The 72,089-nt window shown below is 47.9% G+C and overlaps 3 protein-coding genes, 1 long non-coding RNA gene and 1 pseudogene across 4 annotated transcripts; 3 read left to right on the top strand and 2 right to left on the bottom strand.

The window, feature by feature from the left end:
• The first annotated feature begins 12,434 nt into the window (after positions 1-12,434).
• LOC123140122 (inactive leucine-rich repeat receptor-like serine/threonine-protein kinase At1g60630) lies at positions 12,435-17,837 on the top strand. Its single transcript, XM_044559854.1, has 2 exons — positions 12,435-14,197; positions 16,946-17,837. The coding sequence occupies exons 1-2, from the start codon at positions 12,760-12,762 to the stop codon at positions 17,608-17,610; spliced, it is 2,103 nt and encodes a 700-aa protein (XP_044415789.1). The 5' UTR covers positions 12,435-12,759; the 3' UTR covers positions 17,611-17,837.
• Positions 17,838-36,673: 18,836 nt separating this feature from the next.
• LOC123135256 (putative invertase inhibitor) lies at positions 36,674-37,201 on the top strand. The gene has a single exon (XM_044554313.1). It carries the CDS (start codon positions 36,674-36,676, stop codon positions 37,166-37,168), a length of 495 nt encoding a protein of 164 aa, XP_044410248.1. The 3' UTR covers positions 37,169-37,201.
• A 1,405-nt stretch (positions 37,202-38,606) lies between these two features.
• LOC123139807 (putative invertase inhibitor) lies at positions 38,607-40,368 on the top strand (annotated as a pseudogene).
• Positions 40,369-62,218: 21,850 nt separating this feature from the next.
• On the bottom strand, positions 62,219-65,203 carry LOC123135255 (uncharacterized). The gene is made up of 2 exons (XM_044554312.1): positions 64,919-65,203; positions 62,219-63,981 (listed from the first exon to the last, which is right to left on the bottom strand). Exons 1-2 carry the CDS (start codon positions 65,164-65,166, stop codon positions 62,517-62,519), a joined length of 1,713 nt encoding a protein of 570 aa, XP_044410247.1. The 5' UTR covers positions 65,167-65,203; the 3' UTR covers positions 62,219-62,516.
• Positions 65,204-66,124: 921 nt separating this feature from the next.
• On the bottom strand, positions 66,125-66,682 carry LOC123135335 (uncharacterized). Its single transcript, XR_006465932.1, has 2 exons — positions 66,532-66,682; positions 66,125-66,416 (listed from the first exon to the last, which is right to left on the bottom strand). It is a non-coding gene; the product is annotated as an uncharacterized lncRNA (long non-coding RNA).
• Positions 66,683-72,089: the final 5,407 nt, after the last annotated feature.

Here is a 72,089-nt window from a genome sequence, read left to right as displayed (position 1 = left end):
TCCAGATCCCGCTGTTGGTTATTGACTGGAGAGCCATCTCGGTCATGTCTGCATGTCTCCCGAACCCGTAGGATCTACACACTTAAGGTTCGGTGGCGCTAGGGTTGTATGAATATGAGTATGCAGCAAACCGAATGTTGTTCGGAGCCTCGGATGAGATCCCGGACGTCACGAGGAGTTCCGGAATGGTCCGGAGGTAAAGAATTATATATTGGAAGTGCTCTTTCGTCCATCGGGAAAGTTTCGGGGTCACCCGGTATTGTACGGGGACCACCGGAAGGGTCCCGGGGGTCCACCGGGTGGGGCCACCTATCCCGGAGGGCCCCGTGGGCTAAAGTGGGAGGGGAACCAGCCCCTAGTGGGTTGGTGCACCCCCCCTGGGCCCCCTCCTGCGCCTAGGGTTGGAAACCCTAGGTGGGGGGCGCGCCCCACTTGCCTTGGGGGGCACTCCACCCCCCTGGCCGCCGCCCCCCTTGGGAGATTAGATCTCCCAGGGCCGGAGCCCCCCCTGGGGGCCTATATAAAGGAGGGCAAGGGGGAGGGCAGCCGCACCCTGTGTCTTGGCGCCTCCCTCCCCCTGCTACACCTCGTCCTCCTCCCGCAGCAGCTTGGCGAAGCCCTGCCGGAGTTCTGTTGCATCCACCACCATGCCGTTGCGCTGCTAGATCATCATCAACCTCTCCTTCCCCCTTGCTGGATCAAGAAGGAGGAGACGTCATCCGCTCTGTACGTGTGTTGAACGCGGAGGTGCTGTCCGTTCAACACTTGGTCATCGGTGATTTGGATCACGGAGAGTACGACTCCATCATCATCGTTCCCTTGAACGCTTCCGCACGCGATCTACAAGTGGTATGTAGATGCAATCTCTCTCCTATGACTCGTTGCTTAGATGAACTCATAGATGGATCTTGGTGAAACCGTAGGAAAATTTTTAATTTTCTGCAACGTTTCCCAACAACAAGTACAACGTGAGCGACATCTTCAACGTCTCCGATCTCTCCCCGTACCATGGTGATGAGGATTTCGATCCGAGGTCGGATCTTTCCCAAGGGGGGGAGATGAGGCGGAGCTTCCTTCGGTCATCCCCATGGACCTTCCATCGACTATCCAAGCTCCAAGTGGACCCATGACAAGAGCAAGGGCTCGTGCTATTCAATCTGAGGTGACATCACTCCTACTTGAGTCCCCCTTTTCTTCCAGTGAGACATGGCTACTGCCTAAGTCAGAGATGCTATGCGTGATCAGGTACAACGCTCAAACCATAGAGCCAAGAGCTGAAGAAGAAACGACAGCCGTCAACTCTGGACAGCCCGGAACTTCCGGCCGGAGCCTGGAACTTTCGGCTCCCTGAATGTCCGGCCTACCCAGAGCTTCCGGACTCCGACGATATCGACCAGCCCGAGCATGCCAACTCTCTGGCTAGCCCGGAACCCGTCCCAGACCTTCCGGCCCCCGGAACCTCCGGCCCCCGGACACCAGCCCAGCTCCACCCGCCCAACTCTCTGGCTAGGCCGGACCCTGCCCGGACCCTCCGTCGCCCGAAACTTATGGCCCTGCCTGCGCGCAGCCACTTGGGCCGAGGCACGTGTACCCTTTTGCCCCGTAAACTATATATAATCTTCTCCTACCTACGTTCTAGGGTTAGCATTGTGATAGCTCGTTTGAGATAGAGCATTGCTCATCCGTACCGGATCTACTCCATGTGAGGGACCGTGCCTCCTCGGAGAAGATCCATCCGGATTCAAGGCCTCCATCCGGAGAAGACAATCAAGACCTCCTCCCGGAGAAGAACGGTTACTCTTGTATCTTCCCTTTGTTGACTTCGGATCTTGTGTTACCTTGTGCTTTCGGTGATCTAGCCCTTGTGTGATCAATTACTTGTCGGTTGAGTGTTTCTCTCGTTTCTCCCCGTGATTTCCCTTGTGTTCTTCCGCGCGTTCTTCGTGTTCCCCCGTAGGTTCCACTCCAAACGTGAAAGATCAGCCCCATAGGGTTCCGCCCTACATCAACAAGCGTCGGCGGCTGACGCTTGAACTACAACACGAAACCAAACAGTTGGGCTCTCTTGAAGTACGGCGCGTAGCGCTCGTCGTAGTCCATATTCTCAGCAACCTCGTGACCCCTCATGCGCAGTGGCGGGAGCTGTTGGGGAACGTAGCAGAAATTCAAAATTTTCCTACGAATCACCAAGATCTATCTATGGAGAGACCAGCAACGAGTAGAAAGGAGAGTGCATCTACATACCCTTGTAGATCGCTAAGCGGAAGCGTTCAAGTGAACGGGGTTGATGGAGTCGTACTCGTCGTGATTCAGATCACCGATGACCAAGTGCCGAACGGGCGGCACCTCCGCGTTCAACACACGTACAGCCCGGTGACGTCTCCCACGCCTTGATCCAGCAAGGAGAGAGGGAGAGGTTGAGGAAGACTCCATCCAACAGCAGCACAACGGCGTGGTGGTGGTGGAGGAGCGTGGCAATCCCGCAGGGCTTTGCCAAGCACCTACGGGAGAGGAGGAGGTGTCACGGGAGGGAGGGAGGCGCCAAGGGCTCAGGTATGGATGCCCTCCCTCCCCTCCACTATATATAGGGGCAGGGGAGAGGGGGGAGGCGCAGCCTTGCCCCCTACACCAAGAAAGGGGTGCGGCCAAGAAGGGGGGAGGAGTCCATCCTCCCCAAGGCACCTCGGAGGTGCCTTCCCCCTTGAGGACTCTTCCCTCTAGGGTTCCCTAGGCGCGTGGGCCTCTTGGGGCTGGTGCCCTTGGCCCATGTAGGCCAAGACGCACCCCCTACAGCCCATGTGGCCCCCCGGGGCAGGTGGCCCCACCCGGTGGGCCCCCGGGACCCTTCCGGTGGTCCTGGTACAATACCGATGACCCCGAAACTTGTCCCGATGGCCGAAACAGGACTTCCTATATACAAATCTTTACCTCCGGACCATTCCGGAACTCCTCGTGACGTCCGGGATCTCATCCGGGACTCCGAACAACATTCGGTTACCACATACAAGCTTCCTTTATAACCCTAGCGTCATCGAACCTTAAGTGTGTAGACCCTACGGGTTCGGGAGACATGCAGACATGACCGAGACGTTCTACGGTCAATAACCAACAGCGGGATCTGGATACCCATGTTGGCTCCCACATGTTCCACGATGATCTCATCGGATGAACCACGATGTCAAGGACTCAATCGATCCCGTATACAATTCCCTTTGTCTAGCGGTATTTTACTTGCCCGAGATTCGATCGTCGGTATACCGATACCTTGTTCAATCTCGTTACCGGCAAGTCACTTTACTCGTACCGTAACACATCATCCCGTGATCAACTCCTTGGTCACATTGCGCATATGATGATGTCCTACCGAGTGGGCCCAGAGATACCTCTCCGTTTACACGGAGTGACAAATCCCAGTCTCGATCCGCATAAAACAATAGATACTTTCGGAGATACCTGTAGTGCACCTTTATAGTCACCCAGTTACGTTGTGACGTTTGATACACTCAAAGCACTCCTACGGTATCCAGGAATTACACGATCTCATGGTCAAAGGAAGAGATACTTGACATTGGCAAAGCTCTAGCAAACGAACTACACGATCTTTGTGCTATGCTTAGGATTGGGTCTTGTCCATCACATCATTCTCCTAATGATGTGATCCCGTTATCAACGACATCCAATGTCCATAGCCAGGAAACCATGACTATCTGTTGATCACAACGAGCTAGTCAACTAGAGGCTCACTAGGGACATATTGTGGTCTATGTATTCACACGTGTATTATGATCTCCGGATAATACAGTTATAGCATGAATAAAAGACTATTATCATGAACAAAGAAATATAATAATAACACTTTTATTATTGCCTATAGGGCATATTTCCAACAGTCTCCCACTTGCACTAGAGTCAATAATCCAGTTCACATTGCCATGTGATTAACACTCATAGGTCACATCGCCATGTGACTAACACCCAAGAGTTTACTAGAGTCAGTAGTCTAGTTCACATCACTATGTGATTAACACTCAATGAGTTTTATGTTTGATCATGTTGCTTGTGAGAGAGGTTTTAGTCAACGGGTCTGAACCTTTCAGATCCGTGTGTGCTTTACAAATCTCTATGTCATCTCCTAGATGCAGCTACCACGCTCTATTTGGAGCTATTCCAAATAACTGTTCTACTTGGAGCTATTCTAAATTATTGCCCCATTGTATGTATCCGGTTTCTCTACTCAGAGCTATCCGGATAGGTGTCAAGCTTGCATCGTCGTAACCTTTACGACGAACTCTTTTACCACCTCCATAATCGAGAAAATTCCTTAGTCCACTAGTTACTAAGGATAACTTTGACCGCTGTCCTATGATCCATTCATGGATCACTCTTGTACCTCTTGACTAACTCATGGCAAGTCACACTTCAGGTGCGGTACACAGCATAGCATACTGAAGAGCCTACGTCTTAAGCATAGGGGACGACCTTCGTCCTTTCTCTCTATTCTGCCGTGGTCGAGCTTTAAGTCTTAACTTCGTACCTTACAACTCAGGCAAGAACTCCTTCTTTGACTGGTCCATCTTGAACACCTTCAAGATCATGTCAAGGTATGTGCTCATTTGAAAGTATTATTAAGCATTTTGATCTATCCTTATAGATCTTGATGCTCAATGTTCAAGTAGCTTAATCCAGGCTTTCTATTGAAAAACACTTTCAAAATAACCCTATATGCTTTCCAGAAATTCTACATCATTTCTGATCAACATGTATTCATCAGAAATTCTATAGTGCTCCCACTCACTTCTTTGGAAATACAAGTTTCTCATAAACTTTGTATAGACCCAAAATCTTTGATCGTCATCAAAGCATACATTCCAACTCCGAGATGCTCACTCCAGTCCTTAGAAGGATTGCTGGAGCTTTGCATACTTATTAGCATCTTTCGGGATTGACAAAACCTTCCGGTTGTATCACGTACAGCCTTTCCTCATTAAAATTGTCGAGGAAACAATGTTTTGACATCCTATCTGCAAGATTTCATAAATAATGCAGTAATCGCTAATATAATTCCAACAGACTCTTAGCATCGCTACGAGTGAGAAAATCTCATCGTAGTCAACTCCTTGAACTTGTCAGAAAACATCTTAACGACAAGTCGAGCTTTCTTAATGGTGACATTTACCATCATTGTCCGTCTTCCTTTTGAAATCCATCTGTACTCAATGGCCTTACGACCATCAAGTATTTCTTCCAAAGTCATGGATCCGTTCTCGGATTTTATGGCCTCGAGCCATTTATCGGAATCCGGGCCCACCATTGCTTCTCCATAGCTCGTAGGTTCATTGTTGTCTAGCAACATGACTTTCAAGACAGGATTACGTACCACTCTGAAGTAGTACGCATCCTTGTCATCCCACGAGGTTTGGTAGTGACTTGATCCGAAGTTTCATGATCAATATCATAAGCTTCCACTTCAATTGGTGTAGGTGCCACAGGAACAACTTCCTGTGCCCTGTCACACACTAGTTGAAGAGACGGTTCAATAACCTCATCAAGTCTCCACCATCCTCCCACTCAATTCTTTCGAGAGAAACTTTTCCTCGAGAAAGGGCCCGATTCTAGAAACAATCCATATTGCTTTCGGATCTGAATTAGGAGGTATACCCAACTGTTTTGGGTTTCCTATGAAGATGCATTTTATCCGCTTTGGGTTCGAGCTTATCAACCTGAAACTTTTTCATATAAGCGTCGCAGCCCCAAACTTTTAAGAAACGACAACTTAGGTTTCTCTAAACCGTAATTCATACGGTGTCATCTCAACGGAATCATGTGGTGCCCTATTTAAAGTGAATGTGGTTGTCTCTAATGCCTAACCCATGAACGATAGTGGTAATTCGATAAGAGACATCATGGTACGCACCATATCCAATAGGGTGCAACTATGATGTTCGGACACACCATCACACTATGGTGTTCCAGGCGGTATTAATTGCGAAACAATTTCCACAATGTCTTAATTGTGTGCCAAAACTCGTAACTCAGATATTCATCTCTATGATCATATCATAGACATTTTATCCTCTTGTCACAATGATCTTCTACTTCACTCTGAAATTACTTGAACCATTCAATAATTCAGACTTGTGTTTCATCAAGTAAATATTCTCAACATCTACTCGAATCATCTGTGAAGTAAGAACATAACGATATTCACTGCATGCCTCAGCACTCATTGGACTGCACACATCAAAATGTGTTGCTTCCAACAAGTTGCTATCTTGTTCCATTTTACTGAAACCGAGGCTTTTCAGTCATCTTGCCTATGTGGTATGATTTGCATATCTCAAGTGATTCATAATCAAGTGAGTCCAAACGATCCATCTGCATGGAGTTTCTTCATGCGTATACACCAATAGACATGGTTCGCATGTCTCAAACTTTTCTAAAACGAGTGAGTCCAAAGATCCATCAACATGGAGCTTCTTCATGCGTTTTATACCATTATGACTTACATGGCAGTGCCACAAGTAAGTGGTACTATCATTACTATCTTATATCTTTTGGCATGAAAAATGTGTATCACTACGATCAAGATTCAATAAACCATTCCTATAGGTGCAAGAGCACTTATTCAGGTTTAATACTAATCTTGATGGTAGAGGGAGCGTGCGATGTTAGATCACATCAAACTTGGAAACACTTCCAACATATATCGTCAGCTCACCTTTAGCTAGTCTCCGTTTATTCCGTAGCTTTTATTTCGAGTTACTAACACTTAGCAACCGAACCGGTATCCAATACCCTGGTGCTACTAGGAGTACTAGTAAAGTACACATTAACATAATGTATATCCAATATACTTCTATCGACCTTGCCAGCCTTCTCATCTACCAAGTTTCTAGGGTAATGCTGCTCCAGTGGCTGTTCCCCTTATTACAGAAGCACTTAGTCTCGGGTTTGGGTTCAACCTTGGGTTTCTTCACTGGTGCAGCAGCTGATTTGCCGTTTCATGAAGTATCCCTTCTTGCCCTTGCCCTTCTTGAAACTAGTGGTCTCACTGACCATCAACGATTGATGCTCCTTCTTGATTTCTACTTTCGCGGTGTCAAACATCGCGAATATCTCAAGGATCATCATATATGTCCCTGATATATTATAGTTCATCACGAAGCTCTAGCTGCTTGGTGGCAATGACTTTGGGAAAACATCACTATCTCATCTGGAAGATCAACTCCCACTCGATTCAAGTGATTGTTGCACTCAGACAATCTGAGCACAAGCTCAACGATTGAGCTTTTCTCCCTTAGTTTGCATGCTAAGAAAATCGTCGGAGGTCTTATACCTCTTGACGTGGGCACGAGCCTGAAATCCCAATTTCAGCCCTCGAAACATCTCATATGTTCCGCGATGTTTCGAAACATCTTTGGTGCCTCAATTCTAAACCGTTTAACTGAACTATCACGTAGTTATCAAAACGTGTATGTTCGATGTTCGAAACATCCACAAACGACGTTTGGGGTTCAGCACATTGAGCAGTGCATTAAGGACATAAGCTTTCTACTGTCCGCATAATTGCTACTATCAACTTTCAACTATATTTTCTCTAGGAACATATCTAAACAGTGGAACTAAAGCGCGAGCTTACGGCATAATTTGCAAAAGGTCTTTTGACTATGTTCAGGATAATTAAGTTCATCTTATGAACTCCCACTTAGATAGACATCCCTCTGGTCATCTAAGTGATCACATGATCCGAGTCAACTAGGCCGTGTCCGATCATCACGTGAGACGGACTAGTCATCATCGGTGAACATCTTTATGTTGATCGTATCTACCATACGACTCATGCTCGATCTTTCGGTCTCCGTGTTCCGAGGCCATGTCTGTACATGCTAGGCTCGTCAAGTTAACCCTAAGTGTTTTCGCTGTGTAAAACTGTCTTACACCCGTTGTATGTGAACGTAAGAATCCATCACACCCGATCATCACGTGGTGCTTAGAAGCGACGAACTGTAGCAACGGTGCACAGTTAGGGGAGAACACTTCTTGAAATTTTGTAAGGGATCATCTTATTTACTACCATAGTTCTAAGCAAACAAGATGCATAAACATGATAAACATCACATGCAATCAAATAGAGTAGTGACATGATATGGCCAATATCATATAGCTCCTTTGATCTTCATCTTCGGGGCTCCATGATCATCTTGTCACCGGCATGACACCATGATCTCCATCATCATGATCTCCATCATCGTGTCTTCATGAAGTTGTCACGCCAACGACTACTTCTACTTCTATGGCTAACGCGTTTAGCAATAAAGTAAAGTAAGTTACATGGCGTTCTTCAATGACACACAGGTCATACAATAAATTAAGACAACTCCTATGGCTCCTGCCGGTTGTCATACTCATCGACATGCAAGTCGTGAATCCTATTACAAGAACATGATCAATCTCATACATCACATATCATTCATCACATTCTTCTTGGCCATATCACATCACATAGCATACCCTGCAAAAACAAGTTAGACGTCCTCTAATTGTTGTTTGCATGTTTTACGTGGCTGTTATGGGTTTTTAGCAAGAACGTTTCTTACCTACGCAAAACCACAACGTGATATGCCAATTGCTATTTACCCTTCATAAGGACCCTTTTCATCGAATACGTTCCGACTAAAGTGGGAGAGACTGGCACCCGCTAGCCACCTTATGCACCAAGTGCATGTCAATCGGTGGAACCTGTCTCACGTAAGAGTACGTGTAAGGTCGGTCCGGGCCGCTTCATCCCACAATACCGTCGAAACAAGATTGGACTAGTAACGGTAAGCATATTGAACAACATCAACGCCCACAACTACTTTGTGTTCTACTCGTGCAAAGAATCTACGCAATAGACCTAGCTCATGATGCCACTGTTGGGGAACGTAGCAGAAATTCAAAATTTTCCTACGAATCACCAAGATCTATCTATGGAGAGACCAGCAACGAGTAGAAAGGAGAGTGCATCTACATACCCTTGTAGATCGCTAAGCGGAAGCGTTCAAGTGAACGGGGTTGATGGAGTCGTACTCGTCGTGATTCAGATCACCGATGACCAAGTGCCGAACGGACGGCACCTCCGCGTTCAACACACGTACAGCCGGTGACGTCTCCCACGCCTTGATCCAGCAAGGAGAGAGGGAGAGTTTGAGGAAGACTCCATCCAACAGCAGCACAACGGCGTGGTGGTGGTGGAGGAGCGTGGCAATCCCGCAGGGCTTCGCCAAGCACCTACGGGAGAGGAAGAGGTGTCACGGGAGGGAGGGAGGCGCCAAGGGCTCAGGTATGGATGCCCTCCCTCCCCTCCACTATATATAGGGGCAGGGGAGAGGGGGGAGGCGCAGCCTTGCCCCCTACACCAAGAAAGGGGTGCGGCCAAGAAGGGGGGAGGAGTCCATCCTCCCCAAGGCACCTCGGAGGTGCCTTCCCCCTTGAGGACTCTTCCCTCTAGGGTTCCCTAGGCGCATGGGCCTCTTGGGGCTGGTGCCCTTGGCCCATGTAGGCCAAGACGCACCCCCTACAGCCCATGTGGCCCCCCGGGGCAGGTGGCCCCACCCGGTGGGCCCCCGGGACCCTTCCGGTGGTCCCGGTACAATACCGATGACCCCGAAACTTGTCCCGATGGCCGAAACAGGACTTCCTATATACAAATCTTTACCTCCGGACCATTCCGGAACTCCTCGTGACGTCCGGGATCTCATCCGGGACTCCGAACAACATTCGGTTACCACATACAAGCTTCCTTTATAACCCTAGCGTCATCGAACCTTAAGCGTGTAGACCCTACGGGTTCGGGAGACATGCAGACATGACCGAGACGTTCTCCGGTCAATAACCAACAGCGGGATCTGGACACCCATGTTGGCTCCCACATGTTCCACGATGATCTCATCGGATGAACCACGATGTCAAGGACTCAATCGATCCCGTATACAATTCCCTTTGTCTAGCGGTATTTTACTTGCCCGAGATTCGATCGTCGGTATACCGATACCTTGTTCAATCTCGTTACCGGCAAGTCACTTTACTCGTTCCGTAACACATCATCCCGTGATCAACTCCTTGGTCACATTGCGCATATGATGATGTCCTACCGAGTGGGCCCAGAGATACCTCTCCGTTTACACGGAGTGACAAATCCCAGTCTCGATCCGCATAAAACAATAGATACTTTCGGAGATACCTGTAGTGCACCTTTATAGTCACCCAGTTACGTTGTGACGTTTGATACACTCAAAGCACTCCTACGGTATCCAGGAATTACACGATCTCATGGTCAAAGGAAGAGATACTTGACATTGGCAAAGCTCTAGCAAACGAACTACACGATCTTTGTGCTATGCTTAGGATTGGGTCTTGTCCATCACATCATTCTCCTAATGATGTGATCCCGTTATCAACGACATCCAATGTCCATAGCCAGGAAACCATGACTATCTGTTGATCACAACGAGCTAGTCAACTAGAGGCTCACTAGGGACATATTGTGGTCTATGTATTCACACGTGTATTACGATCTCCGGATAATACAGTTATAGCATGAATAAAAGACTATTATCATGAACAAAGAAATATAATAATAACACTTTTATTATTGCCTCTAGGGCATATTTCCAACAGGAGCATCTGTCAAAAAGTGGACGGCAAGTGTTACAAACTTGTTTTCATCAATCCGAAAACTTTGATCAATATTTCCTCCATATTGCTTACTACTCCGTTCTCTATGAAACAGGCACGATGACCCTTGTCAAATGCGTAGTCAAGCATGGAGTACCGTGGGCCGACGTTGTCCGCAAGAGGTGCCCGCCTTAATAAAATTTCATAAACAAAAGCATCATAAGCATACATAAATAAAAAATAAAATTTCTTGATTAAATGAACTAGGGTTCATCTTAAGCATATTCATCCAACAACTTCTACTACACATGAAGGATCACATCATATCAACATGCATCATATCAAAATAAAATCCTCCAACATGCATCATATCATCAAAAAATTTAACATTTTTTTTAAATAGAGTTCATCTTGAATGTATTTTCCTTAAACAACATCTTCATATCAACATGCATCCACTACACTAACATATCCCACGTCCACTACACTACACATACATCTCCCATATCCACTACAACATACTTTAAAAATATATATTATGAACTAGGGTTCATCTTCACACTAACATATGAACTATTGATTAGAGTTCATATTCAATACCACTAGTTACTAAAGAACTAAGAACTAGAACTACAATGAAGCTAAAACAATCCTAAGTGAAAAAAATTACAATCAAAGTTGAAAAAGATGAGGGATTTCAAGCAAATAATGGGTAGAACCGAAAGCAAGTTTGCAAAAACTACTTGGAGGGATTGGAGGAGCTTACGTTTCTCTCTTTGGGGCCATCTCGATCCGCAAAAACGATGAAGAAACAGCGAAGTTCCGAGGAGGAGAGTGGAGGAGATGAGAGAGGGAGAGAGGGGCGAGGAGCAAGGGGGAGGGGTGGGAAGAAAAGGCAGGGGCGGAGGGTCGGGCAAAATAACTGCTCGCACCCTACCGTATCCGACCGCCAGCACCCCTGGCGGTAGGGTGCGACGGAGGGGGACGGCGACCGTCTCCACGTGCTGATGTGGATTAGTACCCTACCGCCATGGGCCCTGGCGGTAAGAAAAAAGGTTAAATGCCGGAATTTTTCGAAACCGGGGTTAGATCCTGAAATGTTATGCGAAAAGGGTCGAAACACGAAATTTTGGCCGGAGGGAGGAGCAGAGGCCGGGCAGGAGAGGATTGCACGCGCCAGCATTCAATGGACCCTCTTACTTACACCCAGGCAGTCACGAGCGCACGCGCGCACACACGCAAATGACGGAAGAAACAGCGGTAGGTAGATTTGGATTTGGATTTAGGGCGCGCATGCATCTCGTCAATACTACTACTATAATGTTTGTAATCGGGGTGATCTCCGACGAGATTGTGCGTGGAAGGAATGGATGAAGAGTTTGCGGCTGCAGGAAAGAGGATCTTGGTCAACTGCCACTGCCATTGCTTGGCACGCGAGCACGAGGCATCCTCCCTCCGTAGAGATTCCTGCCTGCAGCTCTGCAAGGAAAGAAGAAAGGAAGAAAGGGGATCATTACAGTCAGTAATTATACTGTTAGTAGTAAAATGGGCGTCCGTCAGGCTTTCTACAGCCCCGAGGAGAGGAGCTCGGCCACTCCATTGACCCACTTATTACTGACCCACAAGTGATAGCGGTGGGTGGGTGGGTGGGGATAATCACTGTGCTGTGCTGCCTCTGTTTACCACCACCATGCTCCACTCCAGCAGGTCGCAAAGTTAATCATCCACCTCCGTCAGTTCAGAGTCAGAGAGCATGTGGTGCACTCCACTAGTACCCAGCCTCAGAGTATGGAGTCCAGTGTTAATTGGCGAGCAGAGCTGCCTTTCTTCCTCCTCTCGCTCTCCGGCAAGCCGGCCGCCGGCCCACACTCACTCACGCACGCACGCTGCCGCATTTAGTTAAGCAGCAGCTCATGCCCCGTCACTCTCCCCTTTTCCTTTCCTTTCCGGAGAAGAGATCCAAGGCAGCCTTGTCCGTTTCTACTCTTTTACACCCAGCTCGCTCACTGCTCCCCCGCCCATCATCAATGCCGCCCACCCGCCATTGCTGACCTCCCCTTCCTGCCACTGCCTTCCTTCCTTCACTCCACACTCCACCACACCATGAAGCCCCCCGGAGCCGGAGCCCTCTCGCCTCGCCACCTCCTGCCCCTCCTCCTCCTCCTGCTCTACCACCTCGCCGCCGCCGGCACCGCAGCAACCGACGCCGACGCGCTGCTGGCACTAAAATCCTCCCTCGACGCATCCAACCGCCTCCCGTGGCACCCCTCCACGGCCCGCACCCTCTGCACCGCCTGGCCGGGCGTGCGCCAGTGCGACCCCGCCGGCCGCGTCACCAAGCTGGTCCTCGAGAACCTCAACCTCACGGGCCCGCTCACCGCCGCCCTCCTCGCGCCGCTCGGCGAACTCCGCGTCCTCAGCCTCAAGGCCAACGCGCTCTCCGGCCCCGTCCCCGACGGGCTCGCCGCCGCGCTCCCCAACCTCAAGCTGCTCTACCTCGCCGGCAACCGCCTCTCCGGCCCGCTCCCCGCCAGCCTCGCGCTGCTCCACCGCGCCACCGTGCTCGTGCTCTCCGGCAACCGCCTCTCCGGCCGGATCCCGCGCGAGCTCGCCCGGGTGCCGAGGCTCACCTCGCTGCTGCTCGACGGGAACCTGCTGACGGGGCCGGTGCCCGCGCTGCCGCAGAGCACGCTCCGGGCGCTCGACGTCTCCGGCAACCGGCTGTCGGGCCAGATCCCCGGCGTCCTCGCGAGGCGGTTCAACGCGTCGGCGTTCGCGGGCAATGCCGGGCTCTGCGGGGCGCCGCTCGCCGTGCCCTGCGTCGCGGCGGCGGCCGCTCCCGGGCCGATGTCGCTCTCCCCCGCCACCGCCGCGTTCGCGCCGCTCCCTCCCCCCGGCGGGTCCGGTGGCAGCAGCGGCCGCCGCAGGAAGACCGCGATAATCGCCGGCTCGACGGTGGCGGGCGCGGTGGTGCTGGCCCTGCTGGTCGCGGCGGCGGTGACCGCGTCTCGGCGCGGGCGCGGGCGCAACAAGCGCGTGGCCGGCGACGTGGACAAGGGCGGGCTTGGCACGCCAGAGGAGCAGGCGGAGGAGGACCACCAGCAGCAGCACCGGTCGGCCAACGCAGCACTGCCGCCAGCGACGAACTCAGCGGCGGCGGCGGTGGGCGGTCGGGAGTTCTCGTGGGAGCGGGAGGGGATTGGGAGGCTGGTGTTCTGCAGGGGCGCGGCGGAGGCGTACAGCCTGGAGGAGCTGCTGCGGGCGTCGGCGGAGACGCTGGGGCGCGGGGAGGCCGGGAGCACGTACAAGGCGGTGATGGAGACGGGGTTCATCGTGACGGTGAAGCGGATGCGGTGCGGCGACGCGGGGGGCGCCGGCGGGGTGGGCGGCGGGGCTCTGGAGTTCGGGCGGCGGGCGGAGGAGCTGGGCAGCGTGCGGCACCCGAACGTGGTGGCGCTGCGGGCATACTTCCAGGCCAAGGAGGAGCGGCTGCTGGTGTACGACTACTACCCCAACGGCAGCCTCTTCTCCCTCGTCCACGGTGAGTTCAGTCACTACCCCATTGCCATTGCCATTGCCATTGCCGTCTTGTTCCGCGTCCTCCATTTTCGCCATTGCCATGCTGTGTTTTCTCTGAAAGAATATGTTTTACAGCTCAATTTCTTCCTCGTTGCCATGCGTTCATGTTTAGTAGGATAAACAAATTATGAACCGCATAAGTAAGTCATTATGAGGGCTAAACAATGTGTACTACTAGTAGCTACTAGCATTGATTCATGTGAAATTATGGAGGATGAACCGCACACACACACATCCTGCCCGTGCCCATGAGCCGACCAAACCAAACGGGAAGGGAGAAAAAAAAGGACAAATTTTCTTGGTGTCGCATGGGCAGTTGCACATCCAACCATCTCTCTCTGTTTTTCTTTTCTTGTTGGGTAGCTGAAGCATGCAGCATGGATGTGGCGTGCACTAGGGTTTCATTTCCATGGCCGGCTTTGTTTGTTGGTGCTGCTTCCTAGAGTAGTCCTAGATGACAAGAGTGGCATGCGCAAGCCTCATGCTTGTGCTTCACCACAAGTGTACATAAAAAAAAAGGCAGCTCTTATATACTTGTAAAAAAGAGTATATAAGAATTGCTTCACCATGAAATGTGACATGGATTCATTTTTCATGCTGTGGTAGCCAGGCAGCTGCTTTACTATTAACTCACTCGTGCTGCAAATTAAGTCCCACCTGACATGAAGTCAAGGAGGAGGAGTACCACCACCACCACTATAGGAGGAGCAACAGTGATGAATGCTTGGTAGATTCCACATCACACAAGTCTCATGTTGACGCCAGATCTGTGAAGCCACTCACTAGATTACCACCACAGATTAGAAGAAGCCCTATCAGAAGGAAAGGCTTTGGTTAATCTCATTGCATTGCGCCCTAGTAGTGCATTTTGCAGTGAAACTTGATACCACCTGGCTAAGACGGCAGAAGAAGAAGAAGAAGAATAAGAAGAAGAAGAAGAGGATGAGGTGCCCCTGCTAGCTTACTTATTCAGGCAAACCGTAGTACAACACCTCTGTTTCCAAATAGGAACAATGATGGTGTGCTACTATTCCTTTTTTTCATTCATTCACAAGCTGCTCTGCTGATTTGGAGCAAGACCCCTATGCTAGGCCAGTGTGTCCTTTTTTTCATTGATCCATGCATGCGAATAAGTCCCATATGACATGAACACGCCCCCACGAAGGAAGACACGCCGTAAATCTAGCCACCCAGCCAGCCACAAGATCACTGGACCTGGAGAAGATCAGTACATAGATATAGATGAACAAAAAACAAGTACTCCGTACCATGGAGTAGATCTCACTGAACAAACAAAGAAACTTCTTTTATTCACAAATACGTACTACTCCCTCCGTTCCAAAATAGATGAACCAACTTTATACTAAAGTTAGTACAAAGTTGAGTCATCTATTTTGGAACGGAGGAAGTACTAGATAAAATACTAAGAAGCAGCTTCAGTGCACGAGCATGCCGGGAGTATGAGTTACCAAAGCAGCGCTAGTTTCTTGCAAGAAACAAAAAAAAAGTGATGTTTATCTATGCAATAGAGACTCAACACATTCCCATCCTGGTGCTCCGCTCACATGTATGATCGGCAGCCAAGCACACCTGCCTCCTGTTGAAGAAACAAATTCTTCAGGCATGGTGATTTTTGTTTTAAATAAGTTTCGTTCACATGCCAGCAGTACTGATTTGGCAATGGCCAGACTGGAATAATGCACCATACATTGTCCTTCTTCCCCGCCGTGCCACCGTCCAAATATTTTTTTTCTCCAGAATTGGCTAAAGCCAGGCAGTCAATCTGCATGATTTAAGACAGTAGATAAGATAGGCCCTCCCTGCCTGCCTGCCTGCACAATTTGTGTCTTCACCACGTACGCCTTGTTTCACAAGTAAGCAGGGACAAGCGCATGGATACACAGCTAGATTTATCGACGCGGTGACAGTGGTCCTTGTTAATCGCCATAGCAAGTGTTGTTACTACCTCCTGCTGCCGCTGCTGGGTAAATTCTTTCAGGCATACTGTAGTAGGGTCATTGTTTTTGTTCATGCAAGCTGCTGGATTGGTAACACTGGGAGCAATGATAAGATTCAGACAATGCACGTATGATCCATATCCATAATGCATTGTCCTTTTCTCTGCACTAATAATGCACTAGTATGAGACCTGTCACCGTCCAAATCTTCTTTCCAAAATCAGAATTGGGCAAGGCAGGCAGGCAGGCAGTCAAATGCCAACATGTCCTGAACCCCAGACAGTAGAGAATTCATTTCATTTCTTCAGGAGAGAGCGCATCCATGTCTGTCTTCACAAGCAAGCTAGGGACAAGCGCAAAGATACAATGGCACATGTACCTACTCTCCACGGATTTATCCATGACTTACACACTGACAGTGGTCCTTGGTTGATTAATCACCACTATACTAGTAATTGTTGCACACAGAGTGGTCATTTTGATCTGCAAAAAATAGTAACTGTTGCCACCACAACGTGTAATGAGCAACAGTCGGACACAAATTCAGACAAATGCATGGCTGGCCTCACACTACACAGTACACACACAGCTACCTCAGCTCAGTAAATGTTCATAGCATGAAACTTCACTAGTAGTTACATGAAGTTGAAAATATTCTAGCAGTACTGAACTGAAACAAAAAATGTGATCATGCATGTTTTGCGATTTAAATGTGGTAGTATAATGGTTGGAAATTCATGGGTGCAATGCAGGGTCTCGGCCGTCGAGCAAGGGCAAGCCGCTGCACTGGACCTCCTGCATGAAGATCGCTGAAGACATCGCCGCCGGCCTGCTCCACCTGCACCAACAATCACTTGTGCACGGCAACCTCAAGCCTTCCAACGTCCTCCTCGGCCCCGACTTCGAGTCCTGCCTCACCGACTACGGCCTCGTCCCCGCCCTCCACGCCGCCGGCGGCGACGCATCCTCCGCCTCCCTCCTCTACCGCGCCCCGGAGACCCGCTCCTCCTCGTCCTTCACGGCGGCGTCCGATGTGTACAGCTTCGGCGTGCTCCTGCTGGAGCTGCTTACGGGCCGGGCGCCGTTCCCGGACCTCCTGGACCAGCGCGGTGGTGCCGACGAGGTGACCGCCTGGGTGCGCGCCGCGCGCGAGGAGGAGATGTCCACGGAGTCGGGCGGCGAGTCGGCCGCGTCCGGCGCCGCCGGCCCTGCCGAAGAGAAGCTGGGCGCGTTGGTTGGCGTGGCGGCTTCGTGCGTGGCCGCGGACCCCGGCGCGCGGCCGGCCACGGCCGAGGCGCTGCGGATGGTGCGGGAGGCGCGCGCAGAGGCCATGTCATCGTCCAACAGCAGCGACCGCTCGCCCGCGCGCTGGTCCGACGCCGTCATCGTCGGCGCGCCGGGGCCGCCGACGGACTGATCAGTCCGGTCCGGTTAGCATCTTCAGTTTCGTCGATCGGAGGGATCGATCGATGGAGCTGGATATATACATTTGATTGATTTGGATGAGATCGTCTCGATCTCCAGTTAAGCTAGCTAGATAGGATTTTATTTGGTTGGTTTGATCAGTTGTTGGATTTGTAGATCGCGAGCTTTGAATTGCGCCATCGATCGTCATGTAGTTAATTACTACAGTAGTTTGTGTCATCGGATTGAGCCATGGAAGTAGTTACAAAGATGCAAAATCCTCCTCCTCTACCAACACGTCTAGGAGTACATGCCAACGCCGTTGACAAAACACTTGTTTTTCTTTTCTAAAACACGAGACAGTTGAGACGCTCATATACGTACGTACACTCATCTCTATGAGCGAACACATGCGCACTCTACTCGTATATATGAGCATCTTTGAGAGACTAGAAAAAAAGCAACATGGTTTGTTACATCGGATATGCATGGAAAGATCTAGTCTCGCGAACGAGAACGGGGATGGCATGTGAGACGGACACGTTGCTCGGTGATGCTCGTTTCCGATGTCACGGCGGCGGCCCTGCTCGTCTACCGCCACGATACTCTCACATGATGGCTGGCACCCTATGAAAGGGCACTGGAGGAGCGGCGGCGGTGCGAGGCATGAGGTGCATCTCACGTGGCTTTCTCTGATGCACATTAAGTATTTGAATGTGTCGGTGGTTGCTTTGTAATACAAAGCGAGGGAAACCCTTTTTCGTAAATTTGCACTGAAACTTGATACCGGCTAATTAAGATGGGGGAAGAAGAAGAAGTTGAGGTGCTCCTCCTCCTAGCTAAACTATTCAGGCATACTATGGCGATAGTAGGAATGAATGATCAAGTTGAGACAATAACGTGTATGTTGTCCTCTCCCACGATGCACTGAGATGAGGTGAGGTGAGGGTCCATGATCGACATTCACGCGGCCTGTGTAGTACAAATTAGGCACCCACATTGATTAAGATTAGTTAGGGCAGGCAGTCAAGCGACAGCAGGCCAGGCGATTGAGTAGCGCCGTGTCCACCTGAATTGAATCCAATGCAACAGTACTGTACTAGTGTACGTTTGCAGCTATCTATCGTTGCACACAGTAACTTCGTCTCCTCTCTCCCAAGAAGTGCTCAAACAATGCGTGTGTACCAGGCCAGCCGTGGATCCACATCTTGGCAAGCAAGCAGGGACAAGAGCATAGTATGTATATATACGTAGATGTAGACAGGTTTATATATATACTAGCCTGATTTTTTCTTGGGTGCTCTGCTCTCCCTGGAACTGCTCACACATGTGTGTACCAGTCCAGCCATGTGGCATGGAGCAAGACCCTAGGCTGGCCAGCGTGTCCTTATTTTTTTTCCATTGATCCATGCGAATAAGTCCCACATCAACACGGCCCAGAAGACGCGCCGTAAAGCCAGCCACAAGATCACTGGACCTGGACCTGGACGAGATCACTATATATATAGATGAACAAAAAACAAGTAGTAGCTCCGTACTGGACTAGATCTCACTGAACAAACAAAGAAACTTCTTTTATTCAGAAATAGTACAAGATAAAATACTACTCCAAGAAGAAGCTTCAGTACACGAGCATGCCGGGAGGTTGCATCATATGATATGGGTCACCAAGATAGATACCGCTAGTAGTTTCTTGCAAGAAAAAAGTGAGCCTTTTTCCTTCTTGTCCTCGCTACCTAGCTAGTGCTATACCTTCTATATCTATACAACAGAGCCCATGTATACCCATCCTGGCGCTCACATGTATGATCGGCAGCCAAGCGCACCTGCCTCCTGTGGAAGAACCAATTTCTTGAGGCATACTTGGGTGATTTATTTCCTTCCTTGTTTCTTTGACATGCCAGCAGTAGCACTCCTATGATTTGGTAATGCCAGCTATCAATGACCAAATCTAAAATCATAATGCATTGTCCTTGTCCACGCGCTCACGCGTGCCTGCCACCTACATGCCACCGAGAGTCCAAATCTTCTGAATGATTCAAGGCAGTAGATAAGATAGGCCATCCCTGCCTGCCTGCACAATTTGTGTCTTCACCACGTACGCCTTAGTAAGGGACAAGCGCATAGATAGATACACAGATAGATTTATCGATGCGGTGACAGCAGCTCCTTGTTAATCACTATAGTAAATTCTTTCGGGCATACTGTGGTAGTATTGTTTTTGTCCACGCAAGCTCTTGTATTGGTAGTAGTACCTAGTACGTAGTAGTAGTGTTGATTCAGAGTTTCAGACAATGCCTCCACACACTAGGCTGAGGTGAGGGGAGGGTCCATGCATGCATGCATGAGTGACGATGATTAAGCACCCGGATTGATTATTACTACTCCCTCCGTTTTGATTTACTCGTCGTGGTTTTAGTTCAAATTTAAACTAAAATCACGACGAGTAAATCGATCGGAACAGAGGGAGTACTAGTTAAGGCAGCCAGTGGAGCCGAGCGACAGGGGCCAGGCGATGAGCGCCATCCCTCCTGCTTTAGCTTTAGCAGCAGCGTGTCCTGAACGTTAGATAGTTCTGCAAGTATTACTGGCACACACCCGCATCTACATCTACCCAAGATTCAGACAATTTTCTTGAGTGCGTGCTCTACGTACGTGTTGTGCTGCCTGAATTCGTTTCCGTTCCATTGCATTTCACCACTTGAGAATAAAAGATTTATATTCATGATCCTGCTCCACCACTTGAGAATAAAAGATTTATATTCATGATCCTGCTCCACCACTTGAAATAAAAGCCATCTATGTATCCACTCAATTCTTTCATTCGCCCACGCAAGCAAGTCCCCGGCAGTGGTACAACTACCTACTATGGCCATCGTGCTAACTTGCCGGTAGATTCCACGTCCGAGATGATGCAAGATCGGTTGGCATAATGAAACCTTGCGCCGTACTAGTAAACAAGAATGGCCGAGAGAGAGAGAGTGAGTGAGAGAGAGAGAGAGAGAGAGAGAGAGAGTGAGTGAGAGAGAGAGAGAGAGAGAGAGAGAGAGTGAGAGAGAGAGAGAGAGAGTGAGAGAGAGAGAGAGAGAGAGAGAGAGAGAGAGAGAGAGAGAGAGAATCCCGGCTGCCAGGGAACACGTCCCAGCGAGACACACGGACAGTAAACAAGAATGGCAGACACAAGATCACCGGACGAGATGAGCAAAAAGAAATAGTCAATGTATATTTTTATCCTTTATTACATTGAAAAAAGCAAGCTTCACTGCACGAACATGCGAGGAGGTGGTTCCATCATGCATGTGTCACCGAGATAGACTACGGACTTCTTGCAAGAAAGAAGTGAGACGTTTTGTTCTTGTCTTTAAGAGTGCTATCTTTCTACTCCCTTCGTTTTTAAATGTAAGGTGTTTCTTTAGAGATTTTAATTCGGATCACATACAGACAGTGGCGGAGCCACCTCCCGGCAACCCTGGGCAGCTGCACGGGCTCTGCCCAAATACTTCCAATAAATTACACTAAGAGACTGATAATTAATCACCAGTCTTTGTGGGCAAATGCCCATGGAGCACATCCCTTTGTATTTTGCCCCGGCTCCATGGACGGGCTAGCTCCGCCACTGCATACAGATGTATGTATATGTATTTTAAAGTGTACATTAGAATATCTAAAAAGGCTTATATTTGAAAACGTAGGAAGTAGTACAGTAGAAGAATGAACTCAACTCTACGAATGCCCGTCCTGGCTGATAATGATCGGCAAGCACGGCTGCCTGTTGAAGAAACAAATTCTTCAAACGTACTCCTAGTACTACTGATTTTTCTTTCTTCTTTCTTTCTTTCTTTCTTTCTTTCTTTCACATGTTTTTTAGAATGAAGGCTCAGGACGAGCCCGGTTTTGAATTAACAAAGCCATCAACCGGCCAGGATTACAGCAAGCGCCAATAACAGAAACGGAACAAAGAAAACAGCTAAAAGGGTACAAGAGTGCTGTGCAAACAGCTAATAGGCTTCTATCCATCTACAAGCAAAGATGCAGAATCTAAAGAACAAGACCAGCTTGAAGACGATGAAGCCCTCCACCGAGTGCGATCCACCCTACCGAGACACCAGCAGGCCTTGAGAAGACCCAACTAGCAGGCGGGAGTAATGATGGCATCTCCATGGGCTCCGGCCGAATCAGCGACAACCTCCTACATCTCCGAAAGGGGCTCCCTAGCCCCTCGCCTGGCATGAGGCGTCGATCCGTCGGACGATAAGAATGCTCTCCCAAGAGCAAAGGTGCACACCCGACGCCATAGCCACACGAAAAGACATACCAGAGCACCACCAACACGCGTCGCCGAGCTCAACAAAGGGCAACATGGCACTGGGAGGGAACCAACACGCAAGGAGAAGCAAATGCACGGTGGGGCTGCCGATGACAAAGCAGCAATGGAGGGAAGCCATTGGACTGAACTTGGAGACGATGCTGACCGCAGATGGCGAGCGGGGAACCTCCAAGACGCCACCAGCTCCAACCATGTCGCTGCCAAACGCCCACCAACCAGATCGGACTCACCACCGCCCCAAACTCACCGAAGGCGGCATCTCCATGGGGGTGACGGCGCCGCGAGCGTCGCTGCCGCCCAATCCAAAGGGATTTGGGTTTTCACCCCGGTATACGAGCAGGGGAACGAGGCAAAGGGGGAAAGGGATAACCTTGACGGCGCCTACAAGTAGGAGACGGCGCCCTCAGGCGTCGCTGTCGTCGTGGCCGGCAGAGCCAGCCTTGGATTTCTCCGGGGTCCATGTCTTCCCCACCCCTAGCACAGACGCGGCGCCGGCAGCCTGGGGCAGCCGGAGACCAGATCTGACAGGGGCCGAAAGGGTTGGAGGCGGAGGCGTCAGATCCGGGACCGACGCCCCCGCGGCCACCACCCGCCGCCGCCTTGCCACCCGCGCGGCCAAGGAGGACGGCCAGCACTAGCGACGGCCGCTTGCTGAGGTCGCCGTCACTCCACCACCCGAGGCTGCCGCCTCGGCTCCAAAGCCCCCTGCACGAGACAGGGCGGAACAGATCCTCGCCACCACCCTCCCGGTAGGACGCGCGGCGTGCCGGCGGCCCCCTCCGGTGGTGGCGAGGGAGAGGAGGGGGGGGGGGGGTGGCTGGCTGGCGGCGGGCTAGGTTATCGCCGCCCGAGTCGCCCCTGCAGGAGCGACGCGGGGGCCGGGAAGGGGCCGTGACTTGTGGTTTCAAAAAGATGTATTTTCTTTCACATGCTAGCTAGCAATGGCCATAAATAAGACTGTTTTCAGTTGACAGACTCAAATAATGCAGCATGCATGCATTGTCCTTTTCCCTGCACTAATAATGCAGTATATATGAGACGTGTCACCGTCCAAATCTTCTTCCCAGAATCAGAATTGGGTAAGGCAGGCACGCAGACAGTCAAATGCCAACATGTCCTGAACCCGAGACAGTGGAGAATTCATTTCTTCAGTGCGCATCCATATCCATGTCTGCCTTCACAAGCTAGGGACAAGCGCAAAGATACAATGCCACATGTACCTACTCTCCACAGATTTACAGATGACTTATTACTGACAGTGGTCCTTGTTAATCACCAGTATAGTAGTAATCGTTGCGTACGGAGTGGTCCTTTTTCATCTGCAAAAAATAGTAATCGTTGCCACCATAGCATGTACTTCATCCGTCCCATAACTATTGTGTCAAAAACTTCTTACTCCTGCTCGGCTGGCTGGCTGGCCTCACACTACACACAGCTAGTACTACTAGTAAATTTTCATGTATGCATAGTACTCACTTGGTAAACCAATATAAAGAGCGCTTAGATCACTAAAATAGTGATCTAAACACATTTATATTTCTTTACGAAGGGAGTAGATTGTAATTTTACTACTGATGTGTTTGGATAGTACTTTCGCTGAATTAAAATTAAAAAATATGGACATGTTTTGCAATTAAAATTGAATGTAGATCCCTAGCTTTGAATTCGAAGACACCTACATATGTCATACACTCGTCTCTATGAACAAGGACATGCACATCCTACTCGCATGAGCATCTTCGAGGGACCGGGGAAAAAGCAACATGGTTTGTTACAATGGATATGCATGGAAACATCTAGTCTCGCGCACGAGAACGAGGATGGCGTGTGAGACACGTTGCTCGGCGATGTTCGTTTATGATCTCAAGGCGGCGAGCGTGCTCGTCTACCACCACAGTACTCTCCTCCGGTGAGCAGATACACGACCTCGGCTAGCCGAGCATGGCCATGTCGTCGATGCTCGGGCGTGTCACGATGGGGAGCGGATCATGGAGGAAGACTACGTTCAGAATGCCTTTCTTCATGGTGTGTTAAATGAGGAAGTATACATGAGGCAGCCACCAGGGTTCATTGATCTTGGTCGTCCTCATCACTTGTATCGTTTGGACAAAGCATTATATATATGGCTTGAAGCAGGGGTGCCTGTCGTACTCATCTTGCCTAAGGTTTTCATGCTTATGGCTTTGTTCCATGTACAGCTGATACATTACTCCTTATACAACGCCCGAGGTTACTATGTAACTTCTGGTTTACGTTGATGATATCATTTTGTCAGTTCTTCAGACGTTTATGCCAATGGACTTCTCTCAACTCTTAGTTCTGATTTTGCTGTCAAGGACCTCATCAAGCTTCATTTTTTTCTGGGTTAGGAGATCATTCATACCACTACTTTCCCAACGACAGCCTCTTCTTCCTCATCCACGGTCAGTCCAGACGCTATTTCACAGCCGGTCCATTACCCAATTGCCACCCTCTTCCTCGTGGATATGTGCCATCGCCATGCTTTGCTCTTTTCGCTCAAACATATAGTCTGTCCCTACATATCATCCTCTTTTTAGCTCAGTTTCTCATGGCCGTGCACCAATCCATCCATGTTTATAGGAGAAAAATAATAATAATTTGCACCCCCTAATTTGTCATGAAAACACGTAACAGTTTATTACTAGCTAGGAGCGTTCATTCATATGGACACTGAAGTGCACACACATCCTGCCCGTGCCCATGGGCCAACCAACCAAATGGGAAAGGAAAAAGAAGTTTTTGTCTCTCCTCTTGGCAAGCACGGGGGAAGCATGCAGCAGTTTCACATCCGCCCATCTCTTCTTTCTTGTTGGGTAGCCATTCATTCCATAGTTGGCTTGTTGGTATGCGCAAGCCTCACCTGTACCTACAAGTGTAAATAAAAAGCACCCTTGTGTACGTGGTGCCTGCCCTAGGCTAGGGTGCTTGTTCCAGCTCATACCACTAGTTTATGAATAGCACAGCAAGGACTCACTCACTCGACATGTGTACGTAGCTAGTGTACTATAGGAGGAGGAGTAGAGGTGGCAGGCAGGGCATGTGACATGGATTCATGGCGCAACAACTTTATTTATCAGTAGTAATTCATGCTGCAAGTCCCTCCCACATGAAGTGAAGTGGTAGGACAATAGTACGAAGAGCAGTAACAATTCATCATGCAATAGTGGAGGCATGGTAGATCCCACAGCTAGCACAGAAAGTTCATGCGGAAGCATGCTAGACCCGTGAATTGATACGAGAGAAAAACAAACATAAAGAAAATGAGACCAATCTGGGCTAGACTAGCCTGTTGGCATTTTTTATAGAAAAAAACTCTGTGAGCACCAAATGCTCAAGCCGAAAATTAAACCCTGATGGGCTGGCTGCAAACTCCCGCGCCTTGCCAACTAAGCTACACTCAGTTCTGGAGAAAAACAAACATGAGCAATTGATTCCGAAGGAGTGGCACAGACTACTTGAGAATGAGGAGAAAAAGATAGTAAGTTGCTCCTGCTAAATTCTTCAGACATACTCAATTTTCCATTTTCATCACAAGCTGCTGGGGCCTGGGTTGGTGACACTAACCAATGACCAGATTCAAACAATAATGTGTTATCCTTGTCCATGCACTGAGATGAGGTGAGGTGAGGTTAGGGCCCATACACGAATTAATGATGTTCACGCGGCCTGTCCAAATGAGGATCCGGCTTGCCTGCTTCCTCCCCGTGCTCCCATCCGTGCTCCCACTTCATCCTACGGCTGTCTTTTTTTCCTTTTCTTTTTCTAATCTAATCATCTCCCCCCCTGATTTTAAAGGGGTGGGGCCGGGCCTTATTTTCTTCCAATCAAATCAAGGCACGTATGCGGGAGCACAGATGGGCATACACGGGGGAGCAGGCAAGTCTCGTCCCCAAATGAGGCACCCAGATTGATTAATTAAGGCAGGCAACTTGATGAGCACCCTCATTTTTTTTGCGGGAAATGAGCACCCTCATGCTCGTGTTGACCAGGATCCTCCTGCATGAAGATTGCCGAGGACATCGCCTTTGGCATAAATATTAATCAAGCATTTGGAAAAAATGTTGACCATGGTATTAAAAAAAGAGTTAATTTGTTATTTGGAAAATGTTAATTAAGCATTTCAAAAATGTTAAATATGTTTAGACAAATTGTTGACCATAAATGTTAATCTTGTATCTGAATTTTTTTAAATGTGTATTAGAAAAATGTATTAGATATATACCAAAGGTGTGTATAGAAAAACAGTGAAAACCCGAGGAGAAACAAAAGAAAACGGAGGAAAGAAGCAAACAAAACTGAGGAAAAAATGAAGAAAAGCAAAGGAAACCGAAGAAAGCTGTAGAACAAAGAAAGAAAATAAAAAAGCAATGAAAACCGAGAAAGAAACAAAAAAAAGTAAGAAAGAATCGAAGAAGAATCTATCAAAAGAAAAGAAAAAAGAAAAACAAAATAAAACCCGGAAGACACTGTGAAAACCCACCTTTTTTTCTACTTATGTATATGCTATAACCGTAGACGCTTCATCGAAAGATCCTACAGTCTCGCGATAAATGAGATATAGTCACGGCGGCCCAACAGCCCAGGTGCTCCCGTGCTGGCCTGTTGGGGAACATAGTAATTTCAAAATTTTCCTACGCACACGCAAGATCATGTGATGATATAGCAACGAGGGGAGAGTGTTGTCTACGTACCCTCGTAGACCGAAGCGGAAGCGTTGACGCAACGTAGAGGAAGTAGTCGTACGTCCTCCGGTTCAACCGATCCAAGTACCGTTACTCCGGCACCTCCGAGTTCTTGACACGCGTACAGCTTGATGACGCACTCTCGATCTCCGATCCAGCAGAGGCGCCGAGGGGGAGTTCCGTCAGCACGACGGCGTGGTGACGATCTTGATGTTCTCCTGTTGCAGGGCTTCGCCTAAGCACCGCTACAATATGACCGAGGTGTAATATCGTGGAGGGGGGCACCGCACACGGCTAAGGAACGATCAATGATCAACTTGTGTGTTCTAGGGTGCCCCCTTACCCCCGTATATAAAGGAGGGAGGGAGGAGGTGGCCGGCCCTAGGGGGGCGCGCCATGAGGAGGGGGAAACCTACTCCAAGTAGGTTTCCCTCTCTTTTCCTTATCTTATTTGGAGGGGGAAGGAAAGAGTACTAGTATTAGGCAGTAGTACTAGTAGTAGTAATAGGAAGAGGGGGAAGGAGAAAGGAAAGGGGGGCCGGCCCCCCTCCCCAATTCGGATTGGGCTTGGGGGGGCGCGCCCCCCTCCCTTGCTCCTTCTCTCTTCCTCCTACATGGGCCCAATAAGGCCCATATACCTCCCGGGGGGTTCCGGTAACCTCCCGGGGCTCCAAACTTCTCCGGAACCTTTCCGGTGTCCAAATATATCCGTCCAATATATCAATCTTTATGTCTCGACCATTTCGAGACTCCTCGTCATGTCCGTAATCATATCCGGGACTCCGAACAACCTTCGGTACATCAAAATACATAAACTCATAATATAACTGTCATCGAAACCTTAAGCGTGCGGACCCTACGGTTCGAGAAAGATGTAGACATGACTGAGACACATCTCTGGTCAATAACCAATAGCGGGACCTGGATGCTCATATTGGTTCCTACATATTCTACGAAGATCTTTATCGGTCAAACCGCATAACAACATACGTTGTTCCCTTTGTCATCGGTATGTTACTTGTCCGAGATTCGATCGTCGGTATCCAATACCTAGTTCAATCTCGTTATCGACAAGTCTCTTTACTCCTTCTATAATACTTCATCTTATAACTAACTCATTAGTTACATGCTTGCAAGGCTTAGGTGATGAGCATTGCCGAGAGGGCCCAGAGATACCTCTCCGACAATCGGAGTGACAAAACCTAATCTCGAATTATGCTAACTCAACATGTACCTTCGGAGACACCTGTAGTACTCCTTTATAATCACCCAGTCACGTTGTGACGTTTGGTAGTACCCAAAGTGTTCCTCCGGTAAACGGGAGTTACACAATTCTCATAGTTACAGGAACATGTATAAGTCATGAAGGAAGCAATAGCAGAATACTAAACGATCAAGTGCTAAGCTAACGGGATGGGTCATGTCAATCACCTCATTCTCCTAATGATGTGATCCCATTAATCAAATGACAACACATGTCAATGGTTAGGAAACATAACCATCTTTGATTAATGAGCTAGTCAAGTAGAGGCATACTAGTGACTATATGTTTGTCTATGTATTCACACATGTATCATGTTTCCGGTTAATACAATTCTAGCATGAATAATAAACATTTATCATGATATGAGGAAATAAATAATAACTTTATTATTGCCTCTAGGGCATATTTCCTTCAGTCTCCCACTTGCACTAGAGTCAATAATCTAGATTACATAGTAATGATTCTAACACCCATGGAGTCTTGGTGCTGATCATGTTTTGCTCGTGAGAGAGGCTTAGTCAACGGGTCTGCAACATTCAGATCCGTATGTATCTTGCAAATCTCTATGTCTCCCACTTGGACTTGGTCCCGAATGGAATTGAAGCGTCTCTTGATGTGCTTGGTCCTCTTGTGAAATCTGGATTTCTTTGCCAAGGCAATTGCACCAGTATTGTCACAGAAGATCTTCATTGGTCTCGATGCACTAGGTATGACACCTAGATCGGAAATGAACTCCTTCATCCAGACTCCTTCATTTGCTGCTTCAGAAGCAGCTATGTACTCCGCTTCACATGTAGATCCTGCCACGACGCTTTGTTTAGAACTGCACCAACTTACAGCTCCACCGTTTAATAAAAACACGTATCCGGTCTGCGATTTAGAATCGTCCGGATCAGTGTCAAAGCTTGCATCGACGTAACCATTTACGACTAGCTCTTTGTCACCTCCATATATGAGAAACATATCCTTAGTCCTTTTCAGGTATTTCAGGATGTTCTTAACCGCTGTCCAGTGATCCACTCCTGGATTACTTTGGTACCTACCTGCCAAGCTTATTGCTAAGCATACGTCAGGTCTGGTACACAGCATTGCATACATGATAGAGCCTATGGCTGAAGCATAGGGAACATCTTTCATTTTCTCTCTATCTTCTGCTGTGGTCGGGCATTGAGTTTGACTCAACTTTACACCTTGTAGCACAGGCAAGAATCCTTTCTTTGCCTGATCCATTTTGAACTTTTTCAAAATTTTGTCAAGGTATGTACTTTGTGAAAGTCCTATTAAGCGTCTTGATCTATCTCTATAGATCTTGATGTCCAATATGTAAGCAGCTTCACCGAGGTCTTTCATAGAAAAACTTTTATTCAAGTATCCCTTTATGCTATCCAGAAATTCTATATCATTTCCAATTAATAATATGTCATCAACATATAAAACTAGAAATGCTACAGAGCTCCCACTCACTTTCTTGTAAATACAGGCTTCTCCAAAAGTCTGTATAAAACCATATGCTTTGATCACACTATCAAAACGTTTATTCCAACTCCGAGATGCTTGCACCAGTCCATAAATGGAACGTTGGAGCTTGCACACTTTGTCAGCACTTTTTGGATCAACAAAACCTTCAGGTTGCATCATATACAACTCTTCTTCTAGAAATCCATTCAAGAATGCGGTCTTGACATCCATTTGCCAAATTTCATAATCATGAAATGCAGCAATAGCCAACATGATTCGGACAGACTTAAGCATCGCTACGGGTGAGAAAGTCTCATCGTAGTCAACCCCTTGAACTTGTCGAAAACCTTTTGCAACAAGTCGAGCTTTGTAGACAGTAACATTACCATCAGCGTCAGTCTTCTTCTTAAAGATCCATTTATTCTCAATGGTTTGCCGATCATCGGGCAAGTCAACCAAAGTCCATACTTTGTTTTCATACATGGATCCTATCTCAGATTTCATGGCCTCTAGCCATTTTGCGGAATCTGGGCTCATCATCGCTTCCTCATAGTTCGTAGGTTCATTATGGTCTAGTAACATGACTTCCAGAATAGGATTTCCGTACCACTCTGGTGCGGATCTTACTCTGGTAGACCTACGAGGTTCAGTAGAAACTTGATCTGAAGTTTCATGATCAATATCATTAGCTTCCTCACTAATTGGTGTAGTTGTCACAGGAACCGGTTCTTGTGATGAACTACTTTCCAATAAGGGAGTAGATACAGTTATCTCATCAAGTTCTACTTTCCTCCCACTCACTTCTTTCGAGAGAAACTCCTTCTCTAGAAAGGATCCGATTTTAGCAATGAAAATCTTGCCTTCAGATCTGTGATAGAAGGTGTACCCAATTGTCTCCTTTGGGTATCCTATGAAGATACATTTCTCCGATTTGGGTTCGAGCTTATCTGGTTGAAGTTTCTTAACATAAGCATTGCAGCCCCAAACTTTGAGAAACGACAACTTTGGTTTCTTGCCAAACCACAGTTCATAAGGCGTCGTCTCAATGGATTTTGATGGTTCCCTATTTAACGTGAATGCGGCCGTCTCTAAAGCATAACCCCAAAACGATAGCGGTAAATCGGTAAGAGACATCATAGATCGCACCATATCAAGTAAAGTACGATTACGACGTTCGGACACACCATTTCGCTGTGGTGTTCCAGGTGGCGTGAGTTGCGAAACTATTCCACATTGTTTTAAATGTAAACCAAACTCGTAACTCAAATATTCTCCTCCACAATCAGATCGTAGAATCTTTATTTTCTTGTTACGATGATTTTCTACTTCACTCTGAAATTCTTTGAACTTTTCAAATGTTTCAGACTTGTGCTTCATCAAGTAGATATACCCATATCTGCTCAAATCATCTGTGAAGGTGAGGAAATAACGATATCCGCCATGAGCCTCAACATTCATCGGACCACATACATCTGTATGTATGATTTCCAACAAATCTGTTGCTCTCTCCATAGATCCGGAGAACGGTGTTTTGGTCATCTTGCCCATGAGGCACGGTTCGCAAGTACCAAGTGATTCATAATCAAGTGATTCCAGAAGTCCATCAGTATGGAGTTTCTTCATGCGTTTTACACCGATATGACCTAAACGGCAGTGCCACAAATATGTTGCACTATCATTATCAACTCTGCATCTTTTGGCTTCAACATTATGAATATGTGTATCACTACTATCGAGATTTAATAAAAATAGACCACTCTTCAAGGGTGCATGACCATAAAAGATATTACTCATATAAATAGAACAACCATTATTCTCTGATTTAAATGAATAACCGTCTCGCATCAAACAAGATCCAGATATAATGTTCATGCTCAACGCAGGCACCAAATAACAATTATTCAGGTCTAAAACTAATCCCGATGGTAGATGTAGAGGTAGCGTGCCGACCGCGATCACATCGACTTTGGAACCATTTCCCACGCGCATCGTCACCTCGTCCTTAGCTAATCTTCGCTTAATCCGTAGTCCCTGTTTCGAGTTGCAAATGTTAGCAACAGAACCAGTATCAAATACCCAGGTGCTACTGCGAGCATTAGTAAGGTACACATCAATAACATGTATATCACATATACCTTTGTTCACTTTGCCATCCTTCTTATCCGCCAAATACTTGGGGCAGTTCCGCTTCCAGTGTCCAGTCTGCTTGTAGTAGAAGCACTCAGTTTCAGGCTTAGGTCCAAACTTGGGTTTCTTCACTTGAGCAGCAACTTGTTTGCCGTTCCTTTTGAAGTTCCCCTTCTTCTTCCCTTTGCCCCTTTTCTTGAAACCAGTGGTCTTGTTGACCATCAACACTTGATGCTCCTTTTTGATTTCTACCTCCGCGGCTTTCAGCATCGCGAAGAGCTCGGGAATAGTCTTGTTCATCCCTTGCATATTATAGTTCATCACAAAGCTCTTGTAGCTTGGTGGCAGTGATTGGAGAATTCTGTCAATGACGCTATCATCCGGAAGATTAACTCCCAGTTGAATCAAGTGATTATTATACCCAGACATTTTGAGTATATGCTCACTGACAGAACTGTTCTCCTCCATCTTGCAGCTGTAGAACTTATTGGAGACTTCATATCTCTCAATCCGGGCATTTGCTTGAAATATTAACTTCAACTCCTGGAACATCTCATATGCCCCATGACGTTCAAAACGTCGTTGAAGACCCGGTTCTAAGCCGTAAAGCATGGCACACTGAACTATAGAGTAGTCATCAGCTTTGCTCTGCCAGACGTTCTTAACGTCGTCAGTTGCATCAGCAGCAGGCCTGGCACCAAGCGGTGCTTCCAGGACGTAACTCTTCTGTGCAGCAATGAGGATAATCCTCAGGTTACGGACCAGTCCGTGTAATTGCTACCATCATCTTTCAACTTTGCTTTCTCAAGGAACGCATTAAAATTTAACGGAACAATAGCACGAGCCATCTATCTACATACAAACATAGACAAGCAAAATACTATCAGGTACTAAGTTCATGATAAATTTAAGTTCAATTAATCATATTACTAAAGAACTCCCACTTAGACAGACATCTCTCTAGTCATCTAAGTGATTACGTGATCCAAATCAACTAAACCATGTCCGATCATCACGTGAGATGGAGTAGTTTCAATGGTGAACATTTCTATGTTGATCATATCTACTATATGATTCACGCTCGACCTTTCGGTCCCCGTGTTCCGAGGCCATATCTGTATATGCTAGGCTCGTCAAGTATAACCTGAGTATTCCGCGTGTGCAACTGTTTTGCACCCGTTGTATTTGAACGTAGAGCCTATCACACCCGATCATCACGTGGTGTCTCAGCACGAAGAACTTTCGCAACGGTGCATACTCAGGGAGAACACTTCTTGATAATTAGTGAGAGATCATCTTAAAATGCTACCTTCAATCAAAGCAAGATAAGATGCATAAAGGATAAACATCACATGCAATCAATATAAGTGATATGATATGGCCATCATCATCTTGTGCTTGTGATCTCCATCTTCGAAGCACCGTCGTGATCACCATCGTCACCGGCGCGACACCTTGATCTCCATCGTAGCATCGTTGTCGTTACGCCATCTATTGCTTCTACGACTATCGCTACCGCTTAGTGATAAAGTAAAGCAATTACAGGGCGTTTGCATTTCATACAATAAAGCGACAACCATATGGCTCCTGCCAGTTGCCGATAACTTCGGTTACAAAACATGATCATCTCATACAATAAAATATAGCATCATATCTTGGCCATATCACATCACAACATGCCCTGCAAAAACAAGTTAGACGTCCTCTACTTTGTTGTTGCAAATTTTACGTGGCTGCTACGGGCTTAAGCAAGAACCAGTCTCACCTACGCATCAAAAGCACAATGATAGTTTGTCAAATAGACTCCGTTTTAACCTTCACAAGGACCGGGCGTAGCCACACTCGGTTCAACTAAAGTGAGAGAGACAGACACCCGCCAGCCACCTTTAAGCACGAGTGCTCGTAACGGTGAAACCAGTCTCGCGTAAGCGTACGCATAATGTCGGTCCGGGCCGCTTCATCTCACAATACCGCTGAACCAAAGTATGACATGCTGGTAGGCAGTATGACTTATATCGTCCACAACTCACTTGTGTTCTACTCGTGCATATAACATCAACACATAAAACCTAGGCTCGGATGCCACTGTTGGGGAACGTAGTAATTTCAAAATTTTCCTACGCACACGCAAGATCATGGTGATGATATAGCAACGAGGGGAGAGTGTTGTCTGCGTACCCTCGTAGACCGAAGCGGAAGCGTTGACGCAACGTAGAGGAAGTAGTCGTACGTCCTCCGGTTCAACCGATCCAAGTACCGTTACTTCCGGCACCTCCGAGTTCTTGACACGCGTACAGCTTGATGACGCACCCTCGATCTCCGATCCAGCAGAGGCGCCGAGGGGGAGTTCCGTCAGCACGACGGCGTGGTGACGATCTTGATGTTCTCCTGTTGCAGGGCTTCGCCTAAGCACCGCTACAATATGACCGAGGTGTAATATCGTGGAGGGGGGCACCGCACACGGCTAAGGAACGATCAATGATCAACTTGTGTGTTCTAGGGTGCCCCCTTACCCCCGTATATAAAGGAGGGAGGGAGGAGGTGGCCGGCCCTAGGGGGGGCGCGCCATGAGGAGGGGGAAACCTACTCCAAGTAGGTTTCCCTCTCTTTTCCTTATCTTATTTGGAGGGGGAAGGAAAGAGTACTAGTATTAGGAAGTAGTACTAGTAGTAGTAATAGGAAGAGGGGGAAGGAGAAAGGAAAGGGGGGGCCGGCCCCCCTCCCCAATTCGGATTGGGCTTGGGGGGGCGCGCCCCCCTCCCTTGCTCCTTCTCTCTTCCTCCTACATGGGCCCAATAAGGCCCATATACCTCCCGGGGGGTTCCGGTAACCTCCCGGGGCTCCAAACTTCTCCGGAACCTTTCCGGTGTCCAAATATATCCGTCCAATATATCAATCTTTATGTCTCGACCATTTCGAGACTCCTCGTCATGTCCGTAATCATATCCGGGACTCCGAACAACCTTCGGTACATCAAAATACATAAACTCATAATATAACTGTCATCGAAACCTTAAGCGTGCGGACCCTACGGTTCGAGAACGATGTAGACATGACTGAGACACATCTCTGGTCAATAACCAATAGCGGGACCTGGATGCTCATATTGGTTCCTACATATTCTACGAAGATCTTTATCGGTCAAACCGCATAACAACATACGTTGTTCCCTTTGTCATCGGTATGTTACTTGTCCGAGATTCGATCGTCGGTATCCAATACCTAGTTCAATCTCGTTATCGACAAGTCTCTTTACTCGTTCTGTAATACTTCATCTTATAACTAACTCATTAGTTACATGCTTGCAAGGCTTAGGCGATGAGCATTGCCGAGAGGGCCCAGAGATACCTCTCCGACAATCGGAGTGACAAAACCTAATCTCGAATTATGCTAACTCAACATGTACCTTCGGAGACACCTGTAGTACTCCTTTATAATCACCCAGTTACGTTGTGACGTTTGGTAGTACCCAAAGTGTTCCTCCGGTAAACGGGAGTTACACAATTCTCATAGTTACAGGAACATGTATAAGTCATGAAGGAAGCAATAGCAGAATACTAAATGATCAAGTGCTAAGCTAACGGGATGGGTCATGTCAATCACCTCATTCTCCTAATGATGTGATCCCATTAATCAAATGACAACACATGTCAATGGTTAGGAAACATAACCATCTTTGATTAATGAGCTAGTCAAGTAGAGGCATACTAGTGACTATATGTTTGTCTATGTATTCACACATGTATCATGTTTTCAGTTAATACAATTCTAGCATGAATAATAAACATTTATCATGATATGAGGAAATAAATAATAACTTTATTATTGCCTCTAGGGCATATTTCCTTCATGGCCCATAAACCACGGCCCGTTGGCCAGGTCTGCCTGAACCCAAACCCGGGAGTGTAGTGCATTTGCCGGAAAATCCTATATTAAGCTCACTGCATTGTAATGTCGATGCTTCCCATTAAACCCGGGCATGGGCAGCCCGGCCCGAAAAACCCGGGCCGGGCTCGGGCTTTGTTTGCAGCTCGAAAGATAGTTCGGGCCGGGCTCGGGCTTCAATTTTCCGGTATTCATTTGGGCCGGGCTCGGGCTTCAATTTTCCCGTATTCATTTGGGCCGGGCTTTCGGGCTTCGGGCCGGGCTCGGGCTTCAATTTTCCCGTATTCATTCGGGCCGGGCTTTCGGGCTTCGGGCCGGGCTCGGGCTTGAAAATATGGAGTATTTCGGGCTTCGGGCCGGGCTCGGGCTTGAGAAATGAAGGTCAGGCTTTTACAAGCCCGGCCCGACGTTTGCCCAGGTTTACTTCCCATTATCTAGCGTTTGTCTTTTACTGTACTGTTTTCTTCTTCCGGTTTTGAAAACGTTCTAGAAAGTTCCCAAACTGGTTTTCTGCCCTGGTTTTATTGTTTTATCGTTTCTAACTTTTATTTCTTTGTTTTCTTCAGTTTTTTCTTTTTTCTATTTATTGCTTCCTGTTACTGTTTTTCTTCCTTTTTCTGTTCTTTCTTTTTTCCCCATAATTTCATTTTTTCTGTAAAATGTTCTGAATTTAAAATTTTGTACAAAAATTAAAAAAAATTCACTAAGGTCACTATTCACACTATATTGACCTAAAATTTGTTTTTTAATAGTAGTCAAAGGTTTTTTTGTGAGATTTTTTTCACAAGTACAATGTTGGAATGTCAAGTTTATTTTAAAAACATTTCCTGATTTTTTTGACTTCTAATTTAATTACTATATCTATTTTCAAATGGGGTGTATATACACCCATATACCAAAGTCAAGGACCACTGCATGTCATGTGCATCTCATCTAGGCGCTTGTCCTTTGCCAAGACGTGGACGCGCACTGAGGACACAAATTATGCAGGCATTGACTGCCTGCCTTGGCCAATTTGGGAAGAAGATTTGGACGGTGATTCAGTCCGCGGAAAAGGAATAAAATGATTTTGTTTATTTATAAATAGCAAAACATAACATTTATTCAATTTACTTGCCTTTTTCAATCTGTTTGCTACCAAACATTGATATACTAATCAAGCATTTCTATATTTACGATCAGGTCTATATATATATATATATATATATATATATATATATATATATATGCACCATCGAAGTTCATACGATTTGTTAGCAAACACAATACATAAACAGCACATAGGAATACTTGATCAAGGCACAAACAAACCATGAGGCGGCGTTGGCAAGCTCTCTCCCTCTGTCTTGTCATCCTGCTCTTCATCCTTGTCTCGTCCAGCGCTTCCACTCTACAAGACACGTGCAAGACCGTCGCCGTAAATAACAAGGACATCGGCTATGACTATTGCATCAAGTTTTTCCAGGCCAACAATGCCAGCGCCACCGCCGACAAGCGCGGCCTCGGCGACATCGCCACCAAGATTAGCCGCGCAGCAGCCTTGGACATCCGCAAGCGCATCGACACCCTCATGGCTTCGGAGAAGGACAAGACGGTCCATGGGCGCCTCTCCGACTGCCGCGTGCTGTACTCAGCCGCGGTCAACATGCTCGAGTCGGCGGCAAACCTCAATGCCGTGATATCGGGCACCGACACCTGTGAGCAAGGGTTCCGCGTGCTAGGCGTTACTTCACCACTAGCCGCCGATGACGCCAACTTCATTAAGGACTGCTCCATTGCTCTTATTATCACGAGCTCGTTGTTGTAACTAGCTGCCGAGGATGTGTGAATCTGGCAAACAGTTCTAGCTAGGAGTCCATGATCATTTGGATCGATCAATAAACTCTTCGAACCCACAATCTTAGATCAATGAACCTAGCATATACGTAACTTTCACGTGATTTTGAATTTCTTTCTACTGAATTTGTTTTGTGGTGAATACAAATAGCAATCGTCAAAACTATGTCATACAATTTGCGTATAATTGTGGTGATAGAATGAATGCATAATCGCAGATTAATGCTCATGATTATTTACGAGATATGATGCCATGAGATGAGATACACCCACACTAACTAATTTCAGAGAAAGAGCCGGACAGCTATGGCACCAACCGCTAACGTAGGACCGCGAACCGCTAACGCAGGACGTCCACTGCAGCGGCTTGCCCTTGCTCGACGACGACGGTGACCCTGCATGCATTTTATAACCATTAATTATACGAAAATGGTCTTTGGTGGCCGTGCAGGCCGGAATCAGTGCCGCTTGCGCTCGTTGCGATCGGTGCAAGCCATTAAGACGCGTCCGTATTTTTACCGTATTCGCGCCAGAGTCGGCTGCCGATCCTCCGTATTTGCTATTTAAATAAACTCTGTGGGCACATATACACGAGCAGTACACCAGTGCAGCACAGCATATAATCATAGACGAGCGTACACGGCACCGGAGTTGACCCGTCAAGGTGTGCGACGACATGGAGCCGTTTGAGTCGAACGTTGAGGATCCTGCCGTTGCCTTGGTCTGGCCGGCTATTTATAGGAGAGATGGCTCTCCATCGCAGCCGCAGCGTGCCCAAACAAGTTCGACATGGCTTCGTCTTCATCCTCGGTTCGTTCCAGGCAAAGGCTTCAGCACTTGCCGCTCATCATGTGCCCGGAGTTTGTCTGATTTGCTTCCTGTGACTGGATCCGTTGCTTTGCTCCCAAATTTGGATGCTGCAGTAGCAACAATTACATGCTTGCAGATTAAGAAGAAGGAGCACTGCATGTCACGTCCATCCCATGTAGACGCTTGTCGTTTGCCAGGACGTGAATGTGCACCGAAGACACAAATTGTGCAGGCATTTGTCTGCCTGCCTTGGCCAATTTGGGAACAAGATATGGACGGTTATTCCGTCCGTGGAAAAGGAATAAAATGATTTTGTTTTTGTTTATAAATAGCAAAACATAACATATATTCATTATACTTGCCCTTTTCAATCGGTTTGCTCCCAAAGATTAATATATACCAATCAAGTAATTAAAAGCGTTCCTTCTCGAAAAAAAATATACCACTCAAGTATTTCCATATTTACGTACGAGCAGGGCTATATATATTCACCATCGAAGTTCATACGATTTATTATCAAACAAACACCATACATACATAAACAGATACTCATCAATCAAGGTAAGGCAATCCGTGACCGTGGCACAAAGTAACAAACCATGAGGAAGCATTGGCAATCTCTCTCCTGTTGTATCCTCTTGATCCTCGTCTCGAGTAGCGCTTCCACTCTAGATCACATGTGCAAGTACGTCGCCACAACCCGCAAGGACATCGGCTACGATTACTGCATCAAGTTTTTCCAAGCTGACAAAGCCAGCGCCACCGCCAATAACCGCGGCCTTGGCGTCGCCACACAGATCAGCCGCGCAGCAGCCTCGGACACCCTCAAGCGAATCGACACCCTCATGGCGTCAGATAAGGACAAGAAGATCCATGCGCGCCTTCTGACAAAGCCCGACCCCCGCATCGCCAGCCTTGGGCGACACGGGGGAGATTGCGCCGCCGCACCCTACGCCTCCTTGCCCCAATCTCTCCCTTCTGCCGGCGCCCGAGTTAATGCCGACGAAGCCCTGGCTGTGGGCTGTGACGGCGGCGGCGGGGACTTCTCCCTCGCGCACGGTGGTGTCTCCATCTGGCGTCGGCGACATGGACACTCCGGTGATTCGGCGGCGTGGTGCGGCGGGATCCCGGTGGCGGATGCGGCGGCACCGACAGCGGCAGCGCGGCCTCCCCCAGCGGAGGCGCCCCTGTGGCAGTGGACTGAACCTCAGATCTCGCCGGGCCCAGATGGGCTTAGGCGGGCCGACGGATCTGGTGCGCGACGGCAGGCTAGCCTGGTGGGCTTGACGTAACCGGCTACTCTGGCACCGTGGTGGTGCCATGGCCGGTCAGGCGGTGGTGGCTGGGTCCTTTTGGTCTGTTCCCCGAAATAGAAGGTGGCGATCCGTGCACAAAAAGCTGGATGGAGTTCTTCGAACAAATCTCGGTCAAAACCTGCTCTCGGCTAGATGCCAAGACCTATGATGGCGACGTTCTTTGATGTCATTCCCTTCTTGGAGGCATCATCATGGAGAAGTTCTAGGCCAACATCTGCTACCTCCAGGGGAAACTCTAGATCAGTTGATCGGAAGACGGCGGTGCTCTTGTGTCGTTTTCACCTGGGGTCGTCGTTCTCCGAGGTGTGCACGAACTCGAGGAACCACTGGACCGCAACTTTGGTGGAGCGGTGCTTCATCCAACACATTGATGGCGACGGATCTCGGCGGCGTGGTGCAGTGCAGATTCGGCATCCGATGTGCGGGGATGGACTCGCGTAGGAGGAGGACGCTATCTGGCGTCCTGGTGGCGTCGATGACAGAGAGGCCTGACACGGTCGATGCATGTCGGGCCTGAAGATGGATCGATGGAAGAGATGGTGTCGGGCCTTGCAGGGTGCGCATGTGGTGCGCCCTATGAGTGTGCCGGACTGGTGTCTGACCCAGTCCCGGTATGTGGCTAGGCTGGGGCATCCGTCGTTAGATGTTAAGCTTTGGTGCGATGTCTGTTTGTTATTAGGCTCGGACATTCGGCACCCCTTCATCAAAGGGATAGGAGTAGCAACAACTGTTGCCTGGATGGTGGCTTCAGGCGTACAGATGTATTACTTCGTACGATCTTTGTAAATAATTAATAAAATGGCTACATGCATCATCCAAACGCAGAGGCTAGGGATACATCCTCCTTTTCAAGGTGGCGGTGAACCTCAACGCCGTGGTACTGGACACCTACACGTGTGAGAATGGCTTCCGCGTGCTAGGCGTGAATTCACCACTGGCCGCGGAGGACGCCAAGTTCCTTAAGGACTGCTCCATCGCTCTCAATATAACTGTGTTATGGGATTTGCACGATGTATTGCTTATATGCAAAGGCACGTATATATGATGTATAAAAGGTGGGCCACGACCTCAACTATAAAAGGAACTAAGACGTGGGTCCAATACACAGATATGCACAACACATATACTCAATAGCACCCCACAGTCGAGGTGGCACCGCTGATGACGCAAAGACTGGACCAGAACTCCTCAAATGGCGCCGTAGGCACGCCCTAAGTCATGATATCTGCAAATTATTGGGAAGTAGGGACGTGTAGAACACGAATATGGCCAAGGGCCACCTATTCCTGAACAAAATGAATATCAAACTAATATGCTTGGTCCATCGATGATGCACCGGATTGCGAAGAGGTAGACCGCCGAGACATTGTCGCAGTAGACCACCATGGCATGGTCGACAGGGCAGGAAAGCTCCTGAAGCAGCTGGTGAAGGCACAAACACTCGACGACGATGTTCGCCACCGCACGATACTTAGCCTCAGCACTAGAACGAGAGACCGTAGGTTGCCGCTTGGATGAACACGAGATGAGTGAGGGTTCAAGATAGACACAATAGCCCGAGGTGGAGCGACGAGTTTCAGGGCAGCCCGCCCAGTCTGCATCGGAGTAGGCGGTGAGGGCGGTGTCGGCGGAGGTGTGAAGCGTGATGCCAAGATCCATTGTTCCACAGACATAGCGGAGAATCCGCTTGACAGCGGCCCAGTGAATGTGCTGAGGAGCATGCATATGGAGACACACCTGATGCACGACATACTGGATCTCTGGCCGAGTCAGAATGAGGTACTGGAGAGCATCAACGATAGATCGGTAGAAAGCAGCATCCGAAGTAGGAGAACCATTCGTGGAAGAAAGCTTGGACTTCGTATCAACAGGCATGGCGGAGGGCTTGCAGTTAAGCATGCCAGCGCACTCCAGGAGCTCATGAGCGTACTTTCGCTGATGAAGAACGAAGCCATCCGGACGGCGAACCACCTCAACACCGAGGAAGTAGTGCAAAGGACCCAAGTCCTTGATGGCGAACTCAGTGCAAAGGCGAGCCGTGAGCTGACTAAGAAGACCAGCCGTACATGCCGTCAGGGTGATGTCATCAACATAGAGTAGCAAGTAGGCCACGTCGGAGCCCTGGTGATAGACGAAGAGCGATGCGTCCGAGCGGGTGGAGCGGAACCCAAGCTGGTGTAGAAACGCTATGATGCGCTGCTACCAAGCGCGTGGAGCCTGCTTGAGTCCGTACAAGGACCGTGAAAGCAGGCACATGTGGTCGGGAACCGCCGGATCAACAAACCCGGTGGGCTGCTGGTAGAAGACCCGCTCCTCAAGGTGACCATGGAGGAAGGCGTTGGAGACGTCCATCTAGTGCACCGGCCAAGCACGGGAGACCGCAAGGTGGAGAAACGTGCGTATCATGCCAGGCTTGACGACCGGAGCGAAGGTGTCGGTGAATTCGATGCTAGCACGCTGTCGGAAACCACGAACAACCCAGCGCGCTTTATAGCGATCAAGGGTACCATCGAGACGGAGCTTGTGTTTGAAGACCCACTTCCCGGTAATCACGTTGGTGTGCCGGGGACGGGGAACAAGATGCCACATCCAGTTGCGTAGCAGGGCGTCAAACGTCTCTTGCATCGCAGCCATCCAGAGCGGGTCACGAAGAGTGGCTCGAACGGAGGTCGGCAATGGCGATGGCGTAGAGGTGGACACCACATGGACGTATTCATCCGAGGTGTAGCGCGAGCTTGGGAGAAAAATGCTCGTACGGGTGCGGGTGACCGGATCAACCACAGACGTCGGTGATGAGGGAGCCAAGGGGGGCGCGGGCGCCGAGGGGGCGGCGGAGGCCGCGGGCGATAGGGCCGTGGAAGGAGGGGGTGCCGGGGGCACCAGTGCTGCTGCCGAAGGGGGCGCCGCTTGTGAGGGGCGCGCCTCAAAGTGAGGGGGCGGGCCAAGAGAGGAGTCGAAGAACCCGCATCATCGGTGCCGGGAGGAACAACCGGGGGTACCTGCTGAAACAGAAACACATGCTCATCAAAGTAAATGTGCCGGGAAGCGAACACACGGTGGGATACGGGATCGTAGCACCAATATCCCTTGGAGTTAGAGGGGTAGCCGATGAAGATGCAAGCAACAGAACGGGGTGCAAGTTTGTGGGGAGCTGTGTCGGCAGTGCTAGGATAGCAAAGGCACCCGAAAATACGCAAGCCATCATAGGACGGGGGTGTACCGAAGAGAAGATGGTGAGGTGCATAGTTCCACCATGGGCAGCATGGTCGAAGGTGATAATCCCCAAGTGCAGGGAATCATCGTAGCAATTCCCAAAGGTGGAACTGATAAGTATGGAGTGTCGAACCCACAAGGAGCTAAAGTTAACATCGATATTCTCTCAAGTCCTATCTGCCACTGATACGACTCTACGTACACCGAACGTTTGCTTCCAACTAGAAACGAGGAATAAAACTACATTGTGGGTATGCAGAGGATAACTTTGCATGATATCGGAGAGATAAAATATAAAAGTAGGTGTTGTTATCATAAAGTTAGAATATATTATTAAATATTCTAAATAGCGAGTGTGGAATAATGATGGGTCGGTGTGCAGAATTGTCCTAGGCAATTGTTAACAAGGCCGGTAATCACTATTGCAATTTCATATGAGGGAGAGGCATAAGCTAACATACTTTCTCTTCTTGCATCATATGCACTTATGATTGGAACTCTAGCAAGCATCCGCAACTACTAAAGATCATTAAGGTAAAACCCAACCATATATAGCATTAACATATCAAGTCCTCTTTATACCATACGCAACAACCCTCTTACTCGGGTTTATGCTTCTGTCACTCAAGCAACCCACTATAAGCGAATCATGAACGTATTGCAACACACTACAGTAGGAATCCCTCACGCTTGTGCGACACGGAGGGCACAATAGGATAGCAACAAAATAAAACATACAACTCATACCAATCTAGATCATCAATCAACCCAAAGACAAAAGATATCTACTCAAAACATCATAGGATGGCAACACATCATTGGATCATAATATGCGGGATAAAACACCATGTTCAAGTAGGGATTATAGCGGGATGCGGGAGAGTAGACCGCGTAAAACATCATAGGATGGCAACACATCATTGGATCATAGTTTTGCCTCCCAACCTTTTACCTCAAGGGTAATGTCAACAATAATACTTTATGAAAACCTACATCCAAGTGGATATATGTATATCCAGATCCCTCCAACACAAAGTGCTTGCCAAAGGAAAAAGTGTAAAAAGGAAAGGTGATGATCACCAAGACTCTCGTATAAGGGTAGAAGATAAAAGTAAAAGATAGGCTCTTCGCAGAGGGAAGCAGAGGTTGTCATGCGCTTTTATGGTTGGATGCACAAAATCTTAATGCAAAAGAACATCACTTTATATTGCTGCTTGTTATAAAGACCTTTATTATGCAGTCCGTCGCTTTTATTTCTTCCCTATCACAAGTTTGTATAAATCTTATTTTCTTTGCACTAATAGATCATACATATTTAAGGAGCAATTTTTATTGCATGCACGATGACAACTTACTTGAAGGATCTTACTCAATCCATAGGTAGGTATGGTGGACACTCATAGCAAAACTGGTTTAAGGGATGTTTGGAAGCACAAGTAGTATCTCTACTTGGTGCAAAGAATTTGGCTAGCATGAGAGGGAAAGGCAATCTCAACATGTTGGATGATCCAAGACAATATAACGTTTTGGATATATGAAAACATAACCCATTAAGTTGTCTTCCTTGTCCAACATCAACCTTTTAGCATGTCATATTTTAATGAGTTCTCACGATTACAAAAGATGTCCAAGATAGTATATTTATATGTGAAATCTCTCTTCCTTCAACATTCTTTCATGAATTGTTCAAGTGACCAATACTACGTTTGCTAACTTTCAATAAATTTACCACCTATACTTATTATGCGTGAAGTCATTACTCCCCATGGTATAAGCATATGAAACATATATAAATTCAGATTTATGATATTCAATTCATTCAACCATTCACTCATAGGATATACGTGAAGCACGTGAGTAAATGACAAACTACTCCAAAAAGATATAAGTGAAGAACACTGAGTAGTCAAATAATTAACTAGCCATGGGAAGATTCTTTTTCATTCAAGATTTCAGATCCAATGATTTTATTCAAACAGCAAGTAAAATTGAAAGTACGCTCCAAGCAAAACACATATCATGTGACGAATAAAAATATAGCTCCGAGTAAGGTGTGCCGATAGTTTTGAAGACGAAAGAGGGGATGCCTTCCGGGGCATCCCCAAGCTTAGGCGCTTGAGTATTCTTTGAATATTACCTTGGGGTGCCTTGGGAATCCCCAAGCTTAGGTTCTTTCCACTCCTTATTCTCCTCATATCGATATCTCACTCAAAACTTGAAAACTTCAATCACACAAAACTTAACGGAACTTCGTGAGATGGGTTAGTATGATAAAGAGTAAATAATTAACTTTGGTACTATCAAAGACAAGATTCATAATTGTTCAAATACAATGCCTACTGTACCATATAATTTCTACAATTTATATTGAGCAATATAAGCCATAGAAACTAGAAAACAAGCAAACTATGCATTGAAAACAGAATCTGCCAGAAACAGAACAGTCTGTAATGATCTGAACAACAACCATAATTATGCTACTCCAAAAATTCCGACATAAATTTGTGGACATGAGGAATTTGTCTATTAATCTTCTGCAAAAAGAATCAAATCAAAATCTCTCTTCTGTAAAACATTACAGCTAATCTTGTGAGCGCAAAGTTTCTGTTTTTTACAGCAAGATCACATTAACTTTCACCCAAGTCTTCCCAAAGGTCTTACTTGGCACTTTATTGAAAAAAAACTATAAAACATGATTACTACAGTAGCTTAATCATGTGAACACACAAAAAAAGTCAGGGTAAATATTGGGTTGTCTCCCAACAAGCGCTTTTCTTTAATGCCTTTTGGCTAGGCTTGATGATTTCAATGATGCTCACATAATAGATAAGAATTGAAACATAAAGAGAGCATCATGAAGAATATGACTAGCACATTTAAATCCAACCCACTTCCTATGCCTAGGTATTTTGTGAGCATACAATTTATAGGAACAATAATCAACTAGCATAGGAAGGCAAAACAAGTATAACTTCAAAACTTTAAGCACATAGAGAGGAAACTAGATATTATTGCAACTCCGACAAGCATGTATTCCTCCCTCATAATAATTTTCAGTAGCATCATGAATGAGTTCAACAATATAACCATCACATAAAGCATTCTCTTCATGATCTACAAGCATAGAAAATTTTCTACTCTCCACATAAGCAAAATTCTTCTCATTCGGAATAGTGGGAGCAAACTCAACAAAATAACTGTCATGTGAGGCATAATTCAATTGAAAATTAAAATGATGATGACAAGTTTCATGGTTAACATTATTCTTTATAGCATACATGTCATCACAATAATCATCATAGATAGAAACTTTGTTCTCATAATCAATTAGAACCTCTTCCGAAATAGTGGAATCATTACTAATCAAAGTTAACACTCTTCCAAATCCACTTTCATAAATATCACACTAAGATTCAACACCCTCCAAAATAGTGGGATCACAAATTCCTAAAGTTGACACTCTTCCCAACCCACTTTAGATGATAGTATTATTCATACTCCAAAAGATATAACTGAAGTTCATGGAGCATTCTATAAATCAATGAAGGGCTATCTCATACTAGCATGGTTCCTAAAGAAAAAGAAAAACACAAAGGACATGAATCATGTGAACAAAACAAAAATAGAGGTATACCGATAATTGTTGAGGAAGAAAGATGGGATGCCAACCGGGGCATCCCCAAGCTTAGATGCTTGAGTATCCTTGAAATATTTACTTGGGGTGCCTTGGGCATCCCCAAGCTTGAACTCTTGCCTCTCTTTATTCTTCTCACATCGGTAACTCCTCGTTCTTCAAACACTTCATCCACACAAAACTTAACAAAAACTTTGTGAGATCCGTTAGTATAATAAAGCAAATCAGTACTTCTAAGTACTGTTGTAAACTCATTCCAATTTTATATTAGCACTATATCTACTGTATTCCAACTTCACCATGGTTCATACCCCCCGATACTACCCATAGATTCATCAAAATAAGCGAACAACACATAGAAAACGTAATCTGTCAAAAACAGGACAGTCTGTAGTAATCTTCTGTAACTCCAAAAATTCTAAATAATATATGAAAATTTAAACAATTTGTACAGAAGTAATGTGCAAAAAGTTTCAGACCCATTTGACTTTCCACTCAAAAAATGTAAATTCACGCGCTACAACCAAAGTTTCTGTTTTTGTACTGCACATAGTAAACAAGCAATCAAATCATCCTAAAACCAAAGCTTGGCACATTATTTTTATAATACAATGGATATATACAAGGGGATAGTTATTTACAGAGAAACTTCCATGAAAAAATCTACATTGTTTCCATGAGCATGAACACAAGTGCTCAAGGTCGACCCTCACTTCTCCAATGCATAACTTTCCAATCACTTCTCTTTTTGAAAAACTTTTTAGGCATATGAGGCAAGTGCATCTTTTTGTATTTTCATTTTTTGATTTTTTTTGTATGTTTAACCCACAACTAAGCAAAACTAAAAGGGGAAAAAATCTACTTAGTGAAGAAAGCAAACAAGCATACACGAAAATATCAACCCCACGCTATTGCTCCCCGGCAACAGCGCCAGAAAAGAGCTTGATAATCCCCAAGTGCAGGGAATCATCGTAGCAATTCCCAAAGGTGGAAGTGATAAGTATGGAGTGTCGAACCCACAAGAAGCTAAAGGTAAGATCAATATTCTCTCAAGTCCTACCTGCCACTGATACGACTCTACGTACACCGAACGTTTGCTTCCAACTATAGAAACGAGAAATAAAACTACGTTGTGGGTATGAAGAGGATAACTTTGCATGATATCGGAGAGCTACAATATAAAAGTAGGTGTTGTTATCATAAAGTTAGAATATATTACTAAATATTATGAATAGCGAGTATGGAATAATGATGGGTTGGTGTGCGAAATTGTTCTAAGCAATTGTTAACAAGACAAGTAATCAATATTGCAATTTCATATGAGGGAGAGGCATAAGCTAACATACTTTCTCTTCTTGGATCATATGCACTTATGATTGGAACTCTAGCCAGCATCCGCAGCTACTAAAGATCATTAAGGTAAAACCCAACAATAGCATTAACATATCAAGTCCCCTTTATCCCATACGCAACAACCCCCTTACTCGGGTTTATGCTTCTATCACTCAAGCAACCCACTATAAGAGAATCATGAACGTATTGCAACACCCTACAGCGGGAATCCCTCACGCTTGCATGACATAGAGGGCACAATAGGACAGCACCAAAATAAAACATACAACTCTTACCAATCTAGATCATCAATCAACTCAAAGACAAATGATATCTACTCAAAACATCATAGGATAGCAACACATCATTGGATCATAATATGCGGCATAAAGCACCTTGTTCAAGTAGGGATTACAGCGGGGTGCGGGAGAATGGACCGTGTAAAAGAGATGAGTATGGTGATGTTGATGAAGACGATCACCGCGGCGATGATTCCCCTCCCGATGGCTCTCTGGCGCCACTGAGAGAGAGGAGGAGATGTTCTCCCCCTTGTGCTTCCTCCTCCATGGCCTCCACCCTGGATGGTAAGAGGTTCTCCCTCTGGTCCTTGACCTTCATGGCGATGATGGCCCCTCTGAGATCCTTCCCCATGGCCTCCGGTGATGATGGCCCCCTCCAGCAGGGTGACAGAGAGGGCCTAGATTGATTTCTCATGGCTACAGAGGCTTGCGGTGGCTGAACTTCCGATCTAGGTTATTTTCTAGAGGTTTGGGCATTTATAGGAGAGCTTGGCGTCGAGGACAAGTCAAGGGGCCCCACGGGAAGTCCACGAGGCACAGGGGCGTGCCCTCCACCCTCGTGGGCCCCATGGGCCTCCCCTTCGGTAACTCTTTGTTCCAGTATTTTTTATATTTTCCAGAAAAATCTCCGTTTATTTTCAGCGTATTCCAAGAACTTTTATTTCTGCACAAAAACAACACCACGGTAGTTCTGCTGAAAACAGCGTCAGTCCGGATTAGTTCTAATCAAATCATACCAAAATCATATAAAACTATTGTAAACATGACATGAATACTTCATAAATTATAGATACGTTGGAGACGTATCAGAAGGTTAAGGAGAAGTGAAGCAGAAGCAATGTCATTTTTTTATTCTCTTCAACATGGTACAATTATAATTTTTTTATGGGGCGAGGACAAATTTATTTCATGGTTATGGAATTTTTTTTAATGCATCATGGCATTTTTAGTGCATGGACCATGTCTAATTTTACTTTATAGCCATGGCAATTTTACCATTTTTGGCCTTCGCAATCTTACCTTTTCTTTTGCCATGGCAAATTGTACTTTATATCCATGGCAATTTCGGCCTTTTTTTTGCCATGGAAATATTACCATTATTTCCCATGCCTTTTTTTAACCTTTTTAAGTGCCATGCCAACTCAACCTTTTCTATTTTTCCATGGCAATTTTACCTTTATATATAGGGCATATTAATTCTTGTTCACATGGCAAATTCACTTATGGTCACATGGCAAATTCATAACATTTTTCTTTCTCTAGTCTTTTCTTTGATAGCACGGCAAATTCATTTGTGAGCACATGGCAAATTCATATATAAACTGCCATGACAGTTAGTCTTTTTTGTTGCCATGGCACATTATACCTTTTTGCTATGCTACATAGTTGATATTGTTGTCTTGATGAGAATTTTGACCCAATTTCACAGTCTGTAAAATTGCTATGGCAATTACTACACCTTTTCTTGTCGTGAGGTTTATGACACTTCTTTGTTTGTTCTTTTGTTTTGCACATGATTTTTGGTACTCCGATCTTGAAGGATTTGCCATTAAGCATGGCAACTTATGCAACTAGTTTCAATTAACATATAAACAACATCAAAAATACGTACAGGACATGCATTGTTGTAGAATCGTTGGTTTGTTGTTGTTTCATTACAAAAATGTTGGTAATTTTGCATGTCTTTTTATTCCTTTCTAAAGTCGGGGGGAGGAGGGGGAGGGGGGGTAGAATTTAAGTTTTTACAAAGGTCTTTTTTCCTCTGCAGCTAATACTGGCAGTGGCGGATCCAGAGGGTGGACAGGGTGGGCTGCGGCCCACCCTCGGATTTTGCGACGGCCTGCATACCATAGTAGAAAAGGCCCGAGGAAAAAATAAAAAAGCCCAGAAGCACTGTCCCTACCTACTGCACACAACCACACCCGTTCCCGTCTGCTCCTTCCCCTCTGGCGTGTGCGCCGTCGTCCCTACTCAGCTCCGCTGCTCGCCGTAGCGGCGGACCTCGGCGGATCCACTGCCACATCCCGTTCCCAGGAGGCCAGGACGTGAGGAGCCACTCATCACCCGCCCCGCCCGCCCGACGCTACAGCGGCAGGCTGGAACCACCCCACGCGCGTAGTCCTGCCCGGCAGCAGGCGGTATGCAGTAGCCATCAGGAAGTCATGATTTGTCATTTGCGTAGGTTTCCCTTTGTTCACACTCCCAATTTCTAAATTCTGATTGATTGCATGTCATATTTGTTGCTATTATTAAGAAGAAAAATGTGAGTAACTGCCTGGTCATCTATGATCAAGAAAATTCCACGAAGCATGAAGAACGGGAGTAACATGTGTTGACTTACGATAATTTGTGTTTTGTGAAACAGTATAGTAAATTGGAACTAGGAGTTAGAATCAAAACTGTAGTATGATGCAAAGCAACTATTTCTTGAATGGCAATTCTTCGCTGCCATTCATTCCTACACATACAACATAAGTAAAATTAATAGTGAAGGATCGTAGGCAAAAATATTCTTTTTGCAGAAGATACTCCATACAATTGATGGTAGGCATGTCATATTTGTAGTATAATTTTTTAAGATGGACCACCCTGTTTCAAAATCCTAGATCCGCCACTGAATACTGGGTGTTTTTCGGCCCATCTTTTTTCCTGGGTATATCTTTCGTTTTCTGTTAGCGGTAAGTTTGTCCACGCTGATCGATCGGTCCGTCAGCTCCGTTATCACCGACCCCTAAAAAAAAGGCCGGTACTACGCGCCGGCGGACCGGCCAGGGGTTTAGCTGGTCAAGTCCAAACCGTCAGATGCAAACGCTGCTGGCCATCAGATTAGCCTTATCCCTTCGCCAAAAGTCAACTCTCTTCTTCTTCCCCACGAGCGCACTCCTCCCCAGGAGTAAAAAGGGGAACCACCCGCAGCGACCGGCCTACACGCGCCACCAAGCGCGCATCTCCCGGCCATGGCCGCCTCACCCCTTCGCCACGCATCTCCAGGCATGGCCACGGCACCCCTTCGCCGTCGTGGCAGCTTTTGCTGCCTATGGTGGCAGCTTCTTTCACCAGGGAGTTGCAATCATGGCCTCCGCTCACCACCAGCGCACCTCCGCTCGCCGCCACACATATCCCCGGCCACTCACTCCTGTTGGTCGCAGCTCACCATCACAACATCTCGGCTCACCGGTTCCAGCAATTTCGAGTGCCGGTTCCAACAAAAAATCTCTGGCCAACGTAGCTCGCCGTGCTGATGGTTGAAACAATTCGTGACGCTGGTTGTAGCAGACTAGCAGCGCGTGCCGCCAATTGTAGCAAAAATCACGACATCAGTTTGTGCGATGTAGCAAACATGACGCCGGTTCCAGCAAATTCCATGGCGGGTTGCAGCTCTGTCACCATTGGTTCCAGCATTGCCGGCGTCATTTTCAGTACATGATGAAAAAGCGGAATGCAACATCTTCGATGGTCGGTTCCAGCAAAATGCATCCGAGGTTGTAGCGTATTCCCCAGCTGGTTCCAACATCTGGTCGTTTGCAGTCGTAGCACCCATGCCCGTCGTGTGCAATGCCGCCGAGTGCTGGTTGCAACAAAAAGTCTTGTCAGATCCAGCAAAAATATTGTGGGTTTGTAGCAAAAAACCAGTGTCTGGTGGGCTGCAATCGGTGATTTTTTCAAAAGCTGGAGCCGGTGATTTAAAACGATGCATCGAGCTAAAATAAAAGTTGCAATTGGCAATTCCGAAACGGTGATTCAAAAAGCTGAAAATCGGCCATCAGAAAGTTGCAATCGGCTGATAAAAAGCTACAACCAGTAATTTTGATATTGATACCGGCGGTCCAAGAAGTTACAACCGGCTGATCAAAAAGCTACCAATGGTGATTTTGGGAGCTGGAACCGGAGATTTCCTTCCAAAAAATATGCAAAAAACCAGCTATTTTAAACAAAAGCTGGAACAGAACAATTTACAAAGATGCAACTGCTATCCAAAGCCATCCAAAAAGCTACAATTTCATAGCCGAATCCACCCCTGGGGTAGTGGATCTAGGCACTCCCCGCCTGACCGCCAGCAAGAACCAGCAGCAGCGGCCCACAGCCAGCTTTGCCACATGTAGAAAGAAAAAAAAATGCAGCCATCTTGTTGGTCTTCGAGGAGTGGGATCGGCAGTGCCACCATAGCAGATCACCCACGGATTGACTAAGGGCATCTCCAGCCGTTGGCCTCCCAGGAGGGGCAAAAAAACGCCCGCTGGGGGCGCACCGGCGCTAAACCGCGCATTGGGGGCGTGATGCCCCCAGTCGCGGCGCCCACTGTTAGTTAAAAAAGTCAAACACGGCGCAAAAACGACTCAAATTTAACACAAACATCGGCGAGTTCATTCAAACTTAAACATATTTTATAAAAAAGAAAAAAAAACTACCGCGGGCTACCCCCGCCGTCTCCCTCGCCGCCCGCCGTCTCCCTCGCCGCCCGCCCACGCGGTTCTACATGTCGAGGAGGCGGTAGAACCGCGTGTAGTCACCGCCGTCGTCATCATCATCGTCGTCGTCGTCGTCGCCGCTCCGCCGTCCCTGCTGCATCCCTCCCCCGGTTGGCGCGGCGGGTTGGACGGTCCGGGGGCGTCGTCGTCGTCGTCGTTGTCGAGGACCACGATGACGTGCTCGTCCTCGCGCCCACGCTTGCGGGCGGCGATCTCCTCCAGGGCCCGGCGCTGCCGGACCATCTCGTCGCGGAGGTAGTCGTCCCGCGCCCACCGCATGGCGTCCTCGTCGGAGAAGCCGCGCCGGGCTATCTCCTCGTACTCCGCGGGGAGGACGGGATCCGGCTTGGGCTCGGCGAGGATGAAGCGGCCGGTTGGTGGAGAGGCGTTGGCATCGCCGGAGCTGCGGGTGCGCGCGCTGAACGGCGTGTCCTGGGGCTCCGGCTTGACAGGGCGGAGGCAGGGCGAGCCGCCGGACGAGGAGGAGGACCCCCCCGGTCTCCATGCGCCTCGGGGTCCAGGAGCTTCCCCGGCGGCGTGAGAAGGAAGGGGGAGCGGGGTACTCCAGGCGCGGCGTGTTGCCGCCCTCGATGTACTCGAGGACGGCCTCCAACGTGCGCCCGGGCACGCCCCACCACAGACGCCGGCCGGCGGCGTTGAGCCTGCCGGAGGGCACGACGCCGTTGGTGGCCTCGAGCTGCTCGGCCTGACGGCGGCGGAAGTACGGTTTCCAGAGCGGGCTGTTGGGGGCGTACCGTGGCGCCTCCCTCACCGCACGCATGTCCGGCGGGACCGGGTACTCGGCCTCGTAAAGGAGGCGAGCCTCGTCTTCGTGAAGATGGCGGCGGCCGAAGCCGTTCGCCGTCACGCCGTCGCCTGGGAAGCGCTCGGCCATGGCTGTGAACTGGGGACGACGAAAGAGAGGAGAGGAGAGGGAGGAAACGACGGAGGCGGGAGAGTGTGAGTCGCCGAGTGCGCCGAGGCGCTTCATATATAGGCCAAGGCGCGCGTGTCACCGTGTGTACGCGTGGCGGGCGAGGGAGGGCGAGGGACGCGCGTCGTCCGGTCTTCACTGCGCCGCCCGTGAGGCATCAATGGTGCAGGCTGACGGCGCGGCGGCGCGGCAGCGCGGCAGCTTTGGCATTGATTCGCCGCGGGAAACGAAGCGATGAGGACGACGAAGGGCCGAGAAGAGAGCCGTGTCGCTGTCGCGGCGGGCCCGCGGCTTTTTCGCGCCGGGTTCGGGCTGGGTCCGCCAGCGCTGTTTTCGCCCCAAGCCGGCGAAAATCGAGCTCCTGGGGACGCGACTGGACCGTTTTTTCGGCGCCGGCGCGAAAAAAACGCCTAGAAAGGACTTTTTGGGGACGCGGCTGGAGATGCCCTAAGCAGGGCAGCAGCGGGGAGCTAGGTAGAGGAGGAGGCCCGGGCGGAAGCAAGCAAGGCATGGCGCAGCCATGGCTCATGAGAGATTGAGAGTGAGTGGTTTGGAAGGAACATCGAACGAAAGGATAAGAAGAGGAGTAGCTAAATGAGATATTTCCTGGGAGAGCGGTGCGCTGTGTATCGTACAATCGCACGTCATCCTGCGGCTCGCGAACGACCGGCCGAGCGTTCAGCCGGTCTGCCGTACGGGAACGTTTTCCTAAAAAAAAGCTCCGTTATCACCGTCCAATAGAAAAGAGTTTGAGTCCATTAAATAAGGCATAAATTGGTTATTAGCGGATCTAAACGGTTTTGAGAAAGTCAATCTAATTGGCAGCGTAAATTGGTTAGGCGACGTACGCTAGGGTTACCCTAAACCCTCGTCAAGAACGGGGGCGGGCTTCCCTAGGCCACTAGCCGGCGGCGCAGCATGGCATCCGGCTACAACAACGTCGACGGCGAGAGCTCCTGCAACAAGGGAGGCGACAGAGACGGCCAGAGTTCCTGCAACAAGAGACGCGATATAGACAGCGACTCGATGGAGATGGAGGACGACACTGAGGATTGCATCTATGAATACGACGACGATGATGACAGCGGCGGCGTCTACGACGATGATGAATACATGAGCGACGCGGAGGAAACAAGGGTCCACGTCGCCCCAGTGACGTACGTCGTCCTAACCGAGGACGACGTCCTCAAACGGCAGGCGGAGGACACGGCCGGCATCGCCGAGGTCCTCTCGATCCCGCCGGCGTTCGCGGCCTTCCTCCTACGGCGATACAAGTGGATGCCCTCTAACCTCCAGGACGACTGGTTCTCGGACGACCGTCGCGTCCGTGACGCCGCTGGCCTGCCGGCGGACGGCGGCGCCCCCATCGTCGCCACGGCGCTCAGCCCTAGGCGGCTCATCTGCGCCATCTGCTTCGACCGGTGCCCTGCAGGTGCGACGAGATCGGCGTCGTGCAACTCCCACTTCTACTGCGACGGCTGCTGGCGCGGGTACATCGGCGCCGCCGTCGGCGACGGCCCGCGGTGCCTCTCGCTGCGGTGCCCGGACCCGGCCTGCTCCGCCGCCGTTGTCGGTGGCCTCGTCGACGCGGTCGCTGGGGCCACCGACAGGGAACGGTACGCGCGGTTCGCGCTCCGGTCGTACGTGGAGGAGAGCGGTGGCCGGATCAAGTGGTGCCCCGGCGCGGGATGCTCCCACGCCGTCGAGTTCGTCGGCTGTGCCGGCTTGGACGCCACGGACGTGTTTTGCAAGTGCAGGCACGGCTTCTGCTGGAGCTGCGGCGAGGAGGCCCACCGGCCGGTGTCATGCGGCACGGTGCGCGCGTGGCTGGACAAGAACAAGTCGGACTCGGAGACGGCAAACTGGATGCTGGCCAACACTAAGGTCTGCCCAAAGTGTCGGCGCGCGATCGAGAAGAACAATGGCTGCAACCACATGAGCTGCCCCTGCGGCCACCACTTCTGCTGGCTCTGCTTCAAGCCGGCGGGGACGCAGGAGCACTACGCCTGCGAGGGCGACATCTACCGGCCGCGGAGGAACGCCGCAGGCAGTAAGGCCGCCGTCGAGACCAAGGAGGAGGCGACGGCTCGGCAGGCCAGGGCGTCGCTGGACAGGTACCTGTTCCACTACGAGCGGTGGGCGGGCAACCTCAAGTCGCTGGAGAAGGCGCACCAGGACATGGACAAGCTGGAGAGGTCGGAGCTCGAGGAGATGGCCGCGGCGGCCGGCGTCAAGGCGGTGACGGAGCTCGAGTTCGTGATGGAGGCGTACAAGGAGATCGTCTATGGGCGGCGGGTGCTGCGGTGGGCGCACGCCTACGGCTACTACCTGGACCCGGAGCGCGACGGCATGAAGCGCGAGCTCTTTGACTACCTGCAGGGCGAGGCAAACTCGTCGCTGGAGGTCCTGCACAAGTCCGCCGAGGTAGACAGGAAGAAGATCTTCTGCTCCTCCCATGTCCACGGCGAGGCCTCCAAGGTGAGCAAAGCAGATTCCAAGAAGGTGTTCAAAGAGTACAGGGATAAGATGGTGAACTTGACCGTGGCGTCGCGGACCTTCATGGGGAACCTTGTCAAGGCATTCGAGAGCAATCTCTCCGAGGTCGGCAAAATGAACTGGTGATCATACATATGATGAGTGCCCCTCTTGCAGACAAGACTTGCTTCGTCAGATTGATTAATGGCCTTAAGAGAATGAAGAACCCTGGATGGATGGAATATGGTATTTCAATTCTTTTGGTTGATTTCTCTTCTTCTAATTTAGGTTCGTCATAACTGTAATATGCGAACGTTGCAATATGATCTTTTTTCTTGTTTATTAAACGATTCTTTATTTCAACTTTTGCATAAGGAATTGCACTCCATTGTTATTCACTACTCAAAATGTTTTGGTTTGGTTCTCCAATATGGAGAACCTATTTCCACATACCAGCGGCCAGATAAGAAACCTTTTTTGTTTTGGTTCCTCCTTTGAGCCAGATAAGAAATTATAAAATATTTGCAAACTCAAGTGACTTGCCAGTGAAAATCGTCCCTATAGATTATAAGTGATACATGCAGTTTTACTGCACTTTATAATCTGTAACACATTTTTATTTGGACCATTTTAAATTAGGGTTGGATACTAAGTTCATCTGTTTGAATTTAAAGTTAATTTTGAATTTAGGAGCACACATGTATGTATTATAAATAGTAAAGTTAAATGAACACAATGTTTACCTTTGCGCGGAGGATACAAAGATGAAAGCCACATGGAATATGGTTTTTCTGAACTGCACAAAACCTTGCGCAAAACCTTGCGCAATTGCCAAAAGAGAGAGGATCCCACGGAACATGTACGCTGTAAACCTAGGAACAAAGCTACTACCTCCGTTACATACAGCGTGGCGTGGTGGATCCTTCTTGATGTGCAAGCAGCAATACTATGTTGCTGCTACAGCATCCATGAACAAGCAACAGATCCGGCAAATTCAGGCAGTGCATGGCCTCACACTACACACACAATCAGTATGAGCAAATTCAGACAAATACTTTGTATTCTATCATCCGACTGATTGATGATCTCGTGCAGCAGCAGAAAAAGAAAGATATGGATATTTGTATTCGGTTCCAATCCAAGCCGAGTTTGTTATCACTGATATAGCCGGCGGCGATAACAAAGTGTAGATCCGACACACTGATCCCACGATCTGTTTTATTATATCAGCACATGAGAAAGCTGGTCTACCAAGTATTTTCTTACCAAATTTAGGGGACACACGAAGAGATTAAAAAGAGAGCAGCGCAGGTAAAAACTGACACCAATAGCATACGAGTTGGGTAATTAATTCTAGTAAGCTCACAGCACTAAAGCCCACCAACAGATTGAGACCAAATGGAAGAAGCCAGTGCCACGGCGAGCTGTGGCTGAGCCGGTGGATCACTTTTCGCCACCAGAGTAGAACATGCTTGGGTACAGCCAGACTGGCAGAGCTGGCCGCGCCGGCGTGCTTCCTTCGCCGAATAGTGTATCCTGCACGGGGTACATCTCGTTATCCCAGCGTGGAGCCCATGGATCAGAGTCAAGGGCCGGTATGCGTGTGATGCTGCTCGTCCCTTCCCATGGTTCCCGGCTCACACAAGAATCCGGTGAATTCGAAGGATCAGAGTCGAGGGCGGCTATGCGTGTGATGGTGCTCGTCCCTCCCCATGGTTCCTGGTTGACGTGAGAATCCTGCGAATGCCAAAGATCAAAGTCCAGGAAGGCAGAGTGCATCAGGTTGCTCCCCCGTCCCCATGGTTCCAGGCGGCAGCTACGCGGCAGCCAAGCCGGCCGCGTGTCCGACACGGGATCCGGCTCATCACACAAGCCGCAGAGAGTACAAGCCTCAGAGTAACCGCGGGCACGGTACAAGGTGTTGCTCCTCCATCCCCATTGTTCTGGGCTCATGCACGAAAGCGGCGTGCCCTTCTCTTCCGCACCGATAAAGAGTGCCCAGTCATCCAGCTTCTCCATGGTCATCACTGTCGCAGGCTTGGTTGACACATCAAGGCGGTAAAGCTTATAAGCAACGGGAATGAGAACGATAAGCATGTCACCACAAACCACCACGCATGTCATATCACAATCTTCTTGACTCCAGACCTTGTTGGTTGTTACCATCTGCAGACCAAGCTCAGGGGCCAGCTTCAAAGAGTGGAACCACCCATTGCCATCTGAGAGAATGAACTGACCATTGAATTCCACAATCTGGTCTGTTGAATACATATAAGGAAGCCGGACTTGAGACCAGTAGTCGCTTCCAACAGGCCAATCAAACAGGTAGGACTCCGTACTGACAAGGAGGTGTGAGTCAGGTGACGCAAGGGGGGCTGTTAGAATGCCATAAAAGTGGACTAGCGAACACTTGGCGCCGGGTGGGAGACGTGGAGCTGAAACCTCCATGCCAGAGACCACCATCAACTAGATGACTTACTACTCCATCAATTTGGCCATCAACCTTGGCACGCTCAATCATGACCCTAGCATATCCGCCACTATATTGAATAGCATGGGCGATACCGAGTCACCTTTTCACAATCCCTTCTTTGTTTGGAAATAGTGTCCAACGTCATCATTGACCTTAATGGCAACACTACCTCCAGAAACGAAGCTATGGACCATAGCGCACCACTCTGCAGAAAATCCTTCCATTCTGAGAGTCTGTTGAAGAAATGGCCATTTGACTTTGTCATACGCTTTTTCAAAGTCTATTTTGAGTACCACCCCATTCAACTTTTTCCGATGTAATTCATGGACTGTTTCATGAAGGATAACAGTCATACACATATGCAGCACTTGAAAAGTTGTTCCAAATAGCAGCAGTGGCAAGGAACTTATTGTCTCCCTTGGATGCAAAGCTATGACGCAGGGAGGCAATATGGACAAGGTGTAACTTGACGAACTTCCTTTACATCAAAATTTTAGCAAAAGAACTGCCTTTTTCATTCCAGCTTGCACTTACAGAAACTAAACAGTACTATAGCATTCGGCACCACCGCCTAGACCTAATGACCAATTTTTTTGTGCAGCAGGGTTATGGAGACCCATAAGAAGTAACTGGACGAATTGTGTGTGCCAATTGCCATTTACCTAGCAAGCTCGTCGATATTGAAGTAAGACCAACCACACACTTTCGTTGATGCGACAAATACAAACCTGTTGTCACTTAAGCATAGCCACAAAAGGAACCAGAGAAAGGCGAAGAAGGAAAGTGAGACACCAAGCAACAAAATAGTAGCTTGTTTGGCTCTAACTTGTGGCAGGTATCTGATGCAGACTCTAGTGGCATTACAACCGCACCAAAAGATGCCATTCTCCATACATCATCTGATGCAGGTTTCCATATATACATACTTCTACTTCCCCAGATGCAATGAAAATTGAGACAAGTTTTGTATAGAGGTAATATCACCGGTGGTGCTTGAACTTGTCACGAATGTTTATTTTAGTGCCTGAACTTGAAAAGTACGCCGAACTAGTTCTAAAACTTGGCACGGGCGTGTAAATATGGTACTAGTGCCGTTCGTAGACGTAAAGTGTGTAGACGTGGCATTGTATTTGGCTGACATGGCATTGGGGTCCACTTATAGCGAAGAAACATGATTTTAGTTGAATACTGTGTCTCTATGACTGGTGGGGCTCAAGGTGGACACGGTCCGGTCCGGTCCGGTCCCTGACCGAGCCTTTGTTTGGACCGGCTGCCAGCGGTCCGGACCGGACCGGACCGAGCAGGCGAGCGGTCCTGTTTTCAGGGACCGGACCGACGGTGTCAAAGCCCGGGCCAGACCGAGTGGACCGAATGGACCGGCCAGCAACCACCAGCGTCGATGTGTGCGGTTGCTGCGGCGAGGTGGCGTAAGTGCGCTACTGCTGCGATGAAGTGGACGACGTGCGCGAGCGCTGACCTGCGCGAGAATTGACTGACAACTAAAAATTTGACGGAACTGACGAAGTGGATTTTCTGAATCTGATGAAACTGAATCTGACTGTTGGAATACCCCTACAAGACCGGCTGCACCAACGTGAGATTGTCTCACGTAGCGCTCTCTCTCTCTCTCTCTGTAACAACTAGTCCTGGTCTCTAGTGCATGAACTGCATGATCTGAGCTTATCTAGATGAGTTTGTTACGGAGGTTGTGTTGGCGTAGTGGCCGCACCTGCGTGGTCCTCTTCTCTGTATATTTGTAACACTCGACAGATGAATGAACATACGAGCTGTTTATCTCCTGTTATTCCTTCTTTCACTGACGAAACTGACGAAACTAACATGCGCGAGAAATCCCGACGAGCATAGAGCAACTCCTCGAACAGCAGCGGCGGCGTCACCTTCAGAGCTTTTCGGATGGTGCTCAGTTATTCGTGGTGGTATCCGCCAGTCGTTCGCCTACCTGGGGCAGCTGGTGGCCGGTGTACGTGATGTCTCCATGGCAGGAATGGTGCCAGTTTGGGGTCGACTACTCCATGGTCGAGAACTTCAGATCGACGGCGGTGCACGCATGGCAACGACGGCGAGCGGCACCAAGAGGCTATGGCGCACTGGGAGATGAGGAAGGGATGAGATGGGAAGCGCGGGGACATGATGGTTCACACGGGGCTGCCGGTGGCCACGACGACGAGGAGCGGCGGTGGCAGTGACTAAATTTTCTCGGTCCGACCGAGCGGCTTGGTTAAAGACCAGACCGGACCGACATTTTCTCGGGCCGGAAATTGCAGCCCGGACCGAACAGTTTTCCCACCGGTCCTGGACGGTACGGTCCGGTCATGGACGGGCCACGAGCGGGCCGAAAAGCTAGCTCGTGCCGTCCAACCTGAGGTGGGGCCCCTCTGCCGGTACAGAAGAAAACTGAAACGAAAAATGCAGAAAGACAGTATTGGAAGCTAAGAGGCGATTTCCTATACATGATGGTAGCTATTTATGCATGGTGGCAGCTATACAACCTTTGGCATAAGCTCCTTTTATATGACGTATCGGGTTTCTTATGGCATTGCAACAAGTGTATTTTTGTTGTATATAAATGACTTTTTCTCACTTCTCTGTCTCCTATTACCTTTTTGACACGTGCCTTTTTGTTGTGTAGAAATGGCCTTTCTCACATCTCTCAGTTTTTTGCTTGCCTTTTTGGCACAAGTGCTTTTGCTCTTAACTGGATGGTTTAAGGTCACGATATTTTCATTAATGAGTTATTTTCATGGTTGAAAATAATTAAAGATAAAGAGTGGACCATGTGTAGCTACCACCATTGGTAGGAAATTATACCCGATTCGAAGCTGGGACCTGAAGCGTATGGGCACGCCGTGCTAGCCACTCCACATAAGGTCAGGAAAAGCGATCTAGTTTTCCGCCGCCACGGACTTGCGCTCCACCGCCGTTCTTCGGCGGCTCTCCTCTGTCGATGATCTCGGTCGTAGGTGGTGAGAGTGGTCGCCGGATCCACGCATGTGGATAGTTTTAGGCCAAAGTAGCTTAGTTTTTTAGGCCGTTCATCGTCTTGGATTCGGCGCGGCGATGGTGACGCTGAATAATTTTTTTTTCAGATCCTACTCTGATGAGACGATTGGTCCTATCATTGGGGATGGATTTGGCATCCAGTTTGTTCAAGTAAGGATGGTGTGGTGGCGGCATCCTCATGCTGGACATGTGTCCGGAGGCTCCACCGTTGCGACGGCGTCTGCTCCAGCGTCTGTGTGGAGCTTAGTCTGCGAGCGCATGCAAATTATGGTCTACATGGACGACATCTGTAAGAAGGAACGTGTGCTGGGTTCGTGTTGACGGATGGCAGGTGTGGTTTCCTCCTCCGGCGTCTTAGTCGTGGCGGAGTGTTAGGTCTGGAGTTCGATGGCATGTCCAGGGTGTTGCCCCGGTCTGATTCGTTCAATGGCAATGACTTCACTTTTGGGGAGCCATCTTGGAGGTCCCAAAGTCGCATATCATCGATGGAGCCGCGTCGAGCTCGGATGAGGTGGTGATTCGGCATTCTGTTCTTTGGTGGCTGCTGTGGTGGCGCCGAAGGCTGCTGTGATGTTCTATTATTTTTTCAGTTTTGTCAATGTCGGTCCTCACGTGACTTATATTTTGATCTTTATCATATGGATGAGACACGTATTACCATAAAAAAACCTAAGTTTTAGAATCACTTTGGCGTATTTTTCAAGTTTAGACACTAAAGTGAACATCCCGTGGCAAGTTCAAGCACCACAGGTATTATTACCTCTTATGTATACTTGCAATATTTTGACTGCATCCATTGATTCTAGCAGGTTGGACGATTCGGTTCACCAGGACGAGGAACACATCTAAACTGCAGTGGCCAGTCCTGCAGGTAACTATCAAATGGGGATTTGTATCTTCAAATTGAGGGGACACCAGCTAATTAAGCCACATCTTGTCCGATCCATCATCCGTGTGCTACAGTTTAGCACACTATGACGAGCAGCAAACGACATCATGTAAACGTGCTTAGACGCAAAGAGAAAGGTCCAGAACAATATGGCAGAAACATTTTCTCTTGCTTGTTCCCCCAAAATGAAACATGGGATGCGTTAAACGTGCCACTTCCATCACGGAAAAGATCATAATAAAAGCATAGGCGGCCATGTACAAGTAAGCCAAAGAATGATGGAACAGAGAACGGATGCAAACATCTCCTTACCAACTCCAGCAAACTAACCACATAAGCAGGAGGGAGCACACGTTGCGCACCAATAGAGTAGAACAGAGTTATTGTTTGCTCCCTGGCCCAGAGTGAAATCTAAGAAGAAGCTGGCAGTGCAGTCAGCTATGGTTGGGCAGGATCACCGTACATCATAGTAGAACATGCTTGGGTACAGCCAGATCGGCAAACCTTCCTTTTCATGGGAATGCCAATAGGCAAAGTTGTCTGCACTGCCTCCCCACCCATCCACGCCGGTTTCGTCAGATTGTGTGTCCTGCACGGGTCCTGACACATGATCCGGCTCGTGTGGATCCCAAGGCTCAAGGGCAGCAAAGCTAACTGCACTGGCTCCCCACGCGTCCGGGACGGGTTCGCCAGATGGTGTCTCCTGCACGGGTTCCGAAACATGATCCGGCTCGTGTAGATACCAAGAGTCGAGGACGGCAGAGTGCGAGGTGTTGCTCCACGCTCCCCATCCATCCTGGCTTCCCACGTCAGGATCGACGGGAGGCGCATCCTGCACAGGGTCCGGCTCATGAAACGGACCGTCTAGAGTCCAAGGCCGGGTCCAAGGCAGAGATCCATCGTCGGCGTAGTACCAGCTGTTGCTCCTTCCTCCCCATTGTTCCGGACTCATGCACGAAAGTGGTGTGCCCTTTTCTTCCGCCTGGATAAAGAGTGCCCAGTCGTCCAGCTTCTCCAAGGTCATCACTGTCGTGGGCTTGGTCGACAAGTCAAGGCGGTAGAGCTCATAAGCAAGGGGAATGAGAACGATAAGCATGTCACCACAAACCAGCACCTCTGTCATATCACGAGGTTCTTGACTCCAGCCCTGCTTGTCGGTTGTTATCTCCTGCAGGCCAAGCTGCGGGGCCAGCTGCACGGAGTAGAACCGCCCATTGCCATTCGAGAGAATGAACTGACCATTGAATTCCACAATCTGGTCCGTTTTCAACATATAAGGAAGCTGGACTTGGGACCAAGAGTTGCTTCCGATAGGCCAATCAAACAGGTAGAACTTGGTGCTGACAAGGAGATGTGATTTGTGTGATGCCAAGGGGGCTGTTAAAATGCCATACAGCCAAAATTTTGGGCCCTTGGCAATGGGTGGGAGACGTGGAGCTGAAACCTCCACACCTGTGAACACATCGACCATGCGACAATACCGATTGCGGTAGTAGATGAGATTACCATAGGAAGAGCCGATACATGTCATCTTCTCCAGGGTTTCTTGAGGAATCTGGCAATGAAGGGCGACTTTCAGGTTGGCTGGATCAATAACCTTACATGTGTACATATCACGGCAACCATTAGTAGAAGGAAGAAGAGGACCTTGTACACGAACATTGGGTTGGATGAGGAGAGGCGGACATTTTGTGCGGAACGTAGATTTGGATGGGTAGGAAAACGCAGCACGCCAAGAGGGGCATGTTGCAGCAAAGCCAAGAATGTCTCGGACAGAGGCCAACCGAGCAACGATGGAATGGAGCAAGCCATCTGGGAGGTCAGCCCAACCTTGGAGCCCGGAAAAAGCAGGGGGTCTGGCTAGAGAGACGGCGGACAGTTTGCTGGGGTTTTGCATGATGCGCTGCTGACGGCAAGCTCTGCAAGCAGTAAAAGAAACTGTGAGCCGCTTAAGGAATAGGAGACGTAAGTAGCATGTTAATTAAAACCATGGATAAGCAGGTGATGTTTTGCAGGTGAGATAGAGTTTATGCCTATCTATCTATCTACCTATCAAACAAACTTGTCATGCACCAGTAATAAGAACCCTGGACTGATAAATATATGCTTATGAATCAAGCTGTAAAAAAACTGGAAGCTGCTTAAGAAAATAATAGACATAAGTAGCATGTTAATTAGAGCCATGGATAAGCAGATGATGTCTTGCAGGTCAGATAAGAGTATATGGCTATCTATCTATCAAAAAACTTATTATGCACCAGGAATAAGCACCACGGATAGATAAATAAATTATATCCTTCAGATGAAATATATGTTTATGAAGCAAGCAGTAAAATCCTGTAAGCTGCTTAACAAAATGAGAGATGTAAGTAGCCTGTTAATAGCACCCAGGGCAAGAACATAAGAAAGATGAAAAGACGTAAGTAGCCTTTTTTTTGTGAAGCACATGTGTACATCCAGAACATAAGAAAGATGAAAAGCCGACGGATGCTAGGTCTGCTTGAAGAAAATGAAAACAACAAGTGCAACTCTGGACTCTAGTCTCTAACCAATGCGCGCCGTCGATGAACTGAAATGCTGTTCACATGTTTCAGAATGCATATTTCTATCTCCATTTGCAGATTATTTCTTTCAGGGCACTCAAACCGACCGACTAACCAAGGCCGGATCCAAGTCAATCATATATCCAGAATTGCAACGGGGCCAGAATCCACTACAAATGTGGAGACCATTTCAGTGGCCCTCAAAAAAAGAAAGAGAAGGGCCGACTAACAGGAGCAGAACTAGGGTTGATTCGGTTGAACTAGGGTTGTGCTGGCGCAGAGGCAGATGGGCGGAGGAGAGGAGAGGCCTTGCCTTGCGGATGGGGAAGGAGACGGCGATGCGCGGTGCCGGATGGGCTGCTGCGGACGTCCGTCTTCTCCGGCGGTGCCCGCCGGCGCCGGGGGAGGATCCGCTCTCTCGTGTTCCGTCCGCACTTTCCTCTGCCCCGCCTGCCTTTCCCCAGTCAACTCCACTAGTGGTAACTGAAAGCTAACCCGAGCTCCGACGGCTCGAATTCTTCGTCCGACCACACCACACACCGGTAGATCAACCAGGGACATATAAATCTATCTAGTATTTTTTTTTCCTTTTCATCGAACAGACATCTACCGTCCTAGAGCAAATTTTTTGAACACACTACGGATGCAAATCCCTCATATATATAGGTGAATACACTCATATCTATAAACGCACACACGCACACCCGACCCCTATGAGCACCTTCGAGAAACTAAGTTGACTTATCATCTTGAGATTTTACGAAGTAGCCGTAGACGCCTCGTAGTCGATGGAAATGTCTCACATTGCCGAAAAATCTAAAATAAAATCAGGATAAATGCGAGCATCAGGATTTGAACCCTGATGGCTATGGATATCACTGTCCACCTAACTATCCAACCATAGGTTGGTTCGCTTAGAGCAATTTATTTTTCAAGCGGAATTATTATAAAAATAAAGTTCACCGAAGGTACAAAGCATCTTAAATATAATAAAGCTATATCAAAATTACGGGACCAAAGAACGACCACTACTACTGCCGCCAAAACGAGCCACCGATTCGCCGCTATCGCCATTCACTTATTGGAGCCAACTTGACCTTGTCGATGACAACCAAGTCTTCGGGCATGAGCCCCTAAGGACCAGTGCCCTGGAGTTGCAGTCATAGTTGTTGAACCCTTGCATAAATCTGAAGCACCTGACACCAAATCTCGCCACATGACTAGAAATTTTAACCTCACCTTCCCTAAAAAAAAGGCAGGAATCTAACTGAAGCTCCGATTACGACCAAATGACAAATTCAAGGAAGATCGAAGCCTGCAAGACAAACTCGAAAAAAAAAAGCGCCGCAATTCGCCCAATCCTAGCAAAACGCTGCTAATTGGCTACCATAAACACGGTATAGTTGACCAGTTTGGACAAGAGCAAATGAAATCTAGCAGTAATGGTGGCTATTCGTTCATACTCTAAAAACTGTAAAGTAAAGGATAAATTAGGCATGCAAGAAAGACAACTCGCAGGTTTGCAGCTAATCACATCCTGAAGGTTTATTCCATTTTGATGAAACACATCGATACATCACATGCGATGATCTTATTCGCGGGGATTACAACTCGCACAAGCACGACTGGGATTCATCTTACATCATGGAGCCACGAACAAAATGGCGCTTTCCCGTATTTTGTGCAGCAACACGTATTAACCTCTCTGCAAGTCCAGTCCCAGCGACGTTGGTGCCCGATTAGTCGCATGCATTCATCTTTGCAATGAGTTGTGGTGCATCCTTGCAAAGACACACATTTCTCGTCCACAACTGCAGGCGATATACCATCATAGCGTTAGCTACTCAATAAGACAAGTTCTTGGTAGGTTAATTATCTTGGATATCCATTGACAGACACACACACGCATGCACGCACGCAACTTACTCTGGACTGCATGGCAGGGTGGCAAAATGGAAGCAAACATCATCGTAAGGACCAGGAAAGTGATGGCCACGGTCCTCCTTGTGTCGCTCTGTTTGACATGTGCCATGAGGAGAAGAGATCGACTACTTGTGTTTGCCTTGTTGCTGGTGTGCTCCTTCGCTGCAAAGATCTCCTTTAGTTTGGTGGTGTTTATATAGAGGCATAGTCGTATCCTCAACAGATGTTGCTTATACGGTTTCTTGCAAACATTATTTGCTAAATAATGTTTGATGTATCTTGCATTTGTAATCTCTTTATACTATATATATTAGTATTGATATCATGATATATTGTTAAGTCAAAATCAATGTCTCACATAACTTTATATATTTTGTATTTAATAATGGATTATTCCTTAGTCATTCTGAGATAGTTATCTACCAATCGAGGTACAATCATATCTTGGATAAATGTTCCTCAATTAACTTTGTTCTTACATTTATGTATCTCTCCAAAATTATTTGCTGAAGTTAATGTTGACATATCTTGCATCTGTATTCTCTTTATGCTATGTATACTTGTATTGATATTCTCGTGTTGTCTTTGTGTGCTCATTTGCTACCAGGAGTCCTTTATTTTACTGGCTTTACATAGAGGCATGGTCATATCTTAATGTTGCTCGTATGGGTTCTTGAACGTGTTATCTACTAAACTAATATTGATATATCTTGCATTTAATGTTCTCCATATACGATAATACATCTGTATTGATATTGTGATATCTTGTTACGTCAAATAAAATTAATGTTGATATACCTCACGTTATTTTCTCCTTATACTATACAAATTGGTGTTGACATCATGATATCTCCTTGCATCAAAATAATTTCCCCGCTTATTTTTATATGTTTTATTTATCGAGATGCTATCTTTGATAAATATTGCCCAACTATATCAATTCTGCATTTATGACATGCATGCACTTGTACCTATTTACTATGTTCATTTTCCACTTTCTTCTAGTGGTATTACTTAATGTTGATCCTTTGCATCCGCCTCACCCCTGCAGCAGATAAAGATAAGGAGGGGCCACGAGAAAGAAGGGCACGGCCCATTTCGCCATTTAGTTCCCAATGGCCCGATCGAACTCGGCAGTTTTGCTGTTTTTTATAACGTGAGCGAGCCTACGCAATCTCTATTTGACGTGTTTGGTGTCAATTGTCGTTGCTTCGCATAAAGGAGGGTATCGAGCTGAGCAGCCAACATGGGCCAGCCCATTTAGAAGCACCTGATTCATGGTTACCGGTATTGGGAACCTTCCGGAAGGTTACTGTTTGGCTCAGGTCGAGCTTTTTATTTTTTGGTTGTTTTTTATTCAGTTTTCTAGGATTTTCCTATTTTTCTTTCTTTTCTTCATTTTTTTGTTTTTTCTTGTAATTTGCGAGTTTCAAAAATGTTTGCAAAATTTAAAACTGCTTGAAATTCAAATTTGTTTGCGTTTTTCAAAACATATTGAAAATTCTTATATTAATAACATTTTCTGCAAAATGTTCTGAATCTCAAAATCTGTTCACATTTAAAAAGTAATCTGATTCTCTAGAATTGACCTCTTTTTTAGGAAAAATGTTCAAATTTTTTAAAAATATTGAACACTTAAAAGCATTGGTCATATTTATCAAAAAAATTGCTCCATTTAAAAAAAAATTACTACTGTACCTCGGTCCAGCCCGGTACATTGGTCAATCCATCGCTCCAGTGTTATCCCATCCGGGGCTTCCTAGTTGAAGCCCGTGTGAACCGTGAACGGTTGACATATGCTCAAAAGAACGAACATAGAGGAGGGGGGCACACTCTGCCAAGACCTCGTAGTTGATATCCGTGTGCGTCAACTAGCGGTGGCTTCGCTGAAGACATGGCAAATGGTGTATCCTTAGTCGAATGGTGTATCCTGCATAGGGTACAACTTGTTGTCCCAGCATGGAGCCTAAGGGTCCGAGTCGAGGCCCAGGCTCGTGCAAGAAGCAGGCGGAGAATTCCAATGATCAACGTTGAGGGAGGCAAAATGGAAAGGGTTTTCTCCAACATTCCCATGGTTCCAAGCTCATGCAAGAAGGTGGTTGCACCGGTGTGCTTCCTACGTCAGGATCGATGGGTAGTGTGTCTGGAAAGGGACCTGGCTCATCACACAAACCGTGGAAAGTACAAGGCTCAGAGTCATCGTCGGGATGGCACAACAAGTTGCTCCTCCCTCCCCATTGTCTCGGGCTCATACATGAAAGTGGTGTGCCCTTTTCTTCCGCCCCAGAAAAGAGGCCCAATGATCCAGGTTTTGCATGGTCACCACTGTCGCGGGCTTGGTGGACGTCAAGGCGGTAGAGCTCATAAGCAAAACGAATGAGAACGATAAGCATGTCACGACACTAGTAGAAAACAGGGTTTTGGTTCGGCCAGAAAAGAGCATTAATCCCGGTTGCATTATGAACCAGGATTAATGTGAGCATTAGTCCCGGTTCAAGCGGCTAGGGCACCATACAGGCATTAGTCTCGGTTTAAATGGGACCTTTAGTCCCGGTTGGTGCGACGAACCGGGACTAAAGGGTGCGATGCCCATTAATACCGGTTCGTGGCACCAACCGGTACTAAAGGTTAGACCTTTAGTCCCGGTTCGAGCCACCAACCCGCACTAATGAGGTTTGAGGTATTAGTACCGGTTCGTAGCACGAACCGGTACTAAAGGTCTCATTTTCAAACTCTACACACACACACACCGGTGGATCGCCTTTTCAGTTTTGAAAAAAGCAAAAGAAAATGATAAAAACTTCAAAAATTAAAATCCTTCGAGATGTAGTTATGTTACTACATCTACTAGTTAGGAAAATTTAAAAACTTAAATTTGGACATGTTTTGCAAAAAGTATAGGAAAAATGTAAAACGGCTATAACTTTTGCATACTATGTCAGAAAAAAACGTATAATATATCAAAATGTTCAGCACGAAAATCCGCATCCGGATTTGGCGGCCTATGGCCGATTTGCAAACTTTTAGAATCCTCAAATTCTAAAAGGAAAAAAAGTTATGCTCAAATTTCAGTTTTTTTTATTTTTTTGTTAAATCTGGTCAAACTACTTATTCAAGAAGTATTAGTGTTAGTAAATAATTATTCAAGAATATTAGTGTTACTAAATAACTATTTTAGTTTTTTTAATTTTGGTCAAATCTGGTCAAATTGTGGTCAAGCAATGGTCAAACTACTTATTCAAGAAATATTAGTGTTACTAAATAATTATTTCTGTTTTTTTTTTGAATTTTGGTTAAATCTGGTCAAACTGTGGTCAAACTATTTATTCAAAAAATATTAGTGTTACTAAATAATTAATGTTTTTTAGAACAATAGTTTCAAACTCAGACAATGAAATGTGTGACTTCATGCTCAAGCTAAATTCGTGAGGGTTAATAGGATTGACATCTTACTATTGTCAGGAAAACAACAAGTGCAGACTTGGAAACGAGGGAGAATAGAACCCGGAAGTTAAGCGTGCTCAGGCTGGAGTAGTGAGAGGATGGGTGACCATCCGGGAAGTTAGATGATTTGGAATGATGAGGGGTGATTAGAGATTAGAGGCTAAATTGAGCAGTGATGAGGAGCGATTAGAGATTAGAGGTTAAAATAATTTAGAAATTTGAAAATCAAGAAAAAAAATTCCATAAAAAAGTCATAAAATTTCCTTTAGTACCGGTTGGTGTTCCCAACCGGGACTAAAGGTGGACCTCCAGGCAGCGGCCACGTGGACGGCCTTTAGTCTCGGTTCGTGTAAGGCCAACTCCATCGCGCGACCCTATCCTGTCCGGCCCCGTCCGTTTGGGGTAAAACGGACAAACCGGGCCGCCCAGCGCGCGGGAGCAAACAGACTTTTGTCTGTTTTGTGTCCGCTTTCGACCCATCCGCGGCACAAGTTTGCGGCAGTTTTGGGGTGAAACAGACAGCGCGCGGACATGCGGGACGCGCGTGCGTGTCCGCCCCTGGCCCGCCCGTCGGTGACACAAACCGAAACCTCCCCGTGGCCCCTTTGGCGCCATTACCCCCAAACCCTCCCACGTCCCGCCCGTCCCACTCCCTCCCCGTCCATGGCTGACGCCCAGCCGAACTCCGGCGGCCTGGCCGTCGACCCGCCCGGAATGGCCAAGAAGAAGAAGGGCAAGGCGCCAAGGAAGCCACGGTTGGAGTGCACGCCGGAGGAGATCGCCAAGTTGGACGCGGAATCGGCGAAGAGGAGGGACCGCAGGGCGGTCGCCAAGAACAACATCGCCGCGGCCAAGAGAGCGGCCGACCACGCCGCGATTGAGGCCGCGCGGCATAAGGCCGAGGTCAATGAGAAGGAGGCCATCATCAGCAAAGCGCACGCCCTTCTTATGGCTGGCATTTGTCGTCCGGCCGGTTTCTCTGTAGGGGTCGTCGGTCCGGCGAGCACAGGGTCGTTGGTCGCCCGGCCTCCGCACTACCAGTCGCCGACGTCGCGGACCACGCCCTTGTCGCCCGGCTTTCCTCCACCAATGCACGGCGGCCAGACCCGTTTCGGGGGGTCGTCGGACGTTGGCGTTTTCGCGCCGTCCACACCGCGCCCCTCGGCCGTCATCGACCTCAACGTCACCCCTGGGTCCAGCAACAGTGGCCGGCCGTCCGTCGAGATGCAAAGAAAGCAAGCACGACCGCCGTTTATCGGCACCATGTCGTCCCCCCGCATCTTGTTCGACGGAATGCCAACACCAACGCCACCGTTCGACGACCCTTACTATGACCAATTCATGGAGGAAGTGATCTACGAGGGGCACGTCCATGTCTACGGCCCCGAGGAGACCCAAAGTCAGGATGGCCGCGACCAGTTCACTGCCGATGATGAGGGCGACAACCGTGCTGACTATGACCATGGTGACTCGTGGCATGAAGACGATAACATCTATGTGGAAGGTGATGGTGATGAAGAAGAAAGCAATGACTTGGACATTCGGCAAGCCATTGTTCATCGACGAGCTGACACAAAGAGCGGAAGCACAAAAGAAGAGGAAGAGCATTTGCACGGGTTCATACACACAAGATGAGGAAAAGTTGATTTGCCAAGCTTGGATGGAGATTAGCCAAGATCCAAGGACTGGCGCGCAACAAAAGGGTATTGTTTTTTGGACGAGAGTCCACAAAACATTCCATGAAAGGAAGTTCTTTGAGCCCTACCAATTTGAAAGCAAGCGTGGCGTCGGCTCAATTCAAAAGAGATGGTTGTTCATCCAACAAGAGTGCAACAAGTATCAAGCCGCATTTGAGAGCGTTGAAGCACAGCCCATGAGTGGTCACAGCGTTGGGGACTTGGTATGCTCTCCTCTTCCTAGCCGTTTCCTTGCTACGGCCATGAGATTTCGGCCTTGCACATGTTTGCATCTTCACTTGTTATTCATCATGTGGTGTAGGCATTTCAATCTTTGGAGGCATTCAAGGCCCGACACAATGACAAGCCGTTCACTCTTACGCACTGTTGGACTATGATCAACAATTCCCCCAAGTTCAAGGACCAATACCGTGAACTCCA

This window comes from Triticum aestivum, chromosome 6B, assembly GCF_018294505.1.
Source record: "Triticum aestivum cultivar Chinese Spring chromosome 6B, IWGSC CS RefSeq v2.1, whole genome shotgun sequence".
Lineage (NCBI taxonomy): Eukaryota > Viridiplantae > Streptophyta > Magnoliopsida > Poales > Poaceae > Triticum > Triticum aestivum.
This window is presented reverse-complemented; position numbering and strand designations above follow the sequence as displayed.

Excerpts from the sequence above, each read along its gene's own strand:
- LOC123140122 (XM_044559854.1), top strand. The coding sequence starts at position 12,760 with ATGAAGCCCCCCGGAGCCGGAGCCCTCTCGCCTCGCCACCTCCTGCCC. Across the intron at positions 14,198-16,945 it reads CCTCTTCTCCCTCGTCCACG|GGTCTCGGCCGTCGAGCAAG; the intron begins GTGAGTTCAGTC and ends GGTGCAATGCAG.
- LOC123135256 (XM_044554313.1), top strand. The coding sequence starts at position 36,674 with ATGAGGCGGCGTTGGCAAGCTCTCTCCCTCTGTCTTGTCATCCTGCTC.
- LOC123135255 (XM_044554312.1), bottom strand. The coding sequence starts at position 65,166 with ATGTCCCTGGTTGATCTACCGGTGTGTGGTGTGGTCGGACGAAGAATT. Across the intron at positions 63,982-64,918 it reads TCTCCTTCCCCATCCGCAAG|AGCTTGCCGTCAGCAGCGCA; the intron begins GCAAGGCCTCTC and ends TACTGCTTGCAG.